The 72089-nt window shown below is 40.2% G+C and overlaps 1 protein-coding gene across 3 annotated transcripts; it reads right to left on the reverse strand.

Annotated features, from left to right (window-relative positions):
* Nucleotides 1-12004: 12004 nt before the first annotated feature.
* LOC118770772 (zinc finger protein 345-like) lies at nt 12005-24383 on the reverse strand. Of its 3 annotated transcripts, XM_036518545.1 has the most exons (7): nt 24153-24383; nt 22340-22542; nt 19891-20001; nt 19325-19448; nt 18221-18953; nt 18074-18132; nt 12005-13546 (listed from the first exon to the last, which is right to left on the reverse strand). In XM_036518545.1, the coding sequence occupies exons 1-7, from the start codon at nt 24187-24189 to the stop codon at nt 12108-12110; spliced, it is 2706 nt and encodes a 901-aa protein (XP_036374438.1). In that variant the 5' UTR covers nt 24190-24383; the 3' UTR covers nt 12005-12107. The 3 variants fall into 3 exon arrangements, with proteins under 3 accessions (XP_036374438.1, XP_036374439.1, XP_036374440.1); XM_036518546.1 differs by lacking the exon at nt 19891-20001; XM_036518547.1 differs by lacking the exon at nt 24153-24383 and having other exon boundaries at nt 19891-20180; nt 22340-22375.
* Nucleotides 24384-72089: the final 47706 nt, after the last annotated feature.

Here is a 72089-nt window from a genome sequence, read left to right on the forward strand (position 1 = left end):
TTGTCACAGCACTGACACCAGGGAGCAACTGTAATTTCTTTGTCCTGAACAATGACAATAAAGCTCTCTTCTGTCTTATGTCTTATGTCTTACAACCAGTACATCTTCCTTCCTTCCTGACAGCAGATTTACAGACCAAGAGGCCTAGGTGGGTCATTCCCTCTCAAGACACCAAGCACTTCATACTTTGGTCACAGAATCACCTGAGATTGTCAGCAAATATTCCACAATATGAGTTCATATGAACACCAATGTTTAGGTTCTGTATTCAAAAGAGGATTTTGAGATGCCAGTATGAAACTGTGCTTAGAAATTATAGCCATTACATTTACCTACACTATATGGCCAAAAGTATGTGCACACCTCTCCTAATTATTGACTTCAGGTGTTTCAGCCACACAAATTGTTAACAGGTGCATAAAATCAAGCACATAGCCATGCAATCACCTTGGAAGTAGAATGGGGCATACTGGAGCGCTCAGTGACTTTAAGCTGGCTCTGTCATAGGATGCCATCTTTGCCACAAGTCAGTTCGTGAAATTTCTGCCCTGCTAGATCTGCTCTGGTCAACTGTAAGTGCTATTATTGTCAAGTGGAAGCATCAGTTCCAAACTGTCTCTGGCTGCAATATCAGCACAAGAACTGTGTGTCAGGAGCTTCATGAAATGGGTTTCCATGGCTGAGCAGCTGCACACAAGTCCAAAATCACTATGCGCAACAGTGACGTGTGGTGAGGTCAGTGGCTGGGTAGGCAGTGGGCATTCACAAATCCAAATTACATCTTTTTGTGCTCTCTAATGTTTTATAACAATCTGAACCTTCTTAACTCTTCTAACTGCCACAGAATTCTAGAACATTGTGCTCCCCTGGCTGAACTACATTCCAAATGAAAACCTAAACAAAAAGATTGTCAGAAATATTGTCAAAGTATATACAAGGTTTGAATTACGGGTGGAATTGGGGGGGGGGTCTGACCCCCCTAATTAAGACTTGGACTTTTTTCTTGTTTTTTTTTTTTTTGTTTGTTTGTTTTTTTTATTGTTTTATATGGTTTTTGATAGCTGTGAAGTGACTAAGTAACACCATTGCCTTTCCTTAGAGCTCCCAAACCATTGTGGATTTCATTGCAATCACTACAAACATTTACTATTTGTAAATATTGTTGGAACAGTACCTGAAAAGAAGAACACAAACACAACACAAAGAAACAACATTTGTGGTAAAATATGTAATTTAATATATGTAAAATATACAAATCCATATATTTAAATTATGTACCATTTCATTAATTCATTTCCAGTATTATGATGTATAATAAAATGACTGATAGCAGAACTGAGAGTGAATTCATGCAAATAAACTGGGTGCTGAGGTGATAGAATGTTGAGATCATATGTATTGAGGTCATAGATCAATTAAAACATTAATTTTTGGTATACAATACATGTGAAAATAGCAGTTAGTCACTTAGGGCATGCTTTTACCCAAAATGATTTAGAAGCAAACTTATAAGACACAAAGTGACATCAGCATTTTAGGTGAAAAATGGTGAAAAGTAAACATATAATAGCATGTTTCCCATCATTAATACTTCTCCTGTACAGTTAGAACCCAGTCCAGTTCAACTACATAATATAACAACTTGTAAACATTTTAAAAAGTGAATCAACATAATCACAAAAATTGTAAAGTGAAAGTGAACAGTAAGTATTATTTATGAGTAATTGCACTGATTTGTAGAAATGGAAGACAAACTGAGATGGCTTGCACAAATCCATAAACTTCAAAATGGTTGACAACTTTCAGGGCTGTTTTTGATGTATTTGTGGGAGATGAATTGTCAATAAATGAAAAGAAAATGTGGCATGATGCCTTGAGCCAGCCTGAAAAACACAGCAATACTTCAAGTAAAAAAAAAAAGAGTGTGACTTGGGGAAGCCATATATGACCCATGTACTCATGTCATTCACAGTACTCAATTTCACATGTAGCCAGTATCTTAGAAAACACAAAGTGACAAAAGCATAATAAATGATCCTGCCTGTAAAGCATGCTTGCAAGCATCCGCTGCAGCTAAAGACTTCAGTTCAGCTACACAGCTGCAAAAGTGCATGAATGTAAGAACAGTGGCATACCTTTGTGGACTCTACATTTGTATAGGTTTGTAAAAATGAACAATAAATATCAATGCAAACTAGAGGTCTAAAAATGAACAATAAATATCAATTCATATGTATAGATTTGTAAAATCCATAACTAAACACTTAAGTTCAGCTACACAAACAGTTGCATACCTTTGTGAACTCTACATTTGTGTAGATTTGTAAAAATGAACAATAAATATCAATGCAAACTTTGTACAGATTTGTAAAAATGAACAATGAAACTTGAATTAAAACATCTACAAAATTATTTTATAAAGAGCTATTAATAATAAGAATGTGAAATAATGAGTGTGTGCAGCTGATAGGGGGGGCATTTCAGTGATTGCTGCATCAAAGACAACCTTCTATAAAAGAATAGAGTCAAAATTTAGAGAATAAAATCAAATTAAAAATCATATTTATGTTAACTTGTCCAACACAGCCACACTACACGAAAAACACATTTACAGATTAATTTAACACTGCCATGAGCATAACAGCACAAAATCAATGGCTTACCTTCACTTGAAGATGAAGTCCATTCGCCTGTCTTTCTCCACGAATCTCTCCATATCTTGAATGTTCTGTTGAAGAATGTCACTTACTGCCAAGATAAGGTCGTTTTGAATATGGTTCAATGTTCCTGAAAACACAGAGGAAACTTCAAGATGTGTCGCCAACTGCTGGTCTTTCTCCGCAATGAGGTTTAAGAGCTCCACATAGTTTCCTCGGTTTGATGCTTTCCTTGTTTCCCCTGAAGGCTAATTCCTGTTTCCCTAAGTAGCAAGTACCCCGTATCAAGTCCTTCAGAATCTCATGATTTTCCCTCACCTTTGCGTTGTACATGGAGACTTGCTGTTTGTTAGCCATGTTTAAAGCTAGGTTGATCGGAGCGCAGTTTCCAAAGGTTTTCAATGCTATTTGATGTTGAATGTGTGAACTGGACCGCTCGTGCTTTACTAGCCCTGCAGGCAGGTTCAGGTCACAGTAGCTGGCACCTACCCATACATTGTCCCGCTCTCTGGAAAACAGCAAACAAGGGAAGCAGAACAGCCTGCTGGTAGCATCGGAACGGCATAGCCACTATTTCCTTATGTACCACTCCGGCTGGAATGATAGGATGATTTTCTGCCCTTTATGCTGGTGGAGGTCAGGGAGAGCTGGTGTAGGCCTGCCTTGCTTGATGACAAGTAATTTTTGTTGGTAATCCAGTTTAACTGTGAAGACATACGACGGTCAACATTATTTCGCTCTGAGGGGTAGCTAAGCTGCTCAAATTCAAATGAGCTAGCTTGCTTTATTGATAGCACAAATATCTATGACATTGTAGCAATTTAGCACCTTGATGGCTCTGATTGGCTCGCACTCCCACCGTAAGCAGTGCCTTTCTTCATCCGTTGATTTTGCCTTAAGCTACTCAATATGCATGTGCAAACTCTTAAATTCACAACGTTAAAGGCAATCCTGTAAAAAGCAGAGCCTACCCTTCCCATTGAAAAAGTAGGCAAGCTTGCGTGCGCTATACATCATTCCGCTCTTAGAAGTTTTTCCCATTTTTTTCTCAGAGGACTACAGCTTGATTGAATCTGTTGCTTGTGTTGCTGTGTTTTCACTTGCTGAGTACAACAATAAATAAAAGTGTCTCTCTGTCCACAGCACTGGATAAGGCAGACCTATCCCAGTGGAAGGAGAAGGTAGTCGGCTTGGGTACTGATAGAGCTGCTGTGATGGTGGGGAGGCTTGGGGGTGTCACCACACTCCTTCATGCCGAAGTTCCTCACCTGATAAACATCCACTGCCTGGGCCATGGCCTGGAGTTGGCTGCCACTGATGCCATGAAAGACCACGAAAGAATGAGAAAGGCAAGTAACAGGGAAGTAGTAAGCCAACCTACAGCCACTTCTATATTGTAAACTAGCTTGTTGGGAAAATCATGTTCTACATGAAACCCAACTTGTTATGTGCTACTTACCTGTAGAGAGTCAGAGTGAATCCTAGTCTTTGTGTAATCAGTACATTGGGTAAAGGTAATGCTTTGACATACATAAACCCAATCACTCAACTTTACTAGTTCTAGGGGGGCTGTTTGTGTAGAAAATAGTATTGAATTCATAAAAGTGAATATGTTTGATAAATATTAGCTTATATTAAATCGTATAATTATCCTAATCCTATATAATTCTAATTCAGGTGATGGATGTTCTGAAGGGGCTGTATAAACAGTACCATCACTCTCCGAAAGCATGGAGAGAGCTGAAAGATCTGGCAGGTGTGCTCAATCAAAAGGTCTGGAAGCCGACCAACCTGGGGGGGACAAGGTGGCTCCCGCACCTGGAGAGGGCACTCGGGGTCATGTTGAGAGAACATAAGAACATATGATGACGAGAACAGGCCATTCGGCCCAACTAAGCTTGCCATTTCTTAATTAAAGAGTATCCAAAACTGCATCAAGTCTAGACTTGAACACAGCAAGGGTCTCTGCCTCAACTACATGACCTGGCAACCTATTCCATGTATTGATAACTCTTTGTGTAAAATAATATTTCCTTACATCAGTGCGGAACTTACTCTTAACTAGTTTCCATTTATGTCCTCTTGTTTTACAGACTGAACTCACCCTAAAGAATCTATTATAGTTAACCTTATTGATTCCTTTTATAAATTTAAATACCTCAATTAAATCACCCCTAAGCCTCCTCTCGCTTAATCTAAATAGGTTAAGTAACTTGAGTCTTTCCTCATAGCATTTATATTTCATGCCAGGAACTAATTTAGTTGCCCTTCTTTGAACCTTTTCTAAAGCTTCAGTATCTTTTTTATAGTGCGGTGCCCAGAACTGCACACAGTATTCCAGGTGCGGTCTGACTAAGGCATTGTATAATTTCAATATAACCTCTTTAGATTTACACTCAATACTTTTGGCTATATATCCCAGCATCCTGTTGGCCTTTTTTACTGCTACAGCACACTGCCTAGATCCTGTTAAGCTTGGGTCAACCATTACTCCCAAGTCCTTTTCAAATTGAGCACATTCTAGTTTTTTTCCACCCATGAAGTAGTCTTGTTTAAGGTTCTTATTTCCTACATGCAAGATTTTACATTTATCTAAATTGAATGTCATCTGCCAGGTATCTGCCCACTTTTGGATGCTGTTTAGGTCTTCCTGTATTACCTTAGTTGATTCTATACTGTTGGCTAGACCCCCTAGTTTTGTGTCATCTGCAAATTTTACTATTTTACTTCTAACCTCTGCATCAAGATCATTTATGTATATAAGAAATAGCAAAGGCCCCAGCACCGATCCCTGCGGGACTCCACTTCGTACAGGACCCTGCTCCGATACAATTCCTCCCACAGTTACAGTCTGCTTTCTATTAGACAGCCAACTTCGAACCCACTCGGTGATGGCTCCTGTAATTCCCGCAGATGTCATTTTCAATATGAGTCTCTCGTGCGGAACTTTGTCAAATGCCTTTTGAAAGTCCAAATAGATAATATCATAAGCCTGGTTTGAGTCCAGACATGCTGTAGCTTCCTAAAGAAAGAATTAAAGAAGTCCAGGAGGTTTGTTAAGCACGACCTCCCTCTGCGAAAACCGTGTTGGCTATCATTTAGAACACCAGTTCCAGGAATAATTGCAAATTATCCCTAATGATGGATTCCAGTATTTTGCATGCAATACAAGTTAAGCTGACAGGCCTATAATTTCCTGGTTCAGTCCGGTCTCCTTTCTTGTAGATAGGTACTACACTGCCATGTTTCCAGTCATCTGGTATTTCTCCAGTTTTAAGGGATTGCTTAAAAATAACTGTCAGAGGCTTGTAAACCACCTCTGCTAGTTCTCTGAGAACTCTTGGATATATTCCATCAGGGCCTGCTGCCTTATTTGTTTTAAGTTTTTGAAGTTTATCTAGTACTTCTGCATCATTTAAATCAATTTCCTCTATAAGTCTCTGAGAACTGACTGCACCTGAAGGCATATGCAAAAACACTCTCCACAAAGTAACTGTTTAGTGTATCAGCAATAGCTTTGTTATCGTAAACCATAACCCCATCCTTATTTTTTATACCTCTTATTTCATCCTTAACTATCCTTTTTTGACCATAATATTGAAAAAAAACGTTTAGAGTTGCTCTTTGCATCTAGTGCAATTTGTCTTTCATAACACCTTTTGGCTTCCCTTATTTTTTTCTTAACTTGAGCTTGCATATTACTGTATTCAATCTTATTTCTATCTGACCTCTCCAACTTATATTTTCTAAATAATTTCCTTTTTTGTTTCAAACTGTTCCGCAGTGACTTATTCATCCACTGTGGATGCTTCTTTTTCAGTTTTCCTTTTCTCACTTGCGGAATGAATGAAATTACCCTGTGTTGCTTGCCCAGATGAAAAACACAGTGGAAACAAGGCTAGTAATCAATTCCTATTTCCTAGGTAATAATACTTATAATCAATCTCTTACTAATGTCAACATTTATTCTTATGTGGTTGTTTACATCAAACAGATCGGCAAGTGCTGAGATGATTGGGTGAGCCAAGCAGTGCCTTCAGGTGTTGAAGGACTTTCAACACCTGCTCTTCATTGTGCTGGTCAAAGACGTCATGGAAGTCTTGAGCTGGTAAGTTTCTATTAAATGTATCTGTTTGATCAGTTTATTTTCAATGTAAGTTGGAGTGTAGTGTACCTTAGTTGAGTCATGTTTTGATGTTTTGATTGTTGTAGTCTGAGTCTCAAGCTGCAAGAGGATGGGCTTACCCTGCCAGAGGCACTGCATGCCTTTGAAGCAGCAGTGCTTAGGCTGACAGCCATGGAGACAGAGGCAGGGGAGTGTGTTGAGGGCTTCCTAGCAGAAACCCAGAATGGAACCTTTCACAATGTGGAGCTGTTGAGGTTCAGGGAGAGCAGAGAGGAGTTCGACAGGTAGATTTCTAAACAGGAAGGATGAGAGAATATTTTATAAGCGGGTAAATTCTCATACATATTATACTAAACCTGTATTTTTCCTGCATTGTCAAGAGGAAGCTCCTGTCCAGTGTGGTCACCAGACTGCAGTACCGATTCAAGGAGGTTGAGTCTCATCAGGTGCTGCAGGCTGCAGCAAGACTGGTGGATCCTCGCAAGTGGCCTGCTGACCATCAAGAGCTAGCCAGCTATGGCAGGGACCACCTTGCCATGGTCAGCGAGCACATTGCCAATGTGCTTGAACGCATGGGATGTGACCGGGAGAAGGCACAGCGTGTGGAGTGGCCAAGTGCTACACTGCAAAAAATAGCCCTTCAAAAATAAGAAATAAAATAATTAATACAAGGTGTTTTTTGCTAGTAATAAGTGAAAAAATCCAAAAAAAATGGAACTAGTAGAAATACACTTGTTAAGATTTCTTGAAATAAAGTGTTATAGTTAAGCATTTTTAAGGTAAGGGATCTTAAAATTAGGTGGAAAAAACTAATTTTGATCCATTTTTAACTGGTATTAGGAAGTGTTTTTGTGTCATGCAGTTTAAAAACCTTCTGACTCGTCAAAAAGGCTTGCTTAATTTGATATACCACTCAAAGTAAGATGTTTTCAAGACAGTTTCACCAAACAAGATATTCAAGATGCACCGTCTAAAAACAAGTCCTTGTAGCTCAAGGAAATTTTGCTTGTTTGGTGACTGTGTCTTATATTATAAGTCTTATATTATATAATATAAGTGTAAAGAGATATTTTGACTTGAAAAGAGACAAATATGCTTGGTGAGATTTGGATTTTTTGCAGTGCAAGGTGCTGATCAAGTCCCTACCACAGGGACTAAAAGGACTTTTTCCTGGCTGATGAGCGGAGGAGCAGCTTCTCATTATTATTCTCAACCTCCTTCTCATCGTGGAGCTCATCTTGGTCCTGCCTCTGTCCACAGCATCGGTCAAGAGGGGCTTCAGTGCCATGAAGCAAACTAAGACTGACTGGAGGAGCAACCTGAGTGTTCACACACTGACAAGGTTGCTCTTCATTAGCTTGGAGGGTCCAGACATGGAGCACTTCAACGCCATGCCAGTAGTGAAGAGGTGGCTCAAGGAGGCAGAAGGAGCTTGCAGTGAAAGATTCACTGAATGTATTCATATGAAGGAAATCAAAAATTAATATTAAATTCTTTAAAATGTTGTAAGAAGAAAATGAACCAGTTCTTTGTTGTTTAGACGAATCATTACAATGTATATACGATAAATAAATTAACGGTTCTATGGAAATGCTTTTCTTTTTTTCCGGGCCAGTAAAAATATACAAGGGGCCAGTAAAACTCTGATCTACTGCGAAAAATGTTACGTTGGACACTGCTATAGGCGGTAGAGCCTTTTCCTATCAAGCCCCTCTCCTGTGGAACAGCTTACCTATCGAGGTTCGGGGAGCAGACTCTCTCTCCACCTTTAAGTCTAGGCTCAGAACATATCTATACAGTAAATCCTTCAGCTGAGGGCCATGGCCTGGTGCTGGCATGGATCATAGAGTCTCTGGTGGACTAAGTGGTCATTGCTGTCATGACATGGACTCTGTGCCGTGACCTGGTGTTGACTGCCTTAGGGTCGCTCTCATGATTATGCCGGTTCCTTGCCTCCCGTCCCCTTGTTATGCTGCCATAATGTTAGCCTGCCAGGGTTTTTCCTTGTTGCACACTGGCACCTTTTTCCCTGCCCCTCCTCTCCTGCCTCTCTGCTGTACATTCCTGTCATTCTTACCATCCACTAATCATTGTTCTCTATTTGTTTCCTTTTATTCGCTATACAAATAAAACTGAAGTGAACACCTACATGAAGGTGCAGCATATGTGTGTGTGTCACCTCCTTAATGATGGCAAAGTTGACCAAAGACAGGATTGTCAGGTCAAATTAACTACTGTTGGCACATAGTTGCCCCTCAGTATAGTTGATGGACTGACACTTGCCCAGAATTATTGGTTTAACTAGCTGTGGATTTATGCAAATTATCTGTTGTTTGAGAGCAAACTGGACCAATTACCTCAAGGCTTTTGGAACCTGCATTTCATGTTTGTACATGTCAATTAAGTGCCCTCAACACATTTAAACTTGAGTCCACCTGCAGTGTCTCATTGCGAAGCCTCCAGATTAACCTGATAAACTGAATCTGAGTGAGATTGCACAAATGGCAGATGATCCACCCCTCCAGTTCTGAAGGAGGGAGGAATGTTCATATTAAGTGCATTTCAAATAGGTCAGGTGACAGTTATGTGTATTCTTTAAACCTGACCACACTATTCAATAGACAAGCCATTTTAGACCATGTTTATTATTCAAATTCAGTTACCATGATCTAGATTTGCATGATCTAGAATAGCAGATTCCCAAGCACAATCACACAGACTAGTCCTACTGCAACCACCACTCCGGACAGGACCACAATAGCTAGAGAGCCACCTGGTGGAGAGGACAGGGTGAGATTTACTGACTGATCATTGAACCAGACCATTTCTATTCAAGACACCGAGCATGCAGGAGGTAGTTACCCACTTGTGTGGGACCCTCTGCTTTTAGGAGAGAGCTGTGGGACTCTGGCACCACTTCATGGACAGCAGGATGCTAGATCAAGATGGGGCCGAGAGTAACATCACATTCCCACTGTGTGGCTGCAACGAGCAGGAGAATCAAAGTAAGTCTGGAATCCAAAACATGATAGCAAGAGTGTCAGTGCAAAGTAGAACAGGGTATACCTCTGTTATCTCCCAGACACCTCCAATGAAGACTAACCCATTAGCCTTAGAGCCACAAGCCTTGTTCTGGGAATCTGTTGCAGCAGAGGCAGCAGTCGCTTTCAGATGCCAGAAAATGTAGATCTGTAGGAATTCAGTGTGGGAAAAGGATTGAAGTTACTGGTTTCAATCCATAGTCCAGACCACTGATTCTCAATTCTACTCTTGGGGGCCCCCTGTTCCACACATTTTCTATCTTTCCCTGCTCTACTTACCTGACTGAACTCATCAGTGGTGCTTTTGATTAGTTGAGCACACCTGATTTAACCAAGAGCATGTTAATCACACGAATCAAATCAGGAAGGATCATGGAAGTCATTTTGTGTGCTGGTGTGCTGGTGGCTGTAGACTGGTGTTTGTGAGTGTTTTTTTTTTTTGTAAAGTTTTACTCCTTCTGTTAATTTATGTGCAGAACATTGGCCAGCTCTGTCACAGTCATGTGTACATCAAATACATATCTGGGAGTCCCTGATATATTGTATAGAATCAGACAATAGCAATATTAGCTGTTTTAATGGCTCAGCAATTCAAGATTTATGAAGGGAATACAGTCTAGGTGCATCTGTGAGTGCTTCATGAAAGGTTAAGGTATGTAATAATGTAATGAAAATATAAAAAAATGACTAAATGTGACTAAAAAGATGACTAAAATTAGACAAAATGGCCAGAGATTTCATCAACTAAAATGAAAAATGTGAATAATATGTTTTAATCAAAAGATTAAGACTAAAACTAGATCTAAATAAGATGCCAAATTTATCACTGCAGTGAAGTATCTCTTGCAGATGAGGACTGAATGGCACCAGTGAACTCACCTGAGGAAAACTTTTGTCTGTATTTGCACATATTGTCTGATTTTCTCCCATTTTAAACTTGGTAATTGTTTGGTTGGTGGTAACAGCAGATCCATTATTATGGATCAGGATGGTCCATCATTAACTGAGAGCTCCCCAATGCTATGGGTGGTTCAGCTGAGGTGTTGAGATTAAAAGTAATGCTTTGGACCTTTAGAATAAAATGTCAGCATGATAAATTTAACTAAAAGTACTTGATGTTTTCCATGTATAATGGATGTCACTGTATTGATGACCTTTAAGGAGGAGCGGTACTTAGTGTTTGAAACTTGTAAGCGCCTGCAGTGCAGGTGCCAGGTGGAAGATAACAAGGCAGGTATGGTATGATCAGAGGAGGCTGCCGAGAGAATGAACAGCCTGGCCGCTGCTAAGTAGAGACCGAGAGAAACTGAGCTACTGTACAACACTTCAACTCTCAACTTACACAGTACCCAGTTCAGAGTGCTTCTGCTGGAGCAAAGCCAGTAACACCAAGAAATTAAATACCCAATACATGGGTGTGCTTGGATTATGATGAAGGCAGTCAGAAGTTGCTGATGTCACATTGCACTCAGTTTTAAATGAGTATCACTGTTGACTAAAAAATTATTGAAATATATAGTGCCCCCATCCACACTGGTAAATTTGTAAAATTTGATGAAAATGTGTGAAAACGTTGGTATTATCATTCATAAATAAAGTTACTGTTAACGTGTACATCTTTTCTGTAACTGCTTATTAATGAAAAACGTTTGGTATCTACAGATGTTCTGTGTCACAAGGCAAACTTCAGTGAAGATGCTGTTCTCTATTTATTTACAGATATTAAGATGATAGAATAACTCAGAGCAGCAATTACAAGGTCCATGCAAGAATAATTTTCTACAATAACACTAACTACCAAATATATATACATATAATTTTTTTTCATCAACGGTATGTCTCAGAGGGAAACAACTGCACCCAATGTGGAACAAGGTCAGCTACTCCTGAGAATGACTTGGATTTTAATCGTGAAATGTGGAATGAAAAATACACCTTTCTTGAATAATTCACTTTTGTTCCATTTAGATAGACACTAAACTCTCCTCAGTCTAAGATTCCTCACTTGCAAAAAACACATCTGTCTCTTGTTTTTTGTTTTGTCATCTGTCTTTTCAATAACTGGACAACAAAGGAGTAACCAATGAATAATAAAGATGATTACCAAACAAACTTCTCTGGTCTGTTAACCATAAAGCTTAATGAATAATAAAAAGCTCTAGGGAGGATCCTTGACATAAGACAACCAATTTTATTTTTTGCAACTTTGCCGTGCCCCTGCTCCTGTCCATTATCCATAAAACAAAATCACACGTGCTTCATATCTTATTCCCCATATGAGCTTCATATCTTATTCCCCATATGAGCCTGTTGGTGCACTTTCAAAAGGGATGCCCGATTAAAACTCTTTCCACACTCAGAACACTGGAACCGTTTCTCCCCAGTGTGAATTACAACATGTCTCTTCAGCTGAGTGGAGCAAGCAAAACTTTTATTACAATAAGAACAGTGATAAGGTCTCTCTCCAGTGTGAGTTCGCAGGTGTAAAGTCAGATAACATGACTGAGTGAAGCTCTTCCCACACCGTGAACAGTGGAATGGGCGTTCCCCTGTATGGAATCGCTGGTGTTTCAGAAGTTCTGTCAGGGAACGAAAAGTCTTCCCACAGTCAGAGCAAAGGTATGGTCTCTCCCCTGTGTGAATAAACTTGTGTCTGATCAGGGCATTTTTCACAGTAAAAGTCTTCTCACACTGTGAGCAATGGTACGGCCTTATCCCAGAATGTGAATTCTGATGCGATGTCAGAGAGGACTTTTTCTTAAAACTCTTTCCGCACTGGGAGCAAAGGTATGGTCTCTCCTCTCTGTGGGTTTTCTGGTGGTTCACGTATTCTTCCTTGGAGAGGAAATTCTCCCCACATTTGGAGCAAGGGTACAGTCTTTTGCCTGCGTGAACCTGCTCATGTTTCACCAGGATCTGTAGCTGAGAAAATCTCCTTGGACAGCGGGAGCACTGGAATGGGCGCTCGGAGTGGGTCTGCTCATGGGCCCGCAGCCCCTTCTCAGACTTGAATGGCTTCCCGCACTGCGCGCACTGGAACGGCCGCTCGTCTGTGTGTGTCAGCTGATGCTTCCCCATCTCAAAGCGCCGCCGGAAGTACATCTCACACTGGGGGCACTTGTGGAGGGGCCTCACCGCGTGGGTCTGCCGGTGCTGTGAGAGCTCCAGGAGGGAGCCAAAGTTCTCGCCGCACTGCCTGCACCCATACTGCCGCCTGGTACTGTGAGTTTGCCTGTGCTTCGTCAAGTTGGCTGCCGACTTGAAGCTGTTCCCGCACTGGGGACAGCAGAAGGGGCGCTCCTCAGAGTGGCTACGCCCGTGCCTCGTGAGGTCCGAGGAGGACGCAAAGCTCTTTCCGCACTGAGTGCACTGGAACGGCCGCTCGCCTGTGTGCGAGCGCTGGTGCCTCCTCAGGTCCGACGTGTTCCGGAAGCCCTTCCCGCATTGGGGACAGCATGATGGCCGAGCCCCTGTGTGGGTCTGCTGGTGCTTCTTCAGGTTCGACATGCACCTGAAGCCCCTCCCGCACTGGGCACACGTGTAGGGCCTCACGGTGCCGGGGAGCGACGAGCTCCCTGACCCTTTCCCTCCAGGCCCCACCAGCCTGCTGTACTCCTCTGGGTGTACCTTCTCCATGTGGTCCAGGAGCTGAACTTCATTCGCATTGACGAACTGGCACTGGGGGCAGGTGAATAACAGGGCCGTCACCGTCACAGCCTCCCCTGCAGGAGGGGAGGAATATTACATTACATTATTGCCATTTCACAGACACTCTTATCCAGAAGGACTTACATAGGTTACTATTCTTATGTGTTGTCCATTCATACTGGGTATGTACTGAGGCGGTTCTGGGTTAAGTACCCTGCTCAAGGGTACAACAGCAGTACCACAGCAGGGAACCAGCAAATTTGGGTTATGAGCCCTACTCCTTACCGCTATGCTACGTAAAGGTATAGAGGGTATGCGTTGATGTCGCTTTCCCGCCAGAATACACCCCCTCAGTCGGACTGAGTGGCAAAACATCCTGCAACATGGCTGCGTTTAGTACAGGAAACTGCAAAACCGGGAGTAAAACAATTTATTATCTGCTTAAATTAAAGGCAGTTGGACTCGACAGTGATCCTTACAATTTACCAAAGAACTAGTAGTCCATAGACATTGACATGTGGCCAGGAATCGGGTTTCCTGACATTTATACAGTGCCATGCAAAAGTTTGGGCACCCCTGGTCAAAATTTCTGTTACTGTGAATAGCTAAGCGAGTAAAAGATGACCAGATTTCCAAAAGACAAAGGTAAAGATGACACATTTCTTTAATATTTTAAGCAACTTTTTATTTTTATCTTTTACAGTTTCAAAATAACAAAAAAGGAAAAGGGCCCGAAGCAAAAGTTTGGGCACCCTGCATGGTCAGTACTTAGTAACACCCCCTTTGGCAAGTATCACAGCTTGTAAACACTTTTTTTTTTAGCTTTTGAGTCTTTCAATTCTTGTTTGGGGGATTTTCGCCCATTCTTCCTTGCAAAAGGCTTCTAGTTCTGTGAGATTCTTGGGCTGTCTTGCATGCATTGCTCTTTTGAGGTCTATCCACAGATTTTCGATGATGTTTAGGTCGGGGGACTGTGAGAACCATGGCAAAACCTTCAGCTTGCGCCTCTTGAGGTAGTCCATTGTGGATTTTGAGGTGTGTTTCACTATCCTGTTGTAAAAGCCATCCTCTTTTCATCTTCAGCTTTTTTACAGACGGTGTGATGTTTGCTTCCAGAATTTGCTGGTATTTAATTGAATCTATTCTTCCCTCTACCAGTGAAATGTTCCCCATGCCATTGGCTGCAACACAAGCCCAAAGCATGATCAATCCACTCCCGTGCTTAACAGTTAGAGAGGTGTTCTTTCCATGAAATTCTGCACCCTTTTTCCTCCAAACATACCTTAGCTCACTGCGGCCAAAAAGTTCTATTTTAATTTCATCAGTCCACAGGACTTGTTTCCAAAATGCATCAGGTTTGTTTAGATGTTCCTTTGCAAACGTCTGACACTGAATTTTGTGGTGAGGTCACAGGAAAGGTTTTCTTCTGATGACTCTTCCATGAAGGTCATTTTTGTGCAGGTGTCGCTGCATAGTAGAACAGTGCACAACCACTCCAGAGTCTGCTAAATCTTCCTGAAGGTCTTTTGCAGTCAAATGTGGTTTTGATTTGCCTTTCTAGCAATCCTACAAGCAGTTCCATCTGAAAGTTTTCTCGGTCTTCCAGACCTCAACTTGACCTCCTCCTGTTAATTGCCATTTCTTAATTACATTATGAACTCAGGAAATGGCTACCTGAAAACGCTTTGCTATCTTCTCATAGCCTTCTCCTGATTTGTGGGCATGGATTATTTTAATTTTCAGAGTGCTAGGCAGCTGCTTAGAGGAGCCCATGGCTGCTGATTGTTGGGACAAGGTTTGAGGAGTCAAAGTATTTATAAAGCTTTGAAATTTGCATCACCTGGCCTTTCCTAGCGATGATTGTGAACAAGCCATAGCCATAACAAGCTAATTAAGGTCTGAGACCTTGGTAAAAGTTATCTGAGAGCTCAAATCTCTTGGGGTGCCAAAACATTTGCATGGTGCTCCTTTCCTTTTTTCCACTCTAAAATTGTACAAAACAAAAACAATACACTAATCTTGCTTAAAATGTTGAAAAGAATGTTTCATCTTTAACTTTATGCTCACTTAACTATTCACAGTAACAGAAATTTTGACCAGGGGTGCCCAAACCTTTGCATGGCACTGTATGTACCTGATTTCGATGCCGGGGAAATAGGCTACACAAAGCAAAGCCTGAAGGCATATAAAAGCAAGGACATTCTAAAACCCTTAACGTAGCTTAATGTACCAAAACTGTGATCAATGATCATAAAATTTCTCTTGGACTTCTCTTGTCAGAAACACTTCCTCCTGTCAAAAAAGCAAAACCGAAATCCTAGGAGTATGATCGTTATCTCACATTAAGCATTTTCCTCTCCATTGACGCCCATTACAAGGAAAAAGCTTAACGTGGTTTAATGTCCCAAAACAGCGATCAATAATCACCAAATTTGTCTAATATCTCACGTCATAAACACTATCTCCTATCAAAAATGCAAAACACTCCACTGATGCCCATTATAAGGAAAACGCTTAATTCATAGCTTAATTGTCCAAAAAGCAATCAACTAACAAAAAAGCAAAACTGGGAGGACAGCGCTTAGCCTAACGTCAGCCTAAATACCATGTTCCTTGAATTTTAGTTTTGCTTTTTGTGCTGATTTTGATTAACAAAATCAGCACAGCGTACAAGCTCCTCAGAAAGAGAACCATCATCAAAACTAGAGCTCACACTGCAGCAATTGAACACACATCCAACACAAACACATGTGCAGGAAAGGCATTTTATCAGCATAATTTTCTATATAATGTTCTGTAATTTTCAATATTGTCTGTCATTTAGGGCTGTGATGATAACCGCATCATCGCAATACCGCGGTCATGAGACGCCTGCCGTGGGGTTGAGCTCATTACCGCATCACTGCAATTATTTATTTATTTTAGGGCTGTCAACATTAATGCGTTAACACTCGTTCGCGATTAATCTGGAAACTTTAACGTGTTGTTTTGACCACAACTTCCTTGCGTAATTCCAGCGCGGATATTTACCTGGCTGAATTACTGAAAGGCATGGCAAACGCAGATGTGCTGAACGGCAAATTTCGTTTTAACCCTTGGCATGTAACTTATTTGTTATGGTATGTAGCGCGTGTGTTACCTTATATGGTTTGTTATGTTTTCATTTGCGTTAAGTTTCTTATAGATTTCAGTTAGCATTTGCTATATTTTTAGAGTTAGATGGCTGTTTCCTCAAAGCTAAAATTAGCTAGAATTTATCCAATCTAGTGTTCTAATTGCACCAGTTTTAGCATATGCGCTAAACGGCTAATCACACCGGTGTGACCGTACGCGGTAAAGGGTTAAAACTAAATTTGCTGTTCAGCACATCTGCGTTTGCCACATAAAATAAAAAGACTGTAAAATAAAGAATGAGTACATTTCAATTTTTTGCAGCACTTTATACAAGCAGTGATTGTAGTAGATAGCCTACCGACATCATGAATGTTCAATTATGTTGCATATTTAAAAACCATTAGCCTAATGTTCCCTTACCATCTTCTTATTTGTCATTTGATTTGAAAAATAATTAAAACTGTTTTAATGTGCCTACATATAGCCTACCTGTTCATGCTGCTTCAGACGCCATTATTGTATAGCCTACAGAACTATGTGAATTAAAATATAAAATATTAAAATGTTAAATGTAAAAATGTTAAAATGTAAAATATTTGTAAGTTTGCAATCACTTTCTAAGTTGTAATCAGCCTTCCCAAGAATTTTGCAGAAAAATAAACAAGTTGTTCATGTGCAAACGTTATGGGTTGGCTTTTTATGTTGTGCGGGGGTCGGTAAACCGCTAAATCGCGGTAATTTGTTGCTTTATTACTGCGGGAAGAAAAAATCATTACCGTCACAGCCCTACTGTCATTAAGTATAACTGTCACAACTATTGTAATTACTACTACATGTATTATTAACAGCATGGTTTAGGAGCAGAACTTAGTAAGGAGCAGAGCTTGGCACTGAAAGGTTGCTGGTTCGATTACTGCTGTACCTTTGGGCAAGGTACTTAACCCACAATTGCCTCAGTAAATATCCAGCTGTATAAACGGACAAAATTTGCTCTGGTAGAGGTAGTATCAGCATAAATGAGCTCTCTGTTCCTTAATTTACATACAGCTTTTTTCATCTAAGTGAGAAAAACTCCTGACAGGAAACAGTGGCCTACAGGCCTATGTCTTGAAAGCCAAAGCTGTGAAATAAGCTCTCTTCACATGCTATCAGAAGCTGTAAGGCCACACTGTCATAACAAATGACAGCATGGATGTTTAATTCAGGCCTAAATAGCAGCTTTAGAACACAAACCAAAGCTGTCACACAACACTTTACAATGCAATTGTTTCCAACCATCTGTTTAATCTCTGTTTACTCAGTTTCCATAGTTCAACATAAGACTGGTCTGACTGGCCAGATTCTTCATTAACTACTGATGAGTGTTAAAATATGATTGATCGGATTCTTCATTACATCTGAGGTAAATTAAAGTACTCTGATTGGCTGGAGTCTTCAATATCTGTACATTGCTCTGTTTGAGAGACCGGCTGGAGGGCCTTCCTCACCTGTATTTCCTTCTCCAGGGATAACAGCAGAAGGCGCACTGGATGGGTCAAGTAGGTTTCTATAAGAATGATACAGAAAGGCATATTCATTTCATTACCATGGAAAGGAGCAGCACATTAACTGACAATCTGCTTCTGCCCTCTTACCCATTCTCTGCTGAATCTGGAAGCAGCTGCAGGGGGATGAAAAAGACACCACTCTTCCTCTCCTGGATTATGATCTGTCCTTTCTGCATTGACGGTGACCCCAACTCCTCCATCAGGGATTTCTCTGCCTGTCTCCTCGGAGATCCTGTCCCCTGGGACCCGTTGCTGACCGCCAAGGGTGGGAGCGAGCACAAATGCTCGGAGATGTCCTTGGAACTCAGTCTGTGAATCACAACTTTGGGCTGCTGAAGCAGACAGGAAGTGCTTAGATCTAGCTTTCTATCTCTGGCTGCACTGTCATCTTGGAGGGTCTGACCCGTTTCAACGCTCTCCCTCTGTTCATCCCTCTCTTTTTCTTGCCCTTTGTCCTCTCCATCTCCAAAGCCATCCCCCCTCTCCCCAGTTTCAGACGGTGTCTCCCTGTCCTCCTCTTCCACGGCGTTCATTTCGGATGCCGCATCTTTCACTAACCTGCCATGCCCACCTGCCACAGCACCCCTCTCCCCCTCTTTCTCTTCCTCACTTATGTCTGAACTTGTCATCAACTCCACCTCCATTCCTACGTGGTCTGCGCCATGCCCCATGCAGCCAGCCCCCATGCTGCTGTTCAGAGAGGCATGGCCCAAACTCAGCAAGGGGTCATGCATGAACTCTGATTGGGCTGCAGGTTCAGCCAGCTCAGTTTTATCCACCAATCCAGAGGGTTGCAGGGACAAAGAGAGGGTGTTGTTCTCTACAGAAGAAAGAGTTCCAGAGAGGGAGAGGGAGAAAATAAATACATAAAAACATAAGCATTATTCTCCATTATTTGTCCACCTGCTTTAGGACTGTACAATAGGAACCTTACATCCTCTAACTCTGCGTCCACAGTTTAATACTCTTGATTTAAATTTCATAAATAGCAGAACTTTATATTTGTCAACATAACAGGACATCTTCTAACTGCACACTTCTAGGACTTATTCAGATGTTTGTGTCATTCTAAGTAATTTCTCTCCGCTACAAATCCTCATCCATTTACATTCAAATAATATTGTTTGCCATTCCCTATACAACAGCATGGCTCTGAAGATAGGTGGTTTATGACCCCTAGCAGAGGCATACCTTGCATATTTGAGTGTCCCTTGCTACTGTAGTGCTGGAGGAGGGTCTTCAGCTGCTGCAGATGCGAGACAGACTGCACACATTCCTCCAAGACAGATGGGGCAGCACTGAGCCACGCTGCAATCTGAGGGAATCAGGAGCGTGGTAAGAGCAACCTAAAACTATTCATTGATACTCATGCATCATTTCACTTAGGCTACAATGATGAACAGAAAAACATCGCAAGAGAAATTAATCAAGCTATATTACTGGGGAAAAAGGCTAGACCCATGGAATAATTAAATACTTTTTAAGCATTTTTCCCCTTTTACCACCAGTTTGGTATCAGCAGTCTCAAACAGGCTCAGCTCTTTGCACTCCCTATCTGCATTCTCAGGACCATTTAAGCAAGGTGACAGAATCCTCATCATCACTGACGCAACCCTAGGGTTTTCACACTACAAGTCCCTGGGCTTGGAACCAGTACTTCAGCTGGCTGTGCCACTCCTCAAGTAAGAAACTTGGTGATGTAAGCTATATCTAAGGAGTTTTCAGCATGTCCATATGGTGGTGCTGTGTCTAGGTACCTCCTTGAGGTCTGGTACTGGCAGCAGCTGCTCCAGCCTGGAGAGTGACTCCCAAACCAGCATCTGCAAAGCTGTATCATACTTTGAGCCAAATTCCGCAGGGAACACCTCCTGGAAGATGAAGATGGAGAGCATCAAAGGGCAGTGGCAGAGGAGAAGGAAGGAGGAAGAGGCTGTTAGAGATTTTCTTGTACCTGAAAAAAGTGCACTCTCTCTGTTGGATCTCTCAGCAAGTTTTGCACCAGCTCCAAAAATGTTGATTCTGTCACCTCCACCTCCACATTGTTCCTCTACAAAACAGGACACTAGTCACTAGTGATGCGCGGGTCGACCCATAACCCGCGGGTCCCGCAGGTTGAGCGGGTCTGGCGGGTTGGGCGGGTTTGGGTAATCTTACTAGAAAATATCAGGGGTTCGGGCGGGTCGGGTCAAAAGTGACAAAGTAGTGTTCCGACTAATTTATAAATAACTTATAGAAACATTGCATGCAATAGGCTTTGCATTATAGGCTCTCCGAATTGCATGCTCCGGGCTAGGCTGTGATTACTAGTCCACCTTCTACCTTCTCTTCCCCTTTCTTTCTCTCTTTCTCTCTCTCTCTCTCTCTCTCTCTCTCAAACACACACACACGCACAGACTGGAGGATGTGCAACCTGCATCTACCACACATCTCTCTGCACCCAGACTATAATTTATAATGCATTAGGCTAGGCCATAATTTATAATTATAGTCTGGCCTAATATCTTAGCAGCTTTATCATCAATTTGCAATTGTGGTTTGGTCAATGCATTTGTTTTAGAGTGTTGATAATAGGCTTCACCTACGAGTTTTTTCCCTAAGTGGAATCCGTAGCTTTTGTTTAGATTATACACCACTAAAACTTTTTTTTTTTGGTCAGAAAGGAGAGGCTACCACTGACGATATGGCCGACTTAATCAGAGAAAAGTTAAAAATGGGCGATGCTAAGGTTGCACGCAAAGTGAGCCAAAAAAGTAAGGTATGGGAGAGATTCGGGCAGGTCAGCCTGTCCGATGACACCATTACAGACCATGTTATCTGCCTGAGTTGTGAGTCATTGTACAAATATGATGACCAAGGCTAAAAAAGACAGTATAGACCTATACATGTAGGCTACTATTTTGTTAAAGTTCACCGTTAAGATGTGAGGGATGCATTGTTTGTGTGTGTGTGTGAAAGAGAGAAAGAGAAAGAGAGAGGGTTGCTTGAATGATGAAGGGTTACTTTTTTTGCTGCTATTCAACAATAAAGAACAACGTTGGGAGCAATTCGTCTGTTTATTAAGTAGCCTAGACCCAGACGCTATTAAGCTAAGATACAATAGGCTATGCCTTGCTATCAATGTATTACGCTAATGTTTGGGCAAACAGGCCAAAAACGAAATAGTGCAACACTGCTCACTTTGCTGTAGCCTACGGTGGCTCGTGCAAAACTTTGTTGTCTACACGAGTGTCTGTCCTTTTTGAAATGTGCACTAAATAAAAAACGTTATCTCTTACTCTATGATATGGATGCCATCGCTATACAGGCTAAAGTTGGTGGTTTGCGGGTCGGGTCGGCTTCAGGTGGTTGATTAACGCATATTTTTGTGGGTTGGGCAGTGCGGATTGGCTCTCATAATAGGTCGGGTGGGTGCAGGTATTAAAAAACCCTGACCCGCGCATCACTACTATTAGGAGACAGTTCTGAGTACAAAGGGATGCCACTACATCCGACCGGAGCCAAATGGCGCCAACTGACGATAACAGTCTGCGGAACACGGGGTTCCCCATGACCATATATGGACCTCACTTCCGTCTTAAGTTTGAGTTTGAACCCTATGGAGCCAATTAGGTTACAAGGCTCAGGAAAGACCCAATTAGAGAGGGAGCTGTTTAGCTATGCACAGCTCCACAAAACCAATCAAAAACAGCACCCCCTCTGGTCATTGTAACTCATATGTAAATGTACCTGCTATAACTGTATAAAAATGAACTAAATCCTATACCTGTCGAACTCCTGCTCAATGCTGATGTTCCCACAGCCGGCTGTGCAAATAAACCTTCCTGTCTTTTTCTACGAACATCAAATCTGCTTCTTTGTCAGAACGAAACACGTTTTGGTATTCGGGACATTCACTAACACTACTAGTCACACATCTTCAGTACAGGATCAAAGATCCCAAATCCTAGCTCTCCTGGTATGGATCTCAAAGCAAAAGCTCACCCTATCAACGTATTCATGCTTTACACCCAAATTCTGTCTATACATTGACATTACTCTCCCTACCCTCCCTCTCTCATTTCACCCCTTACCTTGGCTCTACTGTTTCAGCTAGTGGGAGAAGAAGGGTGTCGCAAAGCACTGGCTGATTGGAGCACAGCACCACACAGCCCACCCTTGCTGCTTTCCACCATGCATTACCCCACCCCTTTGCCCCCACTCCCTCACCTTTGCCTGCAGCCCCAGAATCATCTGGGCTCGCTGCCTGTCACTCAGCAGCTCCGGGAACACATCTGTCACCAATGTCACAAACTCCTCCAGCTTCCCATAATGCACCATGTCTCGCTGTTGCACTACCTGCCACATGGCGGCAGAGACCAGCCGCAGGGGAGGAACCAAGAGGTGCAGGGAGGAGAGAGGGAGAGAGGAATCTGCATAAGAGGAGAGAGGGAGGGAGAGAAAGGTGTAAATTTTCATGCAGAACAAAGAGAAACATAAAAATACTCAACACACATTGACTGATATGACAGTAGAGTAGAATAGAATACATACAAGCCTGTTTGCTTGTATGTATTCTACTAAATCTAAAATTGTACAATGTGTACTCTAAAATAACAATAAATTATACTGCATTATTTCAATATGGCTGCATAAGGCTGTGGCAAATAATAGCATTAGTATCAAAACAAATCAAAAGACAAACTTTTTGCCCCAGCTGAACAGCAACATTTCTGGACTTTGCAGTCTTTGTCATCCAACATAAAATGTTCAATATTGACCTTAGTGTATACTTGTCCTGCACTACATTGGTGTTTTTTTGTGAAAAAGCTAGCTTTACCTTTGCTGTAATAACTTGTTTGGAGACTTAAGCAAATTACGAAATCAGAAACTATCACTCCTCTTCAAGTACTTTATGCAGTTTAGGAAAAACAATTCCACAAAAGTCTCAAGAGGTCATGTTCCAATCCTGCATTGTAGTCAAACTGGAAGCGGGGCCTGGCCCCAGCGTTACCGGGTTTACCATGCTGGGGAGTAAGATCTGGAGTGAGAGCTGACATGATTCACTTTGTGAAAATCTGAAAATGGTCCCGAGACCTTTTCACAGTTTCGATACTTTGCCCAAAGCTGTCCAGCTACATGATATTTAACATTCGATCGCCACGTAAAACGAAACTGCAACAACCTTCTTGCGTAAGTTAGTTGACAAAAATGTAAACAGACAACAGACTCACTTTTTTCGGTTAAAAGATGTTACACAATACATTCCACGAAATCTACACAAAATTTAAATTTCCTTGTTAGGAAAGGCTTCCATCGGCTTTTTGGAATTAGTCATGTATTTACACATAGTGTGTATATATATGGTCATAATATGAATTCATAAATACGTAAAAATATGCGTTCTTGAAGGATAGAATTCACCACGGAATTCAAGATGGAATTTTACATTTGGCACTTATTCCCTACATATCGAAGGCTTTAAAATGAGAGTGCTTAAAATTCAGGTAATGTGGTTTTGCTTCAGTTTATGTGTTATTCAGGAACTGCAGACAAAAAAAAATTGGGTCGTGAACTGTAGTCCAGCCTAAAAACGCAGCCGCATGTTCACTAGTGCTAGGCGGTTAGGTTCTTATGTACATGTATATTGCATTGAAAACAGAGAACACCACTCATGTCCTTAACTACAGCGTCCAAACACAGACAGAATTATGGCAGGAAGCATGCGGACGCTAAAGCATGGAAGTTTCCTGCGTGTATACTGCAGCAGGCGAGCACCTTTCGCGGGGGCTCTGGTCTCTGACGCTATCAATACGGATGGGAGTTCAGTGACTCTATAATATGCATCTATAAGGGAGCGAAATATTTAAGACAGTAGCTAGTCAAGAACATCGATGGGCACATTTAGTCAATTTGAACAGTTTTAAATGCAGTTACGTTAGCAAGAAACTAACTTTCGCTAGTTCCTAATTTAGCTAGTCTAGCACCATGTTAAGTCTCACAAGCAGGTATATACTGGCTAGTTTGAAACGTCGCTACACACCTGTCTTGGCATTTTCCGAGGTGTACTGCGAGTCCATCTGTATAACGGCAGATTTACCAACTTCAACTCCACGTAACGTTAGCGAGCGAAAATGTTGATCAAATTACCTAAAACATCCAAAAACTAGAGTACGAGCCAGCTTACAGCATAGCTAGACAGCTAGCGTTAGCTACCGATCTTTCAGTGATTAACTAAAAGTCAGAACTAAACCTAGCTAGCAGGCAAGCTACGTTTTCTTGTTGACTAATGAGTTTAATCTGTCGTTGTCAAAAGGACGATTTACAGAATCACGCGCTGTGTAAAAGCTGACAAACTAACTCTCCACACACGTTAGAAAGTGGCAGTGACTACAGGTTTTCTGACATCTGCTTCGATGGATTTTAATGGCGAGTATGACCTTCTATCTGCATAACGCCATCTAGTGTGCTGGAGGTCGGACGAAAAAATATGCTTTATTCACTTCAGCGTGCGAAACAGAGGAAAGAAACTAGTATGAGAGAGGCAGATTGTTGGTGCGTTGGTGTTCTTTTTCCAACATCTTATTGAGAAAGGATTTTGGAAATAGGACTTATATATTAAGGTTGGCCTTGTTAAAGCGTAAGAATCATGAGCACAATTTTAAATGCTGTTCGGAGAGTGCCGAAGCTTATTAGTGTATTTGCCCGAAGCCGGGCAAGCACTACTGTTGTGTCCCTTATTATTCGGGCAAGCACACTATTGTTCTTGTGTCTCTTATGCATCTTCTTTTTCCTTTTTATTCTTCTTCTTCTTTGATTATTATTATTATTGTTATTATAACTCTAACTGCGCCTAAACCATTCGGTCTGCAAACCAAACCAATGCCAAGTCGACTGGTTTGTTCACCATTGGTGTGCTTCTACTTTATAAATTCATAGTTTCCTAGTTTTACTAATATTACAAAAATGTAACCACTGCATCGCACTCTTCTGTTACTAACTTTCTAAACTGCCGTACCTGGCTCTACACGCATACAAATTCATCAAAATAGAGCTTTAGTTGTCTCAAAATCTTGTCAGTTTAGTGCTGTGATGATTGTTTTATTTTAATTGTGAGCCTTTGTTCAGTGTTTGGTATCCCCTCACTCTAACCAAATTAACATTCGATATTTAAATTATTGCAGCAGAGCCTATCAGAGAGACGTGCTGTGAACTCACCCCTCTGTGTCAGGGTCCACCGCGACTGACAGAGCGCGTTTGAAGGGAGGGGGAGAGGTATTAAGTTATTTTTGTGTCTTTTTAACACAAGCACAAGACAGATTTGACAGCAAATTTCTAGCACTGCAATCAAAAATGAAGTTTGTCTTTTTTGCGTCACAAAAAAGTTTTGATTGCGAATCAGTCCTCTTTGGTTGCAAGTCAAAACGTTTTGTGAGTCAAAGTTTTGCTTGCGGGTCAAAACGTTTTGCGAGTCAAAATGTTTCACGAATCAAAAAGTTTTGCTTGCAAGTTGAAGTGGACGTAATGGGCGGGATCTACGCTGATGGATGAGAGAAGAGTTTCTATTGGTGGGTTTGACTTGGATCAACAGCATGGCTACACCCATAGATATAGAAACGTAGATATGTAAAACGTCGCCGCTATGCATCTGCGTGGTCGCCATATTGGCGCTGTCAAGATCCGGCAGTACACAAATACAATGTGTATTGAGAGATGCAGACTTCTCTAAAAAATGACTGTAACTCGCTTAATTCTGAACATATTTTCAGAAAATTTGGTTTGTTATAAACGTGTGAAATTGAACATGATACTGGTTACTTATTGGAATTAAATTCAGTTACTGGGGGCGGATCTAATCAGCCAAAACATTTCTTTCTGAATAGGCACAACTTCCGCTGGGTCATGCAGGCTCCCGATCTATGAATAGGCAACATCAAGTGTAAATTATTTAGAATATCAGCTTTTGTGAGTTCCTCCAAAAATGTAGACTTCTATATGAAATGGGTGGGATCTTGCGTGTTCAATTAGATGTTACATGGGTCAGCAAGCGAGCGAGTTTCGAGCCGTGGTTCTCACTGCCAACCCCAGCTAACTAAATTTTGTTATTATCGGAGGACGAGGTCAACAGATAGTGACAGTATGAACTGTCGTGTAGGCTACAAAGTACCTGGCTTAAAATACACTAGCCCACGTACAAAGTCAACAATATTATTAACATTTTGTTAAATGTGCACAAGCATGAAATATACAGAGAAATGGACTTCGGTTTCTTTTATTACAACAGACGTTGTGGTAGGAAAAACTGTATTAGCCTAGTGTAGCAGGTGCTACTATGCAAACTACGCCACTTTGGGAATTTCACCCAAAGAATTAACTTTCTACCCCTTTGTTAGTAACACATTGGTTTCATACACAGGCCCTTTCAATTTAATGAAGCAACCAGAGACGTGAATTCCATAAAGAATATTGTTTATTCCAGGCAGAAGCAAACAAGTATTAAAACACACACAAAAAAAGGATTTCGTCAATAAAAAAAATTGTTGCTCCTCCTCCACGCCAGTGTGGGGGGGGGGGGGGGGGGGGGAATAAGTTATTGCCAGCAAATATCATAAGCATTGCCACCAGATGTTAGTTTTTGATTTTAACCACAAATAATATACAATTAATGACTATGGAGTTTATGGGACTTATGGGACTCCAGGCGGGGTAATTGTAACAGCTTAAAAATTAAATAATAGTGTATTAAATGGAAAATGGGATGATCTTGAAGGAGGAGCCTGGGAGGAGTTGGAAATTGTGGTCTGGGATAGCAGGAGTGAGAAAAGGCATAAAGGATGGATGCAGGCTGAGGGGAGGGCAGAGTGATTGGGGAGTGCTTGTGAATGTATACACACCGCATATACACCTGTTGCTCCGTGGACCAACCTGGTTTACTGTATGTGAATTGATCACCATATGCAATAAACCAAACAACCATGATTACATCAGACTCTGTGAGGACTTATTATTTTCCAGAAGGCATCAAAATGTGGAGGAAGACCCTCGGTCCATTTGGCCCAGAGCAGGGGGATATCCACCACACCCACATATCTCATTTGAGATTCAGGCTGGTGTTAACCAGGCTAAGGAAGCATAGGCCTACTTAAAATTAATACATTTGCTTACATGATCCAGTTCTCTGAAGCAGGGATACGCCTGAAGTATCTTGGTAGGCCTGTCCTGCACACGTGACCGTGGCCGACACCCACGCACCGCAAAATGGTGAAGTACAAGTAAGTGAAACAACCTCATGCAATTCAATGTCTGCACACGCACACCCACACTTAAGTGAACAAAAGATCCCCTTCGCTCGCGGTCACCCGTCTCCACCAACACGGAGTCTCACACCGCGCAGGCAATCAACCAAAAGGAAAACAATTTTAAAAACAAACCGGAGACCAAGCCCCAACTCTACATTTGGTTTGTCCAATAAGCTAAAGGTTAGTGATCACCCGACACCACACAGAATGTAAACAACCCGTTGCTTGCTAGCTACTGGGAAAGAGGGCTTGCTTGCGAGCTAGCTAGCTAGCTAAGTGGCTAGTACGCTGTGTCGCAAGTCTGTGTGTCTGATGACACGATATGCAATAGGCAATTGATAACAATTGATAAAAGCTAGCTAGCTAGAACACACATGCAAAACAGCAGCCAGCAATCCTAAAAAAAAATAGGAAAGCAGTTAAAACGAGTAGTATCTCGATGTAATCTTTTCTTAGCAGGTTCTCCCCAATTTGTGCAATATATAACATGCGGAGTAGAATGCTTCATGTAGCTAGCTATCATTGCAACAAATAAAAGGGTAAAAAGCCAGGGATACCTACACTCACCTACAGATATTTTACATCTTGATGCCGTTATTTAGTTTGTCATTTTACCTTGGGAATGTAATGACAGCAATCTCAATCAAGCAGCGCCCGTCTTGTCCACAGGAACCTAGAATGGACAAGGCTCGTCAGATTTGCCAAAAGCAGTACGACAAGTGAATGAAGACGCCAGCCTACTTTCTCGGGACATAGATTCAGAGTGCCGAGGGGAAAACCGGAACCGAAACAGGTAAGACGTTCTTTTTTCTATTTGGCTACCACAACCTATGTATAGGGATAGGGAATTGATTGCGTTTCCTGACAGCCAACCGAGTAGCTGGTTGCCTGGTAACCGCGCATTAAGCGTCCAACCAGCTAGCTATGCCACACTAGCAACACTGTGTACTAGCATAAGCTCACTGCCAAAAGGTTGTATTAAGTTCACCAATGCTAGCTTAAGGTTATTGCAGGACAGGTGTAATGGACCCAGGAAGCCTGGGTTACTGCCAACTTAAATTTTGGGAGGGTTCCACCCATTTAAAAAAATATAGCTTGGCTTGGCGTGAAAATATTGGAAGAAAGAACCTGAGAAACCTGAGAAAAATTAAGAATGATTGAGAGAAATAAATAAATAATTGTGTAAAAGTTTAATTAAACCAAAAAGAGAGAAAAAGGGTGGACCATGAGAGGGGGAGCTAGCAGGTAAGGTTTAGGAAAAAGGTATATAAGAAGGGGAATTTGAGGTGCTTCCCCAGACCTGGGTCTCAAGAGAGGGTATGACTGCTTTGCTCCACTTGGACCAGCCCGGTTTACTGTATGTGATTTCTGATCCATATACAATAAACCTATATACATCAGACTTTGAGGTATAATTTGTATTAATTTTGGAGATTGTTATTTCTATATTTGATACAGCATATTGAAGGCACAAGAACGGAAAGGATCCTCTGGCCTGACCGGTAGAGGCGAGGAGTGGTGGAGTCACCACAACGTCCAATAACCTTTGAAACTTACCCAAGTGCTAACGCATATAGCTTCAATACTTTTGCAGCTAGCTAGCTAACTGCAAAAAGTGTTGAAGTAAAAGTATTGAAGCTGTATGCATTAGCACTTGAATAAAGTTCATCATAGCCACTAGCTAGCAGGCTAATTTTGGGTTGACGTACCAAACTAGCTAGCGGCTATGATACTATCCAGTTGACAAGTTAGCAATCAATACTGAACTTTAAGTGTTTTTGCATATACACCAACATTGAATATATGTTAACACAGACAAAACACACCAGTGTATTTTATTAATATTTAGTCACACATTAATTGTACAAACACATCAGACATAAATAAACTTGCCTACCACTACACAGTTACAGCTAAATTGTGATGTTGGATGAGCGACGGAACCGGAAATGCCCGGGAAAAATTATATGCTGGGAAGAATTGTACATGGCCAATGAAGTATCTACGTTTCTATATCTATGGGTGTAGCCATGCTGTCGATCCAAGTCAAACCCACCAATAGAAACTCTTCTCTCATCCATCAGTGATCCTGCCGATTACGTCCAGTTCAACTTGCAAGCAAATCTTTTTGATTTGAAAACTTTTTGACTCGCAAAACTTTTTGACCCACAAGCAAAACTTTTTGACTCAAATTTGTGCATAAATGAATGTTCCTGACCATTTTTACTGCCATTTCCGCATCACCTTATATTATCTTGAATAGGTAAACCAGCCATTTCGAAGAGATATATGTTTGATAAATCACAACTTCGTTTTATTGAAAACATATATGTTAAATACTTTATAAATGAGACCAAATAAATGTATTTAGCCAGAGTTAACAGGCTCTCTCATTGTTTTTATTTCCGCTCATCAGTAAAACAACATACACATTTTAAATACTTTATAAATGAGACAAAATAAGGCAGCGTTAACAGGCTCTCGTTTTTTTCCTCTCATCAGTAAAATAAATAGAATGTACGCTAGCCTTTCATACTAGATTCAATGTTACAAGTACAATTATCAGAACAATAACAACATTCAGTACTATCAAAAAACATTCTTCTTGTTGAAAGTTTTTTGAAATGCTCATGCCTATTATCAGAACAAGTAGGCTTGTGTTTAAGTGCAGCTATTGTTATCAAACAGTCAATCAATCAATTCGAACAGTCAAGAATCAATTCGTTAACCACATCCATGTCAAATCTCATTAGGCACATTATGTGCTATTTACCTGGCTAACCCTTTCGCACATAACTTATTTTATGTTGTGTAGCATGCGTGTTATGTTACGTTTTCATTAGCATTATTAAGCTTCTCATAGGCCCTGTTTACACTTGGTTTTAAAATGCATCTTGGGTGATCAGATCACAAGTGGACAGCTGAGACACATCACCGTTTACACCTGTGTCTAACATGCGTCTCCAAGGTGTCCAGCTGACCACTTGTGTTCAGATTTGGTTACTGCCTATGTCTCCCCGCCCACAACAGTCTCTGTCGCCAGATAAGCGCCAGATTTGTTTAGCACGGGCTAGTGAAGAAAACAAAAATGTTTCAAGAACTAATATACATGTACAGGCTATTCCAACTGTTGAGATTGGTAGGACAAAGTTATTTGCGACTTACAAAAGAGTGGACAAGACAGGACAAGACAAAAAAGGAAGAATGTTAGAAAAGCATTTTTTCGAGCGTTGGCGCGCTGTCACCAAAACGACCACCACGTCCTGCATTGATGATGTATTCTCCTGTTACGTCCTTGTCAGGGATGCATCAGGACGCATTAGTGTTTACACTACAAAAGATACGTGGTCAAATGCGTCCCAGACCACCTCAGCAAGTGGTTTGAGTGATTGGATTACAATGCGTCTTGGTGGTCGTTTACACTTGTATTTAGCGCTGTCCACTTGTGATCCGAGCGCCCAAGACAGCCAAGTGTAAACGGGGCCATAGTTTTCACCGCCGCATTTACATATATTTTTTAATGTTAAATCGCTGTTTCCTCAAAGCTAAACTTAGCTAGAATTTTTCCAATTTAGTTTTCTAATCGCACCGGTTTTAGCATACGCACTAAACAGCTAATCACACCAGCATGATCCTATGCGCGAAAGGGTGTGATAGGTGGGCCATGGAAGAAATTCTGCAACTTCATTTGGTGACCCAAATAAAATCTCCTGCGACCCAGTCTCTGGGAAACACTACTCTGTTATACAGGTATTTTTGAAGCAAATTTCCATGAATTTTCCAAAAATTTACAGGTTTATTTATTTTTCCAAAACTTCTTCTGGCCTAGAAATGGCCATTTTCAAATTCCATAATTTTTCCAGTTTTTCATGACCGTACGAACCCTGTATGTGGATTTTTTCTTATATATACAACAATAAATATTTTTGTGTGCTTTGAAAAATATTTTTGTGGAGAGAGTCATTTATACATAAATCACAACATACATTTGTGAATCTTTCTGTGCACATTCATTAATATTGAGACCCATGTGATTCCATATTCCCATGTGGTGGAAAATTTTTGATAAAGTGTATACCCCATATGTAAATTATGAGTATTGCCGCCCCCCCCCCCCCCCCCCCAGAGAAAAGCAGAGCTTGACATGGTACGATTAGGCTTGTTACATGGTGGAAATAAGTTATTGCCAGCAAATATCATAAGCATTGCCACCAGATGTTAGTTTTTGATTTTAACCACAAATAATATACAATTAATGACTATGGAGTTTATGGGACTTATGGGACTCCAGGCGGGGTAATTGTAACAGCTTAAAAATTAAATAATAGTGTATTAAATGGAAAATGGGATGATCTTGAAGGAGGAGCCTGGGAGGAGTTGGAAATTGTGGTCTGGGATAGCAGGAGTGAGAAAAGGCATAAAGGATGGATGCAGGCTGAGGGGAGGGCAGAGTGATTGGGGAGTGCTTGTGAATGTATACACACCGCATATACACCTGTTGCTCCGTGGACCAACCTGGTTTACTGTATGTGAATTGATCACCATATGCAATAAACCAAACAACCATGATTACATCAGACTCTGTGAGGACTTATTATTTTCCAGAAGGCATCAAAATGTGGAGGAAGACCCTCGGTCCATTTGGCCCAGAGCAGGGGGATATCCACCACACCCACATATCTCATTTGAGATTCAGGCTGGTGTTAACCAGGCTAAGGAAGCATAGGCCTACTTAAAATTAATACATTTGCTTACATGATCCAGTTCTCTGAAGCAGGGATACGCCTGAAGTATCTTGGTAGGCCTGTCCTGCTCCTTAGTAGCATCAGAGTCTATTAAGGCCCTTCTTGCTTGGAATTCAATGTCCAGGAGCTGGGACACATCCGTCTTGTTGGGTCTGGCCTTGGTTTTGTACATCTCCTGTAGACTTTTATAATGTCTCGCCTGGTTCTGTAGGCTCCCAGTAGTTTCTGATGCCAGAAAACATAACAGACCCCACCAATTAACATTTAAAAATGTAGCCTGAAATTAAGACCAATGTTTCTGCTGGTAAGATGAAACGTTCTGTGATCAATCATCTGATCCACTTCCTCAGTACATACACGGCTGTTACTCTACCTGCGAAGCCCAATTCCCACCCCCTCTCCCCCACGCATGCATTACAAAATCCAGTCAGTTCATTTTACAAGTTAACAGCACAAATTTTAAGAAAATGAGCTTACTCAGATATTTTCCAAAGAAAAGAAAAGCAGAGGTAGGTAAACAGGGCAGGCATTTATCCACTATTTCAATTTGTGTACTTACCATCCAACTGTTCATCCTCTGGGGTGCTGCATTTAGATACACGATCAAAGTTGAGGAGGTGGACTCGTCAGTCTCATCAGTGGACATCTCCTGGCTGCTCTGAAAGCCAAGGCTTTGTGGCCTTTTTCTTGAAGGGGTCGCTCCCTGCTTCTTTTGGGGGGTTTTCACATTCTGAACCCTTTTCAAAAGCTGCTTCTTCACAAATTCCTAACAAGAAACGGACACACAACAAATTGTTTGTGTTATAAATCACATTAAACAAAATCGAATCCAGAAATGAAGCCATACAAGCAGACACATGTTGCCCTGATTGATCTGGATGACGAACATCCCTCCTATTTTGAGTGTCAGATGTTTGCACTTTGGCTGCCAGATATCCAACAGTGCTGTGTTTGGAAACATGTGTTGAATACCTGAGTAGTGACTTACCCACTCAGCTCCACTGGTTGCAGATCTGTCCCGCAGCATTGGGTAGTACTCTATGAGACGCTTTGCCATTACAGTGAGATCATGGCTGCATGGATACACTATAAAAACTTTAACTATGATGTACTCAGTTTTTTTGGTGAAACATTTTTACACTTAAAAATAGAGTAAATATTAAAGCTGAGAAATCCTTTAAATATACCTTATGTATTGAGTAAATGTATGTAAAAATGTAAGTAGATCTGAATAACTACATTTAGTACCATTACATATAAAATTGAGTAGATATAATTAAAATCCTAAGTCAATGCAATAGTAACTCTTAAGTCAAAACCACTAAAAAATTGAGTAGATATAATTGAAATGCTAGGTAGATATAACTGAAAAACAAATGTGCTACAGTTACTATTTTTTAAAACTGAATTTAATTCATACTAGACTATCAATTATCAAAATAAATGTTACATTTATTTACTTACTTTTCTTAATTGCATTTACTCTTTACTCCAAGAGTACTTTACTTGACGTAACTATATCTAATGAAACCAAATGTATACATAAAGCAATTGTATACACATTAACATTTTAATTTAACATTTATTCCACCAGTATATCAGTATAACACATGACATTAAGTCTAAATTCAACCTGGTTTACTTTGTTACATTGATACATGTCATTTGCAATGTCCACACTATAAAAACAGTGAGCCAAACTGAACTCTGCACATTAGTAAGCGGTCTCTCAAACATGGGTGAAATGCACCAAGAACAATGGGTCCTTCAATCAATTTAAGTCACCACACAACAGCAAAAAATGCCAGTCAACACAGGCTGTTTGGCATTAATGGAAATCTCAACTTGAATTATATAATAATAAAACTGTTAGGCATTTTATATACCTTAACTTTCAACCAGGTTTATTTTTGCCAATGAGCATGTGAAAATGTCCATGCTATGAGGGCAACAGGCTGAACTAAACTCTGCATACAGCTGAAATGCACCAAGAACAGTGACACTTTGCATTAATTAAAGTTACACAACAGCAAACAATACCAGTCCAAAATGCAATTTTGTTATCAATGGAAATCTCAACTCGCATTATGACAATAACTCGCAATATGACAATTAACAGCTAAACTTTCAGACAGGTATACCTTACCAATGGAAAATTGAGCATCTTGCTGAACAGTAGTTGGCACCTATGTACGCAGGTAATTTTTCAGTCTCTGAACCTTGGTTGAAAGGTTTCCAGGATCCAACTCCAGCAGTAGTTTTTGGAATACCTCAAAAGTGTATTTGAGATTCTTGGGGTATCTCATAACAAGGCATAGGTTAGTCCCAACAGATAGCAGCAGGCTCTGCTAAGATCCCCAAGACTGCTGAGGACAGTGACGCCCTCAATCACAATCCCTACATCAGCAGGTTCATCAACTGACCCATCTTGGTTCCGTAGCTGGTAAATCTTTATCGCCTCCTCTGCCAACTCCTCTTGTACATTGACAGGTGCATCAGCAGCATCCTGCAGACATTGTAAAGATAACTGGTTAAAACTCACTTTCAGCCTGCATGTTACAAGACAGGGACACAGACACACAAAGAGCAATCCCTCACTGCTCATTTGCTATGCTGTTGCTTTGCATGTCTTGTCTCACAGTCATCCATGATTACATTGGTTAAAACTTCAAAACTAACACTTAAAAATCCTGAAAACTATTTATTGTACTAACCTCAAAGTCCTTGATCAAGGCACTTGCATCTTCCCCCAGATGGTCGATGAGATATCGGATGATGACCTCTCGTGTTCGCTGAATGGGGATTCCACTCTGCAGAACAGAAAGTCTTTCAACATCTAATAAAATGTATTACTCTGCACATTCAAGCAGAGTTTTGCTTTACAATACCAACTTTAATGTCAAAACTGTTTCAATTGAATTAACATTAAAGAAATGAAACATCGGCAGTATAGAATGCTGATCTTTTTGGAGGGAAGCAGATACAAGAATATAACAAAACATGGAAAATTTGACATATGGTGCAGAATAACAAGACGAAGACAATGCAGATGGATGAATATAAATGGATGGTAGGGTGAGAGATGTGAGATTGAAGGACAGAAAACTGAGGAAGAAAAAGCAAGAACGGGAGGATAGGAGGAGGAATAATATGAGAAGTTTGCAAGGAAGCAAGGAATGAACAGGAGGGAGAGTCAGAGGGGATAAAGAGTTGTCTGATTAGGATAAATGAATGAATAAATAGGATAGGATAAATGAATGATAAATGAATATCTATAGTAATTAGTAATTAGTAATTAGTAATTAGTAATGGTAATTAACTTACACAAAGGAGAGAAATGTGAATGAAACAGGTTGAATAATGATTAAGGCAGTTATGGAATTAACTGAATAAGCGGGGGGTATAATTTTAATACGTGAAGTAGAATATTCATTTGTGCCCGATGTCGCTCTCCTGCAGCACCTTTCTTCGCTTGGAACAGGGACAGCAGTTTGGGGGAATAGAAGTCCAACATTGACATGAATTTTGGCTCAAGATTCAGTGTGGTGATCCTCTGAAACTCTGCACTGACCTGAAAGAGAGAGAGGAGAAGAGAGAAAAAAGAACTAGTGACTCAGTCTATTGTCATTTCAATTCTGCAAAAAATTTAAGTCCATATAGCTTTGAATAGGATGTAAAACTGTGACACTTGCAAGTTTTCTGTCTGTAATGTCTGTGTTCACCACTATTACAAAAATTCCATTTACTCACTTGCCAGACATCAAACAAGGTAGGCCATCTGTCTTTGATGTGTTTGATGCTCATCTGTAGGCTAATGACATCATGTCTTCTATGTGCAAAAGATTCAGCGATTAGTTGGTGTCGGTCCAGCTCTTGTTGTTGCTTACTGTTTCCTGCGGGATAGTGTGGGAGAAACAACACTTCTCCTTTCTGTGCTTTCTTTATGTTCTTTGCAGGCGCCCTGTCATCAGGGCGCTTGTTCTTAAGTGAGTTGCAGGTAACCTCAGGAAATCCAAGACTTCAGAGCTTTGACCTGTAATTTCCCAGCTTGTACTTAAGACTAAACATCCATCCATTCCAGCCATTACGACTGCCTGGTTCTGTCAGACATGGGTGCTTTTTGACAAAAGCCTCTGCCACCTCACCAATCTGAAGGCCTGTGGGGTAGGCTTTGTAACTGTACATGTAGTCTGCTAATTTTTCCATGATTTCAGACTTTACCCGAGTATTGTTCAGCACAGTACCATCTTTGACAAATTCTTCATTGGCATTCCTAAGTACTCCCTCTGTTGCCACAGAGAAAAGTGGAATGATAATTTCATCTGGCCATAATGTCCTATGAGGGCTTCCAAGAGGGGACAGTAGAACAGTGTCTTGTGAAGACACTGATGTGCCATCTGTATGGTACGTGACACTGGCATTATGTGGGCAACGCTTCCCCTATGAGTAACGCCAACTCCGTTGTCCCATCTTTTCCATGGTGTCTTCCGTCTGCACGTCTTCGTAGAATGAAGCTAAAGCGTTACAACGTGTAAGCGTATAATTTTTCCTGGGCATTTCCGGTTCCAGTTAGCCAGGTTTGTACATGACAGTTCATACTGTCACCTCTTCTGTTGACCTCTTGTTAACTTTTAAAATGTAGATTTAATGGACCTGTAGAAAGTGTTACTTATAACAATGCCTTATACAGGAAATGGAAATTCAGGAAAGTTTTTTTCTGATTGGACAACACTCAACTAATTGGATGTCACTACTGGTTACAGGTCAGCAGTCATTGGTTATTTGGAATTCCCAGGTATTAAACAGGTATTCGTGTCGTGTGGTGAGCGACGGAACCGGAAATACCAGGGAAAAATTACACGCTGGGAAGAATTGTACATGTCACCGGGGCTGTTTATCAATCCGCATTTTTGTCCGTTCTTGCGTTCTCGTGAACTCGTTTGACGTCATCTGTCATGGCCCAAGTACGGTTCCAATACGAAGAATGCAAGAAACCAAGGCTTAAGATGTGTTCTTGATCCTCCCCTTTTATCGAGGATGCATCAGTTGGTGACTTGGCCAGCGAGAACGCACCTGATATCCAAGAAGTCATTGCAAGAATGATGGCAGGAGAGGCGAGCGAGAAACTGCTCGCCTGTAAGTTTTTACTTTTCTTTCAAGTAAACGGTATCTGTAAATCAGCCACTGAAAAAAAAATGTGACGGGAAATGGGCAGTATAGTTGCAGAATATTCGCTTATTTTATATAAGAAACGGCTAATTTGTAAGTTTGCTCCGAGTTTCATGGGGAGTAGGCTTCGGTTAGCTAGCGTCAGTGGAGACGGTAGTCAACGTTAGCTAAGTTAGCATGGGCTACAGAAAACGTAACTTGAGGGACGGCTTTTAAGCTTTATAGTTTATCGCACTTTTCAAATGCCATGTCGATCATATGAATGTAAATAAGGCTATAGTCTCCATACAGCCTTCTACCAGTCATCTTCACATAAATATTTCATTCAGGGACTGCTGAGATTTTTTTTTTCAGAGGCTGATTTACAGGTATCGTTTACTTGAAATAAGAAAAGTTAAAACTTATCATGTCCTCTCATAATTTAGTACAAAGAGGTATTCAATTTTTGACGCATTAACCTCTAAGTGGAGCTAAAAGGATTTGTGGGCTGGTTATAGTTACTGTGATGGCTTCCTCTTTAGACTAAAAAAGTACATCATTTGTATGAACTGCCTGCATGTTTTGCGTGTAAACCCCTTTACTAAAAGTAACTAGTATTTGCAGCTGTTATAGATTAATATAGTGGAATAAAAAGTAGAATATTACATTTGTATTTATTGCCAGTCATCTGCATAAGAGTGCATGTAAAAGAAAAGAAGATGATTCACGACGTGGAATGAACATTTCCACCTCGATCATCAGAGCATGCAGTAAAAGGGGGGCGCCGTGCAGCGCAGGTGGCTAACACATACACCCACGTGGCCTAGATACATAATAGTGATACGTATAGCCTAGTGATGAAACAAAACTATGTGATCGCCATATCTTTACACTTTCCAAAACAAAATATACAGAAACACAATGTTTGTAAAAGTAACGAAAATCAATGCATACCTGCATAAGATTGCATGTAAAAGAAAAGAAGATGATTCACGACGTGGAATGAACGTTTCCACCTGTCAATAAACCATCGCAACAAATCACTCTCAATAGCCCCGACTACACAACCATCAACCGCTCGATTCGGCATTTTTTATATATCGGCATTTTTTTTTTTTTTTTTTTACATTTTTTTATATATATATTTTTTTATATTTTATACATCCATGTTACCAAACTTTGACAAGCCAGGAAAATTTTAGCAAGCTAGCTGATTGACAGCCTGCAGCTTGCAGTTAGCTCGTCAATCATTTAGCATATCATGTCGGTATACGGTCGAATGTATTAATAATAATAAGTAAAAAGCGAAATTTGCACTCAATACACAGATAATAAAACATACAGAACCTATGTGAGACAGAGGATTATACATGTTGATTGTGGATGGATATTATCAACTTTTATAAAGAAGTTGTACATGGAGCACATGTCACACTGACCGCGATCATCAGAGCGTACAGTAAAAGGGAAGAAATATGGATGCGTAGGAGACTTAACCCTTTGTTAGCCACACCCCCTTTTTAAGTGACCTCCCATGAATCACTAAAATCCCAAAATGCCTCAACACAGGAAGAACACCGAAACAATTCAACAAAATAAAAGCAGATAGGCGACCACAGAGAAATGAATAACTAAAAAATAGCTAATCCCAGCAACATGGATATGAAGTACTAGTGAAATAATAATGTCAATATTAATCCTGCTACACCTACAGGATTTCATTTTAGGGTACGCACAGAAACTTGACCACGCACGCACACACATCGTGAGAGAGAAACGCCACTGACTGATTAATGAATAATTAAATCTGGCCTACCGATCTGAAGTTTACTCTCCTTCTCCCGGTCGCATCGAATTGTTTGAGCTCTTCCTCACAGACCTTTGATCACATAGCCTAAAATATTTGGGGACATTCTAAAACGCTTAACGTGGCTTAATGTTCCAAAACTGCGATCAAAGATCACCAAATTTCTCTCGGACATCTCTTGTCAGAAACACTGTCTCCTATCAAAAAAGCAAAACTTAAACCCAATGAAAGGGGTAACTATCCGTTTCTTCTCCATTGACCCTCATTATAAGGAAAAAGCTTAACATTGGACCAAAACAGCGACGTTTCAGGACTACACTTCTCTAACACGTTTCTGATCCTGACCACGTTCAAGAACCCGCTTGCGGTTTGCCTACAGTTGGCCTATTGGGAATAGCTTAACTCCAATTTTCATGTTTAACCTGTTAGGACATCACTTGAGCTACAGCCTACACTGGGGTGGTGATCAGCAATGTGTAGGCCTACTGTTGCAATAAGGAACATTAAGGCTTTTCTGCCATTAGGCTATAAGAAACAAGCTTAACGTGGTTTAATGTACCTATACACATCGATCAAAGAGGACCAAATTTCTCTCACACATCTCTTGTCATAAACACTTTCAGATATCAAAAAGTCAAAAACAAAATCCAAGGAATATGGTCGTTATCTTACGTTAAGCCTTGTTCTTATGCCCGGTACTTAATAAAATCGGTGTATCACAGTTTGTTGTTTGTTTTATAGCTAGGCTACTTTTTCAGTGTGCCGCAAGCTAACTTTAGCTAGTTGATACACCTATCTAGTATCTACCTAGATACACCTAGCAAGCTAATTTCTACTTCGATAGAAATTGAAAAAAGCACAATAAATTCCAAATGTTAATAAATGCTCGCGCTATTACGATCATACAATCCAAAAATGGTCTATACTTTAATTGTCAGACACAATTGTGTCGTCTTTTACATATAATATATAATACATATATATTTTTTATATTTGGCGGAAAAGCTGGCGCAATAATGTGCCGGTCTCCATCAGATACATTATATAGGACGTTAGCTTAGTACCTAATATTATTGTGTAGATTTGCCCCGTTTGTGTGCTGCGTAGCTGTAATTGCGACATTAGAGTGGGCTGTGGGTGTTCATTTTTCGCCTTAAGAATATGATAGGCCTGTCTTTTCTTGGGTTACGCCTTTACCAACAAAGCGATTGGCCGTTTGGTGTAAAAGCGGAACTTCCGTTAATGCAACCGCCACACGGAGCGTTACGGCCAATGCCATTCATATTTCAAGAAGTGGTCTGTCTTCTCCTTTTTAATGTGTCTGACACACCTCTCTCCCTTAATTTTCAATTTCAAATTTCGATTCCAAAGAGCTTTATTGGCATGACAAATATACACATAGGTACACATCTCGTGGAGCGCCCACAATTCGGAAATCTCATAGTACGCACTGTGCGTACAGCCGTACAGCTGCAGGCGCCCACAAGCTGGCTGCAGCAAGCGACAGCGAAACAGTCCCTAGCTGCAGCTAGCCACAGCTACACAGCGACTTGGCGACGAACAGCGATAAAGTCGCTGCCGGTGTGAGCGCAGGGTTTTGACAGCTAGGGAGCACTCCACTCCACTCCACACAAGAGAGAGACCGACTAACTAGTGATGTGTGTGTCAGGAGTTCCTCCTGACATGACCGCGCTGCACTCCCTGGGAGAGCGAGGGGGCTCGGGATGGAATAATTGGCAATTGACGGTGTTCGCTGCCTGGTGTGTGCTCCGCACCTGTTGCCTGTCTGTAGCGATTTTGCCGGGACTATTTAGGCAGGTGAGTGGGAGTAGCACGACAGAGACGCTGACGGAGGTTGCCACACGGGATTTTAGCGTGGAGCTAGGTTTTTGATTTCTTTTGAACGTGCCGGCACGGCTGAGTTTAGGGTTTATTTTGGTTTGCTGTTTTTTTTCTTTGAGCTCTGGGAGTCGCGACCCAGAGCGGGTTTTGAGTTTGCTTCATTTAATTTCTTTTGGTTTTTGCTTTGGTGTGCTGGATGCGCGAGTGTGTTTGTGCGTTTTAGGCGGCTTCAGAAGAGCGGCGACCGAAGGGGCTCTAGCGGTGAATCCCTGAGGGAGCGGGGAAGACAACGCTTGGTTCCGGACGCAGCCGGGGTCGAAGAGAGCCCCCACCCCGTGGAAGCGCGTGCTGGGGAGGTGGATCCCCTAGCTGGAAGGGAGGTGGCACCGCGAAACCTCAGGAGAGTGCGTGGGTCACCAGCACGGGGTGGAGAGGGAGGGCTGACCGGCTGCTGTTCTGTGTCTCCCTCAGTGCGATCCCGCGGAGCCGGCGGAGTTACTACCGGGAAGAAGACGTGGGTCGCCGCCGGAGCCGCCAGCCCCCGCAGGAGTGACGCGGGGGCCTTGTCTGGAGTTTATTTAATTTTGCTCAGCCCGCGCCACACTGCCGGGCTTCGCCTACGTCCCCACTTATATTTTCGTTTCGTTTTGTACGTCTTGTGTGGTGTGCGTGCGTGTGAGGAGCCTCCCCCGCAGCGGCAGCACTTCCCCCTCGGTAGAGAAATTGAGTAGTCCTCTCTCTCCCGGCGTCCAGGTGGGCGGGGACGCCAGATCACGGGTGTGTGCAGTGAGGCTAAGTGTGTGTGTGTGGGGATTCCTTTTTTCTTTTCTTCCTTTTTTTGGTGTGAGCGGCTGGGTAGCGTTCCCGCCTGTTTGTAGCCGGGGAGGGCAGACAGGGGTGGACAGAAGGATAGGGGGAAGGGCTTCGTTGGGAGAGGGGTAGCGGCGTCTCAGATTTTATGTGTTGTGTTTAAATTTAAAAAAAAAAAAAAAAAAAAAGTTGCTCCTACTCACCTTGTCCTGGCATTCTTGTGGCGGGCGGATCCCTAGGAGGGCGAACTATTTGGGCATAGTGTCACTCCTGACATGTGGGTCGCGAACGAGCTGGCTCCTGTAGGATGATTTTTTTTTTTTGGCCATACTGCTCGGCCACAGGTACATGCACTCGGCCATGCACTGACTGAATGTTAGAATTGTAACATACATTTATGCATGAGGACCAGATGCACCGTGTTTAGTGTTTGCAGCGAAAAGCTAATTTACAACGTGCAATATAAATAAAACATTCGATACACATGTGTAATGGTGATGTTTTTATGTTAATATTTTTATACAAAACTTAATGTAAAATAATGGTATTCTGGAAATCATAAGGGTTAGTATAATTACATTGAATAATTTAAGTGATATACCTGCACTCATACCAATCATAGATCAAAACATTGCTAAATTTGGCTGAATTATAAAAGCCAGAAGTGGTACTAAATGAGGAGCCGGCTCTCATTGCTTAGCTGAGCCAAATGATCCGGCTCACTAAAAAGAGCCGGAATTCCCATCACTACAACTAACTTTATGAAAAATTTCCAGTCGTTCACATATGTACATAGGGTTGCCACCTTTGATTTGTGAAAAACCGGGACACTTGAACCAATTATTTATTTATTTGGGGGGGGGTCAAACCATATTTGCAAATATGCTATGTTAACAGTTGTAGGACTCCCTATTGCCTCTCTCACCTGTATTTGTCCTAACGCAGACGCACTCACTGACACTGACATTTCTCACCTCTTTTTCGCACTTACTTTATGGCACAATCCGTAGATACTGTATCTTATCCCAGCGGTGCATGCTTTTATCCCTCTTTCAACATTTTATACTCTTAATACCTCTTGGTAATAAATTGTAGTTTGAGTATTGTGAAGCATTTTCAATAAATTATATTTCAACTTTGAATCACGTCTCTGGCTTTTTCCTTGTATCGAACCCCGGAGGTCCTTTATTGTGTAGCATAGGTATCTAGGTCCCAACCATAAAACTATTTTCCCTGGGTGCAATCTCAGGGTGGCGTAGTAGGTTTGAACAGCCGCCACACACCTCATTGTTACACATACACCAAACTAGGATGTTAGCCTTTCATGTACAAGCATACATGTAAATATTTTTATAAACACATACATGTGTCATACCAAAGCTCAATTCACAGACTGCTAAGAATGACAACATTAAGATGTACCACTGGGCGAAATAGGCCTGTATCAGAGATATTTTGACCGGATACTTTTTATGACACGCAGCATATCCGGAGCATAATTGGTCCATATTTGCAATATGAGACATATTGTAATTATCCAGAGTTATTCTCAGTCAAGACATGCTGTTTTCTGATATCATAACTGGATATGGAGGCTCACGGGTCATGACACGCTGTGGCCTACGTCACGAATGCATGATGGTTGGACAGTTTTTTTAAAAAGTTTCAGTTGGTTCTGCGGTGGATGCCTCGTCAGTCTTTGAACTTGCTACAGGAAAGGGAATTTCTCATTGAGTGCTTGGTAAGTGCTTACAGAGAGGATTTTAATGCCATAATGTCATATATTTAAATGTTTAGAGATCTGCTATAACTTAAATGCTGTCTAGCTTGATAGATAACCTAACAGCAATGATGGTAAGCCTTAGGATAAAATAACAGAACTAACGTTAATGAGCTATCGGTACATTGCAGCTATACAGTAGCTAACATGACATTTTCATTCGAGTTTTACTCTTTCTCTAACGTTCAAAGCACATGTGCCCCTATTTACTTAACTAGCTGACATTAGCTTGATATTGCTATCAATAGTATCGGCCTATATATACTAGCACTAGCAAGCTAAGGTTAGCTGGTATCTGTTAACCTGATATTTAATGTTAATGTTAGGTTTGTTTATTCTCCGTCTCAGATCCTTATCTCTTCCATCAATATTTAGGGTGTCACTACATCACTTGTCTGTCATCCCTGTATTTTGTCATAACAGCTGTATTTTAAATTAGATTGAACACAGTGTTTGTTACAATTACAGTGTGGTTTTATTTCGCTTTATTGAACATCTTGCCTTCTCCCTGTTCCATAGCGCTTTGCATTGCTCGGGTTTTCCCCCTGATCTCCTACACATTTTTCAGGTAACGTGAATTTTACCGTATTTACAATCAAATGCAGTTTATCCTAGTAAAGATGCCTATCTTGAGTAAGCTTTATGTTTTTTACTCTTGCAGCCATTCACAGTTCCGACATCCACTGCCTCTCATCAGTTAGCTGTGGAACTGCATCAGGTATTTTAAATTAGCTTGAACACAGTGCTTGTTACCGTTATAGTGTGGTTTTATTTCGCTTTATTGAACATAATGTCTCCTTGCTTTGTTCTGTTTCCATAGTTGTTTGCATTGCTCGGGTGTTCCCTCTGATCTCCTACACATTTTTCAGGTATGGAAACAACGTGAATTTTACAGTACTTATAATCAAATGCAGTTTATCCTCGTAAAGATGCTTATCTTGAGTAAATATTTATTTTGTACTCCTGCAGCCATTCACAGGTTCGGCGTCCACTGCCTCTAACCAGTTAGCTGTGGAACTGCATCAGGTAGGCTAACGTTAATTCACACAGCCAAAAATATCGTGGAGCTTACATGACCTTACTGTCTGTCCAACCTAGACCAGATGCAACTGAACTTATGATATATAGCTACGTTAAGCTGGCGTTTCTTGTGAAGGCTACCTAAAATGTTTTACCACGTTTGTGACTTTTCGCATAAATAGCCTGGTTTTTAAACACTGCTTCTGTGTCCTTATCGTTGCAGCTCCCCAACAAAGTCAGTGGGTGAAAGGATGAAGCCAGCTGGAGACCTTTTTTTCCAGAAGAGGGGGATGTCATCAATGTTTTGCACTTTTACAATAAACTTTTATGAAAAAGGACAATGAAAAGTTTTGTCACAGAAAAATAAAAAGCAAGGATAATATACAAAATTGTATTTTGTCTTGTTTCATAACGCTTCATAACCTAGTAGACACTTGCTGGCCGATAGGACTGCGTGAGGTAAGAAAATAATGTTAAGTAGATGTCAGACTGCATGTTGCAATTGAGCATCAGGCAGTAAGTTTCATGCAGAAGCATACTTGTCTAGATAGCCTAAGTTAATAGCTGAATTTCTTTGGAAGCATCTGTAAAGGTAAATATTATTAATGATGACACCAGGGTAAAACTGAAAGTAGCTACGTGGGGGTGGCGTGGTAGCAAGGACTGAGGCTATACTGATGTGATTATCTCGTATACGGAGACGGATTTGCCCCGTACACAGTTCATATTATAGTGGTGTTCTGATGTAGATATGTAGGACATGATAAATATACGGTGAATATTTTGGCTTAGGATATTTTGCGTGTCGATACTGTCCCATTCCGGAGTTAACATATGGTCTGGATAAGACAAATGAGAATAACGTATCCGGAGCATATCTGATAAAATATGCCCGTAAACGTGTCATGTCAATGAATATATGATATTGAATATCCCCGGAAACAGACACTTTTCACCCAGTGTACCTTTCGCAGAGGCTTGGGAGGCATACAAGTGGGCTAGCAGTTTGACCAAGGACTTCTGGTAGAGCTGTACAACTGAGTCGTTCAGGGGGTCCTTGTTCTTGTCCAGCCAGCCATTGATGTTGTAGTCCACCGTGCCGGCATAGTGCACCAGGGAGAAGTGGGCCTCGGCCTTGCCTTTATCAGGCTTGGGCTTCTGGAAGGCAGCAGCTTTGCCCAGGTGTTGGTCATAGAGCTTATTTTTGAATGTCATGTCTGATGCCTTGGGGAACATGCACTCCTCTTCCAGGATGGAGAAGATGACCATTCACTGTTGAAAACAATGTTTTCTATGAGGAACAGTTGGAAGGAAAGCGGGAAATGCATCGTGATAAAACAGCATCTCACCCACCTTCTCAATAAGCTCAATGCAGGCAGCCAGGTCCATACCGAGGTCAGAGAACTCCCACTCAATGCCCTCCTTCTTGTACTCCTCTTGCCCCAGCATAAATATGTGGTGGTTGAAAAACTGTTGCAGCTGTTCCAGGCTGTTGAACTGAAGTAACATGAGATTAAAAAAAAGAAAATGAATGATGAAAGCTTACACACAAAAAGAGAACAGTGTATCCCACAAAAAGATTCAGAGCGCAATTGTTCGGAAAAACCTCCACTCACATCAAAGATCTCAAATCCAGCAATATCCAGGACACCAATGAACTGCCTTTGCTGCTTTGTGTCCAACATCTCATTGATGCGAACGACCATCCACAAGAACATCTCATAGACAGATTTTACTTTGGGCCATATCAGCATTGTCTGCCTAATTATATAAAAATAAAGGTTTGTGTCAAAAATAAAGGTTTTCTCATTGTTACTACAATTACCACTCCTTACTCTTGTAAGTCTCAGAAATAGTCATAGCATGAAGGATGTATATTTTCTACAGCAGGGGTCGGCAACCTTTTTGATATGAAGTACCAGTCTGAAATGTTAATTAGTGTGCCACATCAACATTAAGTTTAACATTAGGCCTGCACGATATGAGGGAAAATCTGCGATGTGCAATAACATTGTTCAATATTGCGATGACGATATGACTTGCGATTAATAAATATTGAAGTGTGCATATTAGCTATCCAGTTCCTATGTCTTTCTGCTTTAATAGGTACACTGCTAACACAGACCCCAAACATTGATTAGCCTATGCCCACTGAATAAAGAAATAAATTATTTTTAACATGCTTTTATTGAACAAATTGCACATGAATGCCCAACCAATTAAACAGAACATTAATTTAAATAAGACATTATAACTTTAAGAAATTAAAGTTTAATTTCCCCCGCTCCCTTTAAAATATTTTTTTCTAAACCAGAGGTGCCCAAATTCTTTCCTATGAAGGGCCAAAAATTAATCTGGATGGTGGGTTGCAGGCCAAAAATAAATGTTGATGTTGGGTGAAATTACATTAAAATGTAATACATTTTATAGAAAATTAGCATTCTAAATCTAAAATAAAATTTCAAAATAAAAACACTACTCTTTAATCTGCATAACAGTAATTTTATTTGCAGCGATGATTGTCAAAAACATTAAACATCCATATGCTTCTTTTTGGGAGCATGAACATATTTAAAAGGAAAGACAGAACTGCTTTAGAAAATTAAGCTGAAAACAGCTGAATTGTCCACCTTTGTAATCAAGAGTGAAAATTTGACTTCAGCTTGAAAAATTGACAAAAACATAAAGTTAAACATCATAGTGACAGCACTGAATAATAAATCAACATTGGATATTAAGTTTACATTGAGCACCGTTTAAGTTACACATCATCATAAAATGTCCCCATATGGTAGCTAATGAGCCACAATATCAAAACCTATTAACGAAAATTACCTTCTTATTCACAGGGTCACTCTCAACGATTTGGTAATTTCATTTTAGAGTAACGTTGGCTAACACCAACAACAGCTTATTGGTCAGAAAAACAACAGAATCCATTAACTCGGGCAGCCAGGTTTGGCATAATTATTTTGCCTAGGTGGTAGTGACTTCGCACTGACTTGTGTGACTGAAATAGCAATAGTTTGGTTTCCTTACTGAGATTGGGTCAAACTAAACAAAATAAAAAAAAACATGCATTTTAGCCATCAATTTCAACACTCGTTCCTGCGCAGAAATAGCCACGGTTTGTTTCCACAGTTAGCAGTTTATTGTAAGTAAACACATGGCAGAGTGTTGTTTTAGTGCTTTTTCCAAAGCGAAACTTGCCGGGAATCGGTTTTGATAGTGTGTAACAGGATTTCAGCTTTTTATGTGACGTCACTTGAAATCAGACTGGCAACCCTGTCGAGAAGGCCGACTGTCGTTTACCAGAGGCACATCATCTTATTTGGAAGTAGTGGTGTTCAAAACGATTCTTTTTAGTGATTCGGTTCCTTTCGTTCAGTTCAATAAAATGATTTGAATCTTTGACTCACTGATTTGTTCATTTCCATATCCAGTTGGGCGGCATACACAAATCTGTAAATAGTTTTATTGCATTTTAAAAGTTACTGTACATTGTTCCAAACATCATGTCCATTATTAGCCTGCTCTGCAGCAAAACAGCACGTGTGAAACCAAATGTCAATGGAATTACTAATAATTAAATCATAATATTCATTACTGGAAACTGCACCATGCTATTCAAACAATCATGCAGCCACAAAAGGTAATAGAACCCCACATTTTAAAGCATATAATAGCCTAAGTACATGTCATTTGCTAAAACTAAAAAAAAAGCACTGAGGAAAAAAGAGCCACGCTTATATCCGAAGCAAATAACTTTGTTTTACAAGTTTTGAACTGAACCAGCCCAAACATTTTAATATACTTGTAGGCCTAGTCAGCAATGTCGTATTTTTATTTGTTGTTAATGTAGACATAGTACGCTACAAATGCGATGCATCACATGCATCACATTTCGGTTTTGTTTTGCAGCCTACTATGTTGATTTGTCAGTATTTATTGATAAGGACTTTATTCACGTTAAAAGGAAATGTGATGTCAACATTAAATGTTAAATGTTGTAAAATTGCAGTTGTGATAAACAAGCACTGCCATATGTTGTGCGCACCTAAAAATGCTACTGCTAAAAATATAAATATAAAATAATATTCCATGTAGATGAGCAAAATAATATTTAATGATATTTTTTATTCCTGTAATAATGTCATGGAAGCGCTCTGATTCCTTTTGCATTGTCATAGTCAATGGCAGATGTAGCCCAAGCCTGTTATACTGCACACTAAGAAATCAAGGTACAGGAATGGACCTAAAAGGGTACATGAACATTGAACATTGGTACATTTTTGTACCTTCTTGTCTGTATCTCTAAAAGAACATTTCTGCACCCCTGGTGACAAAAATGTACCTTTATGTCCTGGTACAAAAATGTACCCATTGGAAAGGTACAGAATTGGTACCTAATGAGGTACAGCTGGAGCAACATGCCATTTTGTACCTTTATGAGACAAAAACCCTTAAATTCAGAGAGAAAAACATTTACAATTATTCACCAAAATTTATTTAAAAAACAATTAGTTTACATCTTTTAACAGAATCAATATTTTACATGTAAACCAATCCCTTTTCAGTGCATTTCAGTCAATGTATTATTCTACTAGAATTGATTTGTCCTTAAGTTCCAGCACATGACAAAAAGCAGTGCTTTTCAACATAAGGCTGAAGCATAAGGCCTAAGTAGCCATTCACTAATCACTGAGTGCAACAAAACTCCATTTCACCACTTGGTTTCACACATAAAACATGTAACAAAGCTGAGTAAAAAGTACACTTACAAAATGCAAATTCATAACTCTCATGCAGGGTTAGATTCAATTCATTCAGTGTTTTAACACTTAAACTGGAAGCATCAGGCTTTGTGAGCCGTTCATTAACCAGTTTTAAATGCAAAACACAAGCAGTGCATGTTTCACAAATTTAAACATAAAACGTAACAAAATTTTGAGTATAAAGTACAGAACATTAACAAAATTCAGCTTTATAACTCACATACAGAATATTAATTCTGTATAAAACACAACATTAACAAAATTCAAATTAACATGTGGGATGCATTTCAATTCCTTCAGAGCTTAAACGTAAAACTGAAAGCATCAGGCCCAATGAGCTGTTCATTAATCAGTTTTAAATGCAAAACACTCAAGTAGTTTAATACATCCAGCTATCCGGAGACCTTCTGCATATGTTTTCATATTTACTTTTGTCTCTCTTTACACCTACCATTAATAGCCATAGCTGATGATCATTCTGTCAATCCATATTTTGCACTTTTAAGTTTAAACCACATATCTGGCAACAATCTGGACAGGAGACTTGTGTTAATGGCAGGTGTAAAGGTGGGCAAAAATTCTCTCTAGTAATACTTGCACAACACTAAGCATTCCATTCACCCACCCTTGCCAAAACCTTGCAAGCATTTATACAAAATGTCTCAATCCAACATACAAATTATCATGAACTGTATATGTGTCAAGTGATGTGTGGTCCAACTCATCTCCAGGTTTGAGCAAAATCCAGTCACTGTCTACTTTTACACGATATGCGTGAAAATATGAGTCAAAGGACAATGGAAGCAAAATTTTACTGCAAAGCACCCACATGGTATCGATGTTAAGAATGTATTTGATCTGCCCAAACACAGGAATTTTTTCAACATGTAAAAGGTCTAATGTCAACACATCCCTAACAGCATACTTGATGTTGTCTACAGTCATTTCAGAGACACGTTGAATTACTCTGCCCTCTAATTCTATATCTCTGAAGTTGCCACTTACTTTTAGAGCAGTCTGAAGATCAATAGGTAGAGACAATAATGGTGTGCTGACACTTCTACCAGGCACCTTTTCAAAATCACCCAAGATATTGATAGGTGAAAATTCCCAACATTGTTTGAGCTGTTGACGATTACTCAGTGTCACTGTTATGTTCATAAAATTTCGACAGTTATTAGTCAGATTCTCAAAATATTGATGCTTTCCTTTGAATCTCATACACCAAAGAGAACGGAGAGGACCATACATTAACATAAGTCTTGGATAATGTATAAGATGACATTTAGGTGTTAAAACAGTTCCAAATACTTCTGTCATCTCAGAAAGGAATGCATGTACAAGTAATTCTAGACATGCTAGTTCATCTTTCCTCACTTTAGCTGCCATGACAATATCTGTAATATCTCTACATAATAAGAACACATGCCAGTATCTGCTGCCAGGAGGAATACGGTGCGCCATTATAAAAGGCAACAATCTAACAATCGAAAAAGCTGTTCCTACGACCCCTGAAGTTTGGAGAAGTCTTTCAGACAACAGCACAGGCTTATTGGCCTTGTCATTCTGACCTATACAGAATTTTTGAAGCTCTTCATTTAGTTCAGTTATAGTTATATGATTTTGTCTATGTGCTTCACAAATAACATGCTTCATTGTTGATGGAAAAACTCCCTCCAACATATCGTGCATGATGTCTGGGGGCAAAGACTTGGTCACATCAAAATAACCTAGTGCATCAAATGAACTAGTGCCATGTACACCATACAAAGCAGCATTTTTCTTGTTATGCTGGACACACTGGAGATGATTTGTGGACTTCAGTTGTTCTCAGAACAAAACTATCTTCCTGGAATTTGTGATTAATTTCTGAATGAGTTGCCGTACAGTAACGACAAATTCAACCCAAGTGAAAACACATGCGGAAGCCACCAATCATATGAGTTGACAGATTGTCAGCTGAAAAAGTTGCTAAAGCAGCATAAGCGTTGTGCTCCATTCCACAGACGCTTATAATGAAGCCTTCAGTCGAAAGCTGTTTCAGGTCATCTGTCATTGGTTTTAATATGACGTCCATACCAAATTGTTTCACATGTGAATAACGAACCAGCAGAGCAAAGTGAATGTGCTTAAATTGAGATTGATACTTTCCACTCAAATTTCCAATAGTGTAGTAAAATGCACTTATACTTAGTTCTCTTGGAGCCTAAAGGGTTAACTATTTCAAATTCATCTTCATATAAATGAAGCCTGAAAGCATCTGGATGCTCTCTGAAAAACAAATGTTGCTTAACATAAAGACCATCTCTATAGTCTGTCAGAAGCTCTTCATCTTTAACCTCGTTATTTTCAGATAGTATTTGATCCCCGACATCTTCATGAAAACAGTATTTCTTTCAATTCAATTCAATTCAATTCATTTTTATTTGTATAGCGCTTTTTACAACACAAGTTGTCACGAAGCAGCTTTACATTGTTCCCAGGCCTGAGACCCCCTGAGCAGAACAGGGCTCATAGGGGGGGCCCATCTGCTTCTGGCCGGCACTGGGCAGATGGAGTTAGAGACAAATTATGCAATGTACTTTAAGACATTTACGATTGACAGACAATAGTAGTTAACAGTAGAGTGATTATAAGAATGTCTCCTAGGATGTCCGGTTCTTGGAACGCAGTTGGCTTTGATGGGCAGGGCAGCGAGGTAGCAGGACTGGAAAACGGGATGAGACGCTTGGGCTACAGCTCCAGACAGGAGCCCGGAGCAGGGATAGGAAGCAAACAGAAAACAGTGGTTAGTGGATGATAAGAATGGCAAGAATGTAGAACAGAGAGGCAGGAGAGGAGGGGCAGAGAAAAAGGTGTGCAACAAGGAAAGACCCCAGCAGGCTAACATTATGGCAGCATACCTAGGGGACGGGAGGCAAGGGACCGGCATAGTCATGAGGGCGACCCTAAGACAGTCAACACCAGATCACGGCACAGGGTCCATGAAAGCAATGACCACTTAGTCCACCAGAGACTCTATGATCCATGCCAGCACTAGGCCATGTCCCTCAGCTGATGGATTTACTATATAGATATGTTTTGAGCCTAGACTTAAAGGTGGAGAGAGAGTCTGTTCCCCGAATCTCAGAGGGTAAGCTGTTCCACAGGAGAGGGGCTTGATAGGAAAAGGCTCTACCGCCTACAGTAGTTTTGCCCACTCTTGGAATGATGAGAAGCCTGGCTTTTGGGAACGAAGGGCTCTCTGCGGAAGGTATGGGTGAAGAAGGTCCTTAAGATAGGGAGGGGCAAGCCCATTTAAAGCCTTAAATGTGAGTAAGAGTATTTTAAAAACGATCCAGTATTTAATAGGTAACCAATGGAGAGAAGCTAGAACTGGGGTAATGTGCTCAAAGCATTTAGTTTTAGTTAAGATTCGAGCAGCTGCATTTTGTACCAGCTAAAAGGGTTTTAGTGAGACATTTGCACATCCTGACAAGAGGGCATTACAGTAGTCTAATCTGGATGTTACAAAGGCGTGGATTCATTTTTCAGCGTCATTAATTGATACGATTTTCCTGATTTTTGCTATATTTCTCAAATGGAAGAAGGCAGTCGTAGAGGTGTTAGTTATGTAAGTTTCAAAAGACAGCTCAGGATCAATAACAACACCAACGTCTTTGATGGCTGCACGTGGGGCAAGGGAGACACCATCAAGGTCCAGTGTAAAATGAGTGAATTTGCTCCTGATTGAATTTTGGCCAATGACCAATATTTTGGTTTTGTCTGAGTTACGGAGGAGAAAATTTCAGGCCATCCAATTCTTTACATCTGTTAGGCAGGCCTCCATGTTTGATATATTCAGAGGGACATCGGGTTTGACTGATATGTATAACTGAGTATCATCTGCGTAACAGTGGAAACTAATGTCATGTGTACGGATGATATCGCCAAGAGGCAACATGTATAACGATCAAGCACAGATCCTTGAGGTATACCATATCTTACTCTGGAACGAGTGGAAGATTTGTTGTTAATGGAGACAAACTGATATCGTTATGATAGATAAGACCTAAACCAAGATAGGGCCTGTCCGCTTATGCCAAGTAGGTTTTCGAGGCGGTAGAGGAGGATACGATGATCGATGGTATCAAAGGCTGCACTTAGGTCTAGTAGCACAAGAAGAGAGACACAGCCATTGTCGCAGGAGAGTAGAAGGTCATTGAGCACTTTCAGGAGAGCAGTTTCCATACTGTGGTGAGGTCTAAACCCGGACTGAAAAATTTCTGAAATGTTGTTAGAGTGTAAAAATGCACAGAGTTGCTTTGATACTGCTTTTTCCAGGAGTTTTGATAGGAATGGAAGGTTCGAGATGGGCCTATAGTTTGACAGGTCATTGGGAGCAAGATTGGGCTTTTTCAGAATAGGCTTGATAATTGCTACTTTGAAGGACTGAGGTACGTGTCCAGATGTAAGGGAGGCGTTGATTTAATAGCGGTGTGCCAATTGCAGGCAGTAGCTGTTTTAGGAAGCCGGATGGTATGGGGTCAAGTTGGCTGGTAGATTTATTAGATGAATTGATAAAAGAAGAAAAGACGCTAAATTCAATGGGTATAAAAGAGACAAAGCATGAGGCGGGCCTAATAGACATACCTACATAATCTGGGACAGGACTGGCTAGGCAGGAGGCAGAAGTCGATGAAAATTTTTGTATTGTGTCTCTTATCTTTATGATTTTATTATCAAAGACATTCATGAAGTCATTGCTACTATAAATTGCTGGTATGTTAGGGTTAACTGATGCAGGACTCTTAGTTAATCTGGCGATAGTGCAAAACAGATACCTAGGATTGTCCTTATTTCTCTCAATAAGGGTAGAGAAATATTTGGATCTGGTAGCTGTGAGGGCATGCTTGTAGGTTAGGAGACATTCCTTCCACGCCAGGAGAAAAACCTGTAATTTTTTTCAAGTTTTCATGTAGCTTGTTTGAGAGCACGAGTATGGTCATTATACCAGGGTGCTAGCTTTTTGTCTGTGATTTTCTTCCCTTTGAGGGGAGCAACGGCGTCCAGAGTTTTATGCAAAGAAGAGTCCATACTGTCTGCGAGTAGGTTAATTTCAGCTGAGCTAGGGTTTGAACATAAACTAGAGGAGATTTCGTTCTGCAGGTAGTATGATGTAGGGAGCTCGTCGATAAAGGCATTTGCTGTAAGAGAGCAAAACGTGCGCCTGGAAGAAAATCTAGGCTCCGAGTATGTGAAGCACGTTAGTAGTAAATTGAAAGAGATGAGATAGTGGTCGGATAACACAGGATTGTGTGGCATAATTTCTACCTGGTTAATGTCTGCTCCATATGTGAGGACCAAATCAAGAGTATGGTTGCGGTAATGTGTGGGTTTGTCCACAGCTTGATAGAGTCCAATGGGTTCGATGATGGACAAAAATGCTGTTCTGAACGGGTCATGTTCATTATCCATATGGACATTAAAGTTGCCTACTATTACAGCTTTTTCTGTATTGACAACTTTAAAACTTCAGAGATGGGAACATAGGAATAGGATCCTATTTTGCACCCTCTCAGTGTGTAGTGCACAGGTTCTGTATAGTCCATCTTGGCCTTACAGAGTTCTTTAATCACGTGTGGAGAACAAACCACCTCATAAGCTTTATCAAAGAAATCAGATGAGTGCAAAACTTGCTGAAGTTCAGGGCACTTTGAATGATCAAAACCACTTTTTTCAAGATGATAAGAAATAAACAAATTATAGTTTTCTTTGAGAAAACAAAAGAGAAATTTGACATCATCAGTGATGTCTTGTTGGACTGACAAATGTAGGTTTTTCTCTCTGCATTTAAGAATGAATCCAAACAGATTATCTCTGAAATCCTCTAATAGTTTATCTAAATTTGGCTTAACTGTTTGAGAATCAGAAGCACCAGGATTAGTCTCAGAATTTTGCTGATCCAGGTACAAGCTGTGTTGGTGTACTGTGGACTCTTCACTGGGACAGTCATTTTTATTATCAGAAGGCCTACATACAAAGCATCTGTGCTTCCTGTACACGTGTTTTCTAAAAGAATGGAATCGGGAAAAAGTTGACTGGCAATCACCTACACCACAGGTGATACTAAAATTTGGTTCATGTGCATGAACAAGTCCAACATGTTGGATTAACTTCACTAGAGTACATGTCCTTCGAGTGCACTTTGGGCACTGGTGCAGTTGAGGCATGATGATCTAACACAGAAGGTTAATCATTCGGAGTAAAGTTACTGGCAGGGGCTTGCCTCCCTCTTCCACAATACTGACAATTCGCCTCTGAAGGAAGGTCAGTGTGTTTTTCAGGTGCGGTGGGTATGCAATGTTGAAAACAAAATACATACTGAAGGCTGTTATGAAGGCTTCATCAAGGCCTGTGCACTGGCACATGCCTACATCAGCTGGCTTTCGACACAAACTTGCAGATGTAATCGTGGCTTTGTGTGGCCAAACTTCTCTTTCAGCTTTCTGACTTCACTGTCGCTGACAAGTGGTGCATGTTCTGTTTTAAATTTTCGCTTTAGGGACATGTGCCAGGTGTGCTAGTAAAAATGAAACACATTTGACTATTTGGCATATTCCAGCAAGTAAGGATTAAGTAACAATATCTTGTGCAAATAGTATACAGATAAATGAATGATTTAAAAACAAAACAAAAAAATGCAACTTACATAGCCATTCCCCTCCATATCTCTCAGGAAAGGGTATTTCACAATCAGTGCCTTGGCAACTTGAATATACTTCACATTGGTTGGATACCCAGCTCAAAGGCAGCAACAAACTCTAAATCAACTTCTTGGTTTTGTCTAAAGATCATTTCACAATCTATGAAGTAGTAAAGTTGTAGTAGCAGAAGTGGTAATGACAGTTATACTTACAGGGTGTATTCTGCCATCATTTCACACAGCACTCTGATTATTTTGTTGCGTAGTTTTGGCACTTTGTGACATGGTTCTTTGGCATCAAGCCTCATCTGGACATCTTTGGGAAAGGTTGGAATGACAATCACAACGGGTAGTCTCTTGCGAGCTGGCTCACCACTGCAATGCAACAAGATTACATCAGTGTTTCTCAATTATGGGCTATTGAACAGCAGACAGCCACAATACTGTATATGCAAGTCTGTGACAAACTACAAACTGTGCCAGTTTTAAAAAGATTGAGAAAACACCCTGCAATAGACATTCTTTAGCCAGACAACTCTTGCTCAGACCTGTTCTCCCTGCTCACATGGAAACTTGAGCTTGGCAATATTGACAAAATCAAATGTCTTTCTGTCTTCTTAAATACCAAAAACTTCTGGCCTTGACAAGGCTCTTCAAGCTCACTTTCCTGTTCACATTTGGATGGACAGCTCCAGAGACCAATGAAACTATGATGGTTAGGTCTTATTACCTCCCTTTCTTTTTCCACAGTAATCAGGGGCCTTCTTTCAGGCTTGGATTTGAATTTGAATTTATTTGGGTTAAACAATTACAAATACATGATAAAAACACATACATGTGTATTTGAATCCAGAGGATGGCACAATGAAGTATTAATTAAAACATTTCCATTGTGGTCATTGCTGGAAAACAAACAAAACATTTTGAATGAGGTTAAAAAAACCCTTGGTGATAATGTGACAGTATTTTGGGATGACTACTCTATTAGTGCTTACAGAAGGTATTTACACACAAGAATTTTTTTTAAGAATCATTAGTACTGTGGATATGATGAGCAAACAGGTAGAGCCATTTTCTGAGATAGAACACACACGCAAAATTACAACACAGTTATGGGCCAATAAATGTAAAACACATACACGTACACACTTGCATGCGACCAAATGTGTGGAAGAGAAGATGAGAACCCTCGGAAAATGGCAGAGTTTAGTTTACCTCCATGAACGCTTGTTAGCTAAACCATGAGCTAAACACAGTGCAAGTGTCTGCCATTTGGAATCTGAAATCCCCGAGTGAAGCTAAAACACACCAAACTAGTTAGCTAGTTAACAACTCACGGACGTTTCACGGCAATTCCGCGTTACATAAAAAACCTACATGTACAGACTACTAATTTAAAACTTAGGTTACAGAAATGGTAGCCAGCAATCATGGCAACATCAAGAACAGGCCGTTGGGACGGACGGTCATTTAACGCTACCATCAGAGGATGAGACTACAAAGCATAAAGCAGTTACATCGTCAACTGCTAAAGAAACGTGAATGCTATAACGGCCTAAATCAAGTTTTAAAAATTATAAATAAGCTACTTCAGTGGTGTCTACTACAAGCGGGCTTACCACTAGGACATGCCACAGCAGACTGTGGAGGGGTGGGGGGGTTGCATACCCAAGTTCGCAGGGGCTCCGTAACTGAGCGATCAATGAATAAAATACAGGAAAACAAGTCCCCATGGAGGAATGCAAAGAATGACAACATAGATCAACAATGATACATTATAAATACTTTGTATAAAATAAAATAAAATGGGGAGTAATGGTGATGGCAAGTGGAAGCATTTTGCTCTGCTACATTGACAATTACTTGATTAAATGAATGTTATACAACAGTTAGTTCCGGTAGAGTAATTTGATTGGACAAAGGCATTCCAAAGAGTGCTGATATTGAGTATGACAGCACTGGGACATTTTACTATTATGTATCACTTCACTTTACAGATGTTCCAAAGCAATCGTTGATTACACCTTACTTGTTACAACTTAATTCGCATTTACTGGCAGCGCAAATGTGGATACGTTTCCGTGTATGATAAAAAAGACCCTAGCTAACCTGCAGTTGAGTATGATAAACAATAGCTAGCTAGCAAGCCTACAATATAGCTAGCCCGTCCATGTATGCTAAAAAGTAGCTCGCTAGCCTGTCGTGGGCTATGATTAAAAGTGGCTTGCTTGCCTACCGTATAGCTAGGCTTTATGCGTATGATAAAAAGTAGCTGGTGAGCCTGCTGTTGGGTATGAAAGAAAGTAGCTAGCTAGCATTTTCGTGTATGATAAAATGCAGGCAGCTAGCTAGCTAACTAACCTGCAGTCAATAAACTTTATGTGTCGCTTGACAACATGTGTAAATATAATCCTGAAGGAACTGCTTTTTTCGGTGGAGCCGAATAAACGACAAAAAAAACAAACAATTTGTTGTCTCAAATTATTGTTACTTGATAAACATCCTTCTTTGTAGAACTGTTGTATAAAAGCAATATCACACAAGAGGGAGTGCAGTTATACTGAATATCGGCACGGCTGTGATTATCTTCGGCACTCGGCCTACGGCCTCGTACCTACAACCAAATCACAGCCGTGCTGATATTAAGTATAACAGCACTCCCTTTTGTGTGATATTTCTTAAAGATCGTTCTAAAATAAAAAGTATCCCGTAACAAAGTTTAACAGTTTCTTGATTAAAAGGCCAAAATCACTCTGGAATATCTAATAAGAGTGTAGCCATAACGTGCTTGATGTAGCTAGCTAACGTTGAGTTACATAGCCTGAGTTAGGCTTGTTAAAGTTAGTTAGCTAGCTAACAGTTGCATAAACAGAAACGTTAAGGTCCGGTTACTTACCCCTGAATTTGTAATTTGTAATAATTTGTATTCCAGCTTCAGTTATTTTTTTTAATTAGTTCATCCGTGGACAAGCTCGTCAAAGCAGGAAAACTAGCTGACATTTTCACGGTCTCAGGTGCCATTTCATGGCGGGAATGCAATGCGGGATGAACGCGGAACACTGACCCCTGCTGGTCTTTCGAAGTAATGACATGAGGTTGACAGCCTCTTGGCATTTGTATAGAACAACCATGTCATGATCCTAGAACATTATTTTTAAAACTATTCAATTATCATTTACATAATGACAATGCAATGTAAAGACTAGCTGAAATCAAGGAAATGCACACCCAGCTAACTTATTAATGAAGCTCATAAAATTATCCCCAGGCCACACAGACTTAGAATTGAATGGAAATTTACCAGTAGCCTACTTTATTTCTATAAACCCTCTCTCTATTTAACTCTATTTAAATCAAGATTTTGTGATCACTGATTTGCTGCATCATTTGCCTGTACCTTATGCTTCTTTTTTCCAACAATGTCTTTATTAATATTTTTGAATTACTTCCAACAACAAAAAAACAAATAAGTTCTCATCCAGCAAGAGTGATATCAAAAGGCAAATAGATTATTGTCCAACATTAAAATTAACCCTTCTCTTACATGTCAGACATTTGGAAGACAGATAATAATAACAGAATAACAGAGTGCAAGAACAAAACAAAACAAAAAAGTAATAAAATAATAAAAAATATATATAAAAATAAAATAAAAACTAATAATTAAAATAAATAAAAGTAAATGAGTTTCTCTGCTTTCCACAAGAATTCCCCTATTCTTATATTCATGTCTTCCTTTCATTATTTGTACAATAATTTTAATTATTTGTAATTCAAGCAACCACAGAGGACCACTTGCATTTATACCTCATCTGCCACATTCATCACATTACTTAGATCCACATTCTCCATATATTGCATAAAAGGACCCCAAATGTTTTCAAAGAGCGATTGTTTACCTTTAATAATGTAAGTAATCTTCCAGAGGTAAAGTTATGGACAATTCTTTAATCCAATTAATGAATTTTGGTTTACTGGTCTTCTTCCAAGAGAGTGAAATAACTCTTTTTGCAAGCAGTAAACAAAGATCCAAGGCATCAATATCTTTACTAGGTGCATGATGTTTATTGGGGTGTAAACCTAAAATGAAAATTTTAGGGTCAAGTATTAAGTATATGCCCAATATACTCTCCAGTGCTTGTTTAATTTCGCTCGAGAACTGTTTAACTTTATCGCATTCCCAAACACAATGAAAAAAGGTCCCTTTCTCCTGTCCACACCTGATACACTGGTCCGGTATAGCACTATTATACTTGTTTAACTTTTCTGGTGTCACATATGTCCTCATCAGCCAATTATATTGCAGCAATTTGAGCCAAGTATTCATAGTTTTTATTTGTGCTTCCCAGTCCTTGGAAGGGAGATCCTGTTGTAAGTCCTCTCTCCAGGCATTAAGTTTTAGTAAAGAAGATTCAGAGGATCCTTCAATTAAAAGATGATATAATTTTGAGATAATACCCTTTCCAAAACAATCGTTTTGCATTTCTCTTTCCAAAATAGATAATGGGGGGATCGAAAAACACTGACCTTGAGATGATCTAATAAAGTTCTTCACCTGTAAGTATTTGAAGAAATGTTTGCGTAGGATATCAAATCTGGCAATCGACTCCTCAAATGACATTAAGGTCCCATTATCTGATACCATGAGGTCCCCTATTGTCTTTAGACCTTTTCCAGTCCATTTCATAAAACTTGCATCTGCTCTGCCTGGTGGGAAAAAATGGTTGCCCCATATTGGGCTGAAGCGTGAAAGGGAGAGGGTTTCGCCCAAATATTTCTTAACCTGATACCACACTGTAATCATATTTCTAACTATAGGATTTTTTGTATGTTTTTTCAATATTCTGACTTTTGCTGAGTATAAATACTGAGGGAGAGGCAGTGTGACTGAGTTATTTTCAATATTCATCTAAGGTGGAAGGGATTTATCTGAAAAATAAAACATCATTGTCCTCAATTGGGCTGCCCAATAGTACCAAAGTGGATTGGGGCACTTAAGACCTCCTCTGTCATGGGGTAGATACAGGAGTGACAAACGTAGCCTAGGGCATCTAATATTCCACAGAAATCTTACAAAAATTTTCCTTAAGGTTGAAAATAAGTTAGTAGGAGGTGGCAACGGGATGTTCTGAAACAGATACAGGAGTTTGGGCAGTATGTTGGACTTAAGAATATTAATTCTTCCTATATGCGATAAGGGTAAGGAATACCATCTGTCTATGGAAGAGATAATTGAGTCTACCACAGGAGTATAATTAGCCCCAACAATGTCCCTAATACATGGCACTATCTTTATACCCAGATATGTAAAACAGTCTACTATCTTAAATTGAGAAAAAATTTCAGTATTGTTTCTTTCCTCTGGATTAAGTAACATCAAGGAAGATTTGTCTTTGTTTACTTTGTATCCTTACATCTTTCCAAATGAATTTAGCAGATCAAGCAAGGCTGGAATAGAATTTTCCAGAAAGAGATTAACCTCATCAGCAAATAAAGCAATCCTGTTGGCCTATATACACACCAGTTATGTTTTTGTGAGTTCGTACAGCAATATCAAACGGTTCAATTGCTAGTAGAAATAATAAAGGGGATAAAGGGCATCCCTGCCGACAGCCCCATTGGATTTTAAATGGTTTGGATGTAATTCCATTTGTTAATATTTCTGCATACGGATCATTATATAAAAGTTTAACCCATCTACAGAAATTATCCCCACAACCAAAGCGTTTTAATATTTCAAAAAGATAAGGCCACTCAACTCTGTCAAAGTTTCATTCTGGTCTCTGTCAATTACTTCTGGCAATATTCTTTCCAGCCTTTTTACAAAGTATCTTTAAATCCACATTCAGGAGACTTATTGGTCTTAGATTTTCACACTTAATACTGTCACGGCTCAGGCAAGGACTCAGGAGCGGACCACGCAAGTTTGAGGTTCTGTGCGACTTTATTTGAGGAAGATGACAGCGTAGCAAAAACGATAACAGGCAGGGTCTAAACCAGACAGGCAGTCCGAGGGCAATTCCGGGGAAGGCGATCGTGGAGTCAGGCAGAGTCAGGAACCAGGCAAGCAGGCAATCAGGGCAAAAACAGCAGGCAGAGAACCAGGTCAGGCGCAGACAGAATCGGAAACCAGGAAAAAAAACCAAACAGGCAGGAGAAATGGCGGGGACAAAACAGGAAAAACACACTGTAACGAACTAGCAACAAGACAGAGACATGCAGGGAAGATATAGGGCTGGGGTGACGAGGAGATGGGATGCAGGTGAGCAGGCAGGCAGGTGAAGGTAATGAGGAAATCAGGTGGGCAGGGACCAGGCTGGGAGCGAGGCGGGGCTGGAACACAAGGAAAACAAAAGCACATGGACAAGGAAAACAAAAACACAACAGCTAAGGAGGCGGAGCACTGACAATTACAAGGTTTACCAGGTTTGGGCAGTAATGTAATCAGAGTACCTCTTAATGAAGGAGGTAGGATTCCCCTTTCAAATGAGTCTAAGAACATATCTAAGAGAGGGGGGAGCAATTTAGTTTTGAACTTCTTATAAATTTCCGCTGGCAGCCCATCTGGGCCTGGGGCTTTACCTACTTTCATATTATCAATTGCTACAGATATTTCATCCATAGTTATAGCTGCACCTAAATCTGTGCTGATTAATTCTGAAATATTAGATATTTAAAGGGCATCTAGGAAGGAGTTTTGCTCTTGTCCCGTGTGTGTTGTATCTGAACAGTATAATTTTTCAAAAAAGCTCTTGAAAGTTTCATTAATTCCTAGAGGGTCAACAATAGTCTGTCCATTGCTGTTTTCAACTGAGATGATGTTATTTTCGTCTTGTAACTGCCGAAGGCACCAGGCCAACAATTTTCCAGGTTTTTCCCCCTAATCATAAAATGTCTGTTTAATACGCATGACATTTGAGGCTGCTTTGGAGGTACAGAGTTCATTATACTGTGTTCTTAGCAGCAGAAGTTTTTGATGCACCTTTGGACATCCTGTTCGATAATATTCCCCCTCAAGTGACTCCATCTCCGCCTCCAACTTTTTTGTTTTCTGATAAGTATGTTTTGTTTTATAGCTTGTAAAACTAATTATCTGACCTCTTATATAGGCCTTGAAGGCTTCCCACTTGGTACAGACTGAGGTTTCATCTGTATCCATTTCAAAAAATATGTTAATTTGATTGTCTATGAAAGAGATGAATTCTGAGTCTAGGAGCCATTTTTGTTTAAATCGCCACCTAGGGGGGGTCTCTCCTTAATCTCAAATTTTCATATATTGACGGGGATATCTTCAGATATTGACGGGGGCAACAGTGGCTCAGGAGATAGAGCAGTTAACTGGGGATTGGAAGGTCCCTGGTTTGAATCTGGCTCATCCTGGCAGAGTGTCGAAGTGTCCTTGAGCAAGACACTGAACCCCCAACAGCTCCCAGTGGCCAGTTGGTAAGCCTGTATAGCAGCCTCTGCCACTGGTAGGTAGATGTGAGGCATATAACTGTAAAGTGCTTTGAGTACTCAAATGAGTAGAAAAGCGCTATATAAATGCAGTCCATTTACGAGTTTGGTGCATGATCAGAAATTAGGATACTATCATAGTGGCAGATCCCAGATTGGCAGAAACTAAAAAATAATCAATGAGAGAGTATGATTTATACGTAGTTGAGTGGCAGTAGTATTTGAAATCATTAGGGTTCATGTCCCTTCAAATGTCCCTCAGATAAAGTTCCTCCATAAAATAATGGATGGTTTGTGTACTTCTAGAATGAGAATTATCGGTACCCGAACTTCTATCTAGTTCTGGGTTCAGTGTACAATTAAAGTCCCCTGCTATAATGTAGCTACCAGACAGAGATGAAATTGTAAGAAAGAGATAATGAAAAAATTTAGGTCATCATTGTTTGGAGCATAGATATTTATCAAGTTCAGTTTCTTAGTAATAAGTGTGTAAAATTATATATCTTCCAGCCTTGTCTTTAATTACACTTGTCACATGAAATGGTATTGATTAATGAATTAAAGTCAGAACACTGCTTGCCTGAGAGGTAAAGGATGCTGAGTACATACTGCCCTGCCACCTCCTCCTAATTTCTGCCTCCTGGCCACACAACAGATGGGTTTCCTGAAGGAGGACGACATCCAAATGCATAGATTTTAATCTACTCATTACTTGTTTGACCTTTTTCAGTTTTTGTAGTCCTCTGCAGTTCCAGAAAAAGGGGAGCAGGGGGGTATGTGTCTGGTAATATACACGGCTTGTAGTTATGTTTGGATTGAAATTAGAAAAGTTAGAAATGGGTACCAAATGTCTTCAAAGGCTGATATTTGGTTCTTTTTGTGAGCATTACTTTTTTCCATTGAAATATATTCTGAAATTAGATTAGTCCTGTGATTGATGTGACAGGATTTCCTTGATTTCCAGTTTTGGAGGACTACTGGAGGGGGGCGACAGTGGCTCAGGAGGTAGAGCAGTCGACTGGGGATTGGAAGGTCCCTGGTTTGAATCTGGCTCATCCTGGCAGAGTGTCGAAGTGTCCTTGAGCAAGACACTGAACCCCCAACAGCTCCCAGTGGCCAGTTGGTAAGCCTGTATAGCAGCCTCTGCCACTGGTAGGTAGATGTGAGGCATATGACTGTAAAGTGCTTTGAGTACTCAAATGAGTAGAAAAGCGCTATATAAATGCAGTCCATTTACTTTCTTAGCGACAGTTAAAGAAATGAGCAACGGATTCCTGAGTTTTGATGGGATGTGAACTTTGGAGATATCACCAAGCAGACAGAGTGTTGAGGATGGTGGGATTCTGTAGCTCAGGATGGTGGAGAGTGTCTCAGTAACCGTGATCCTGAAAGACTGAACTGGTTGACAGAGCCAGATGGCGTGAAGATAGTTGTCTGTGCTACCTGAAGTGCATTGTGAACAGATATCTGTGTTGGCTAGTCCCATTTTTAACTTTTTACTTTGAGTGAGGTGAGTTCTGTGAATGACTTTATATTGTATGAGCTGCAGGTTTGTGTTAGTGGTCATGGAGAAGGTATTCTTACAGATTTGTTCCCAGAAATCATGGTTGGGAGAGAGGGCCAGGTCAGCTTCCCACTTGGTTGTTGGTATTGTTATTGTATTATTTGAGTTGGAGATCAGTGTATATAGTTTGGAGGTTAATTTTTTAGAGTTATTGATTTTCATGAGTTCATCAACTAATTGAGAGGGTTGTTATGTGTTGTTGGTTCAACTGGTTTTGTCTTTAATTCTGAACCTAAGTTGTTGATATTGAAGGAATTGTTCTCTCCCAACCATATATTTCTTTATGAGTCTGTTGAATGATATGAGTTGATGATTCTCAAACAGGTGGTGAAGGTGTGTGATTCCCTTTTGTGCCCATGTGGAGAAGTAAATAGGTTTGTTCTGTAACATGAAGTCTGGGTTGTGCCAGAGTGGGGTGAACTTATTTAGTGCTAGTGATGATTTAGTGATTTGATTAGTTTTCCACCAGGCTGTCAGAGTTGTAGAGATAGTAATGAGTTTACAGTAGTTAGATTTTTTGATTGATTGTGGGAGGAAGGGGAGGTTTGCAATTGAGATGTTTGTACAGTGTTTTTGTTCTAGTTCCAGCCAGGGGTAATTGTATTTGTGTATTTGTATCCATTTGACTAAGTACTGTAATTGATTTGCGAGGAAGTAGTGAAGGAAGTTTGGTGCCTCAAGCCCGCCATATGATTTTTTATTTTGTAGTGTTGAGAGTGAAATTCTGGGTTTTTGGTTTTTCTATTAAAATTGTGTTGTTAATGAATTGAGTGTTTTAAATCATTTATCTGTAGGGGTAGTGGGGATCATAGAAAATAGGTGGTTAATCTGGGGTAGGGTTTTCATTTTGACTGCAGCAATCCTTCCGATGAGTGTGAGAGGGAGTTTGGTCCAGCATGTGTAGTTGTCTTCAGTTTTTCTGAGGAGGGGAGTATAATTGAGGTTAAAGAGCTCTGACAGCCTGGGGGAAGAGAGAGGGGAGAGTTCTGAGCTCCAGAATCCCAGGCATCCTCTGAGAGGGGTAATACGACTGATTTATTCCAGTTTATAGTGTAATGTGAAATTTTTGAGAATTTATTGATGATATTGAAAGTTCCTTCAAGTGATACGTATGGGTTCTGTAAGTAGAGTAGTAGATCATCTGCATATAGACTGATTTTATGTTGTATGTTAGCTACCTGAATTCCTTGGATTTTGCTGTTCTGTCGTATTGCTGCTGCAAGAGGTTCAATGAAAATAGCAAAGAGAGAAGGCGAGAGTGGTACCTATCTAACAGCTACTGGCTGTTCCACATACCCGAGAGGATCAACCTGACTGCTGTAACACTTTCTCATCTTACCTCAACTCCACTACAGAGACAGGAATCTCATTTATAGGTAAAGTCATGGCAAAAAAGGTCACTATAGCTTTGAGCTTCTGGGTCAAGTTAGCACATAATGAGCAAGCTATGTTCATTTTGCACCCATTAACCTCAGTAGTATCCAAATCAGTACACTGTAAACAGTGACTGCATTATCTCACACCAGACCATTTTCTGATTTTAGCGCCCTAATAAAGTCCTCTGCTTCACCTGGTTTGTTAAAGACGCGAAAGTGGCTATTGTGGGTCACCAGAAGCCGAGCGGGAGGGATCATACCGTACTGGATTCCCATGGAGCGGAGTTGTTGTCTCACCGCATCTTTCTATTTTTTGTGTACGCCGGTTGCCAGGTCTTCATAGAATCTCACCAGGTGGTTCTTGTAAAGAATTTGTCCCTTTGTCCTTCTTATCACAGACATTTTATCCCTGTAATTTAGAAATTTCATGACAAGATTCCTGGGTGCAGCGGTGTTAGATGTGCTCTTCTGACCGACCCGGTGTGCCCTCTCCAGCGTCAAAGGAGCTCGTAGCGGTGCCAAGTTCAAAGCCTCCGGTAACCAGTTTTCCAGGAATTTGCAGGTGTCCTCCCGCTCCGCACCCTCTGGCAGATTAACGAGTCTCAGATTCGACCGTCTTGATCTAGTCTCCAGATCCAGCGCCTTTTCCTCAAGGCCTTTGTTTTTATTTTCGAGAGTCTGAACTTTAGCTTGTAGAGAGGTGATGTTATCCTCTGCTACAGATATCCGAATCTCTGTACAGTTGACCCGCTCGACACACTCATTAACATTTTTTTTCACGTTCTCTATTGCTGACAAAATGTCAACCAGTTTGGACGAAAAATCCGATTTCAAGTTCGCGATAGCAGCTAATATCACTTCTGATCCGTTGTGTAGCTCTTCCCCACCAGTGGATTCATTAACTTTTTTCTCCATCATGGCCTCACGTGTGCTAACGTTATCCTCACTATCTTCACAGTTAATATCAGGACTAAACTTGGAAGCAAAGTCAGACAATTTGCAACAGCTTATTAGAGTTTTTACCAGGTTTCCTTTGCGAGAGAGGCAAGCATCGTCAGGTGTGCAGAGATGGCCAGTGGGAGGTGCTTGGAGAGTTTTAGCATTTCAGCCATTGGCTAGTTGTTGTCATGAATGTACTGCTGATACAGTTTTGTGATAGGCTGCTTCGTGGACAGACTGCATATCTAATATCCACTGGAGGGAGAGTTATAGCTGATATGCCAGCTAATCAGCGTGCATGTTTGCAAAGAGGAAGGAACGAATCTTTTAGACTAGGGATTCAGTACACTCAGTTCACCTCAAAGATTCGTTCAAAAGAATTCGTTCGTTCACGAACTGCACATCACTATTCTGATGAACATGGCGCTAACTGAAGCTTAATAATGCTGATAAAAACATAATGAACCATGTAACATAACACGTGCGCTACTTAGCATAAAGTTATGTGCGAAAGGGTAAAAAAAAAAAAATTAAAAATCCTCTCTCGCGCGCTTATCGCCTGCATGCCAATGATTACGTTGCCGCCTGCTAATGGTGGCACGTGTGCCTAAGGTTACCGACCCCTGTTCTACAGTCTATTGTCAAAGAGACACACTATTATTACATAAAATACTTTACCTGGAATATTTTAAAAGAATTACCTGTGGTACAGCCTGCCCCTTGGTCACAAACTCATTCCCAACCTTCACTCTGGGGTAGCACAGAGCTTTCAGCAGGTCAGCTGAGTTCAGGCCCATGAGGTAAGTGATTTTATCTGCCACTAAAATCAAAAGAAACATTTTGCATGGTGACTTTATTTTTTATTTTTTAAGTGTATGTTTATTACTCATAAATCTTATGATTGACTTCTAAAACATAGACTAAGAACAGAGTGTCATGAATGAGATTTTTTTTTAATGGAAAGACACAGCTTTTTGAGATGTGCATTTTATACCCAACATGTAAAAAATTCACAAAAGCTAATCTTAGCAATTTGTTTTAAATATATTGTTAATATGAGCTTGACTCGTAAGTGCTTAAACTTCATGTTCCCATGATGCATCACAGCCCCAGTCAGCTTGTAGATGCTCATCTTCTCATCAGAACTGAAGCCCAAAATGTCTATAGCAGTCTTTTAGGTTCAAAACAAAACCCCATAAATGCTGGGAGATACTCATGCGTATGTAATAGTCACCTTCTTGTCTCTGAAGAAGAATGAAGACTTTCTCTCCATTTAGTTCTCACAAAGTTAAAACATGGTGGAGATACTAGTCTATATCCCATAGAAAATTTTTCTATATATATATATATATATTAGGGCTGTCAACGTTAAGGTTGTTTTAACGCAAGTTAATCATATTATCAAGTTTGACTGCAACTTGCTTCCGTAATTACCTGACTGAATTACTGAAAGGTGCGGCAAACGCAGACGTGCTGAACGGCAAATTTCGTTTTAACCCTTTCGCATGTAACTTATTTCTTATGGTATGTAGCGAGCGTGTTACCTTATATGGTTCGTTATGTTTTAATTTGCATTATTACGTTTCTGATAGATTTCAGTTAGCATTTGCTGTATTTTTAGAGTTAAATCGCTGGTTCCTCAAAGCCAACATTAGCTAGAATTTCTCCAATCTAGTGTTCTAATCGCACCATTTTTAGCATATGCGCTAAACGGCTAATCACACCGGCGTGACCGTACGCGCTAAAGGGTTAAAACAAAATTTGCCGTTCAGCACATCTGCGTTTGCCACGCCTTTCAGTAATTCAGCCAGGTAAATATCCACGCTGGAATTACGGAAGAAAGTTGCGGTCAGACTTGATAATATGATTAATTTGCATTAAAATATTAACGCGATAAAGTTTCCAGATTAATCGTGAACGAGCGTTAACGCTTAACGTTGACAGCCCTATTTAAAATGAATTTCATGTTGGTATTATAGCATCGCACTGTAAGATTTTGGTCCATATCCCTAAACCAACTCACTCAGTGCAGCATAAGATAGCACAGATCCTCTCACTTAAAGTATGCAAATACCTGTATTCATTTGTCTAGATGGCCTTATGGTAACCACAGTTCTGCTCACAGACTTCAATTGTCACTTTGGCTAGCCATTGTGGCAATTGATACTTCTAAAGAAACCGCTGATAGGTGATTGAGAGCTGTTCTTGCTAGGGAAGATAGTCTAACTACCAGACCTCCTGTATTTCACCACCTGTACGCTAATTATTGTCGATCCTGATGAAAGCTCTGTATCAGTATAAAGAATGCTTTCACTGAGTGCTCGGGGTTCAGATTGACTCCGCTGAACCCAGAGTGCGCTTTCACGTTTTTCTGACAACTGCCGTTCCTGTAAATAAAGAAGTCTTTTCCACGAAGATCGGAATTGCGCCTTGTTTTTCCTTTTTTTAAATGATTTTTTATTGGGTAGTGAATGTCAGCAAACTCAGTACAATCCAGATCAGATCTGGGTTACAGAGGGGGAATGCATAAAAATAAAACATCAAACAAAGTAACAAAAAACCCCATAGAACTCACAATAAATCAGGCATCCCCCATGTGTCTTGTGCATTTCATATTTCCATTATTGCTGAAGTAAACACCTGACATTCCACCACCCCTCCCCAACAAGTACATGTACACACACACATCCTTACATCCCATCATTCCTAGTATTTCCCCCCCTTTTGTCTCTACTATAATATATTCTTGTCATTAATTTAAACTGAATTAAATGTAAATTTTCATTGGTAGTAATTTTACATGTAAACAGCAAGCATTCCTTCCATTTTTCTTTAATGTCTTTGCTCCACTTGTATATATTTTGTAATAAATTATCACTGCTTTCGGTTTTTATCAGAATATTATATGTAGAGCCTGTCAGTTGCCTGTTTTTGTCCCTTTGACTAAAAATTTTCCCCAATTCAGAATCAACTCTACTCCCCAAATCTAAGTTTTGTGTAATCCAGTTTTTCTGTTGCATATACCTAAATAATTCTGTGTCTTTTAACTTGTATTTACTCTTTAATTCCTGAAACGTGAGTACTGAATTGTGGCTTGTGATGTCTGATAATTCCACATTTTATCCACATATCCCAGTGCAACTGAGATTTTTGAATTTTTATTGATGGGTTATACCAAATTTGTATATGTTGAGGAATGCCTATTTCTTGACCTAAAATTTTCTTTATTTTTTCCCAAACATTTAGTGTGCTATTGATAACAAAGCTTGTAGATTTAATTTTTCCCCTGGAAAAAAGGGCTAGTAATAGATTATTGCAATGCAACTGGTCATTTTCAATATCAATCCATTGGTTCTTCATTGGTATTGTTGGTTATCCGATCTATGTAAAACAACTGTGCAGCTACGTGATAGATTTCTAAATTTGGAAGGTTAAGGCCTCCTTCTTCTCATGGATAATGTAGAAGTTTTCTCTGTAGAGAGCTGTAGAGCTTTATTTGACCAAATAAATGAAGAAAGAAGTGAATTCACCACTTTAAAAAAGATCTTGGTGGTGTAATAGGTATAGTCTGAAATTTGAACAGAAATTTTGGTAGCCACATCATCTTAAAAAGGTTTATTCTTGCTATTATATTAATCCTCAGATTACGCCATTTTCAATATAATTTTTGAGTTCTTTCAATAATGGAAGAAAGTTATCTTTATACAGCTGAGTCTTGTCAACACTGATATGACAACCAAGATACTTAATATTTCTTTTCTGTAACTTAAATTGTTAATTGTAGCTTTCCAAGTTATTTTTACCCTTGTTTATTGTCATCACCTCTATTTTCCCTATTTTCATTTTATAGCCTGAAACCTGAAAAAATTCAGTTGTAACTGCCATTACATGGGGGATAGAGATGTCTGCCTTAGTTAAAGTAAAAGATCGTCTGCAAACAAACTTGACTTATACTGTTTCTTACCTAACTAGATACCACATATTTCTTCTGTTTGTCTAATTTTTTGAGCCAAGGGTTCAATTGCTAATGCAAATAAGGAGGGTGATAAGGGGCAACCCTGTGCTGTACCTCTACCTAAGGGGAAAGGTTCAGGCAGTATTCCGTTTGTATAAACAAGCTTTTGGAGACTTGTAGACTGTTTTAATTTATATTTTATATAAATTAAATAATTTATATAAATTTATAATTTAAGTTTACTGGAAAATCATAAACCTCTAGAACTTTGAATAAATAAGACCACTCAAGTCGGTCAAAGGTCTTTTCTGCATCAGCTGCCATTAGTGTCAAATCTTTATTACTCTTCTTTGCATACTGTATCAGGGAAATACAAATTCTAGTGTTAGTTCTTAAATCTCTATGATGTATAAATCCAGCTTGATCATGATGAATTATACTTGGTAAAATTTGTATCAGTCTATTATTCATAATATTCGTAATATTTTTTTTTTTTAATCACAGATGATTAAACTAATTGGCCTGTAATAAGAAAGTCTTTCACAGTTTTTACCTGGTTTTGGTATAACAGATATAATCACTTGGTACATAGTTTGAGGGAGGCTGTGGGTTTTTTGAGCCAGGTTTTCCACTTCTGTAAAGACAGGGTTTTTGTCCAGAATGTTGTATAAAATTCAACTGGAAGGCCATCCATTCCAGGAGCTTTCTTTAAAGGGAAGTTTTTAATTGCTTGTTGAATTTCTGTACTAGTAATATCCTTATTTAATTCCTCTTTTTGCT

This window comes from Megalops cyprinoides, chromosome 23 (genome assembly GCF_013368585.1).
Source record: "Megalops cyprinoides isolate fMegCyp1 chromosome 23, fMegCyp1.pri, whole genome shotgun sequence".
NCBI lineage: Eukaryota > Metazoa > Chordata > Actinopteri > Elopiformes > Megalopidae > Megalops > Megalops cyprinoides.

Bases quoted from the DNA above. Each gene is read 5' to 3' on its own strand.
- LOC118770772 (XM_036518545.1), bottom strand. From the start codon at position 24,189: ATGGACTCGCAGTACACCTCGGAAAATGCCAAGACAG. The intron at 19,449-19,890 runs GTACCTAGACAC...TGATTCCCTCAG, and splicing joins CAGTACCAGACCTCAAGGAG to ATTGCAGCGTGGCTCAGTGC. The intron at 13,547-18,073 runs GTGAGGAAGGCC...CCCCTCCTGCAG, and splicing joins CCCTGGAGAAGGAAATACAG to GGGAGGCTGTGACGGTGACG.